Source organism: Mercenaria mercenaria, chromosome 8 (assembly GCF_021730395.1).
Source record: "Mercenaria mercenaria strain notata chromosome 8, MADL_Memer_1, whole genome shotgun sequence".
NCBI lineage: Eukaryota > Metazoa > Mollusca > Bivalvia > Venerida > Veneridae > Mercenaria > Mercenaria mercenaria.
Genome location: NC_069368.1, coordinates 2,814,710 through 2,886,798, shown reverse-complemented (window position 1 = coordinate 2,886,798; position 72,089 = coordinate 2,814,710). Strand labels below are relative to the sequence as shown.

Below are 72,089 nucleotides of genomic sequence, written 5' to 3'. Positions count from 1 at the left end.
CTCTGAAAGTGAACAGCATGGATCCTGACCAGACTGCGTGGATGCACAGGCTGGTCTGCATCCATGCTGGTCGCAAAGCCACTATGTTGGTTTTCTCACGGTGAAGCTCATTTTCAGTCTTGAGGTCACTGTGACCTTGACATTTGACCTATTAGCCAAGAAGAACAATAAACCTGTGAAGTTTGAAAACTGTAGGCAAAAGGTTTTTATTCCAGTTGTGCAGAAACCATTTTCAGTCTCAAGGTCATTCTAACCTTGATCAGATCTTTGGCCTATCAGCCCCAAAGCAATAATGTTAATCTACTGACCACAGACAATGATCCCATGATTTTCATAAAGTTTCATGACTGTAAGCCAAAACAATTTCCCTATATTGAGTTGAAACCATTTTCAACCTCAAGGTCACTGTCACTTGACCTTAAACCTACTGAACAACAAAAGTTGTTATCTACTAGCCAACGCCAACTATCCTATGCAGTTTGACCATTTTTTGAATCAATGGTCTACCAAATGACGAACCTACTGACTCACAATGAGCAAAACCATATATATCCTTTTTTCTTCAAAGGATATTTCAATTTTTTCTTTGTGTTATTGTGCATTTACAGCATAATGAATAACATTCCCATAATGTTTCAGTACTGCTGGATAACGGTTTTTGAAATACATGTGACACAAACTTTCATGTCTTTAATGTATTTCCAAGATAAAATTGGGTATAATTTAAACTAACAAGTGACCGAGTATAGAAGTGGCAATGCAGAAGTCCCCTACCTGTGGAAAACATTATTAGTGTTCATTGTTGGCACAGCGTTAGGACTAAAAGTGCTTCAAGGCAATTAGGAAACAGAGAAAAAAAACTATTTTTACTTAAATTTTAATGGTGACATTGACCTATAATCATAGATATACACCCAACACATTGTCTCATCATGGGGAACATTTTTACAATACTAAGATAACCCATCCATGAAAATTAAAGTTATGGAGTAGAAATGATTTTACTTGACCTTAGTGACCTTGACCTTTGACTGACCACCATGGGTCATGTGCATGACACCATGGAACATTTAAATGTAGTAATAAAAAAAAATCCTTCAATGTAATTAAAAGTTATGCAATGGACCTTAAACAGTGACCTTGACCTTTGACTGACAAGCTTAGATCATGTGTTGACACAGTGCCTAAATTTGCCTTAATATCATGGGGAACATTTGTGTGTAACACTAAGATAATCCGTCAATGCATATAAAAGTTATGGAGCAGAAACAAATTTTCACTTGACCTTCAATAGTGACCTTGAATTTAGAACTACAAGCATAAGTCTGAACGTGTATAATTAACACATTTCCCTCTATTAACCATGTTAACATACTAAGTTTTATGAACCTAGCTTGAATACTTTTTTAGTAATTGCAGAATCCAGATTTGCAGAGAGACAGACAAACAGACTGATGTTGGGAATTCCTTTAGTCCCCTCCGGTGTTCCATTGGTCAGGGACAAAAAAATATAGTAGTTAAGTAACTTGTCCTTTGAGGTCACCTCATGATGCCAATGACATGTGCGAGTTTTATAGTATTTTACCAAGAAGAGAAATTGGCTTACTTGCAAAACTTTTGTGATGTTGACCCAGATAAAGGGGTAACCACAAAAGCTCCGCTGTTCGAAAAATTTCAAAAAGTCAAAGTACAAATTTAAATTTTGATGTTCATGTAGGTGATTTGCTTTTTTTAACCTCGAGCCTGAGGGCAGCAAGTGATTCTGCCTTTGCAACAAGTGCACTGCAGACCAAAAAATGTGCGGGCTGACCATTGTCTGCACTGGTCGCTATTCAGTCAGTAAATTTTCAGTGAACATCCCTTTGAATAATAAGTGGTGCTGCCCAATCTGAATGATGGGCCAGTCCATTTTAGAAATTTAGCAGGGTAAAGGTCAAGTTAAACAATAAATATCCATAGGGCACATACCTGCAGAATCATGAAAAATATCGAAGTAAAGGCCATCATCCTCGTAACAGAATCTCCCTATACTTCTTACATCAATAAATTCTCCATTAGGCGTTACATGAAATATATGTATAGTCTGCTGTAACACAGACAACACGGCTAATGTGTTCTTGTACAAGTATAAGCCTTGATTATGCGATAAAAATATTTTGTCATATTTAAAACTCCGAGAGTCGCATAAATGACCCGTTTCTAGTTCTACTATATGTAGACAGTAGTCTTCTAAAGGTGATCGTGGAGTTGCATTCACTGCCTCATTATTTCTATGGGTCTCAAAAAATAATGGGTGTGGTTCCTCCGGCACATTCTGCGCCGAGCCCACAATCACAAATTTTCCATCGTCAGTAAAAAGACTACACTCCCTATTCAGATGTCCTCCATTCGTAGCTACTAAAGCTGTACATTTCAATTTGAAAAATTTCTCAAAAAGTTTTCCTCGTATTTCAGTAGTATGTGAATCTGACGTTGCAGCAGCAATGTCTCCTTTTAGATTTTTCATCAATGTCTCAGCTGCAGCCGATCCTTCGAATGTATAAATTTCAATAGATGTCTGATCAGATGAGAATGCTATGAAATACCTGCCATCTGATGAAAATTTTCTCAGGAAGCATGGTGGCTTTTCAACATTCACCACAGTAAAGTTCGGGAAAATGTTTGTGTAAAATTTCCTTGCTCGATGAAAATGAGTTCCTGGCTTTCCAATATGTGTTTCTCTGTGCCTCAAACGGTAAACTGCATTTTGATTACTGATTTTCCTAGGTTTAAGGAAATGTTCTAGTGGTAGTGAATTGTCGATTTTCCCCTTCTGCATATTTACTGTCACATGTATGTTACATTACACTATCAATTCTGAAATACAAAAAGAAAAATATTCACTTTGTCATTAAATCTATTCATTCCCATATTTTCATGTTATTTTCTCATGCCAGTGTTGGAGAATGGGGTTATAAATTTGATTAACTACAACTAACACTAAAGGAAATTAATACATCCAGATACCACTTTCATACAGAGAAAGTAAAATGCTGTGATCAGGAACTTGACCTTCAAGTATGATCTTGACCTTGGACCAAGTGACCTGTGTTGTGCACTCTGCATGGCATCATTAAGGAGGTGCTGACACAAGTAAAAGCTATTTGACCTCTGAAATCTGACCTTGATCTTGAACCTAATGGCTTCAGACCTACAAACTGCATGTCATCTGGATGCGCTTAAAAACTGATGCTAATTTTATGTAATTCATTATAGAAGTTTAGAAGATATGAAGTGGACACAACTTTAAGCTATCTGATCTTTGACACCTAAGTGTGACCTTGCCCTTCCCCTTGTCTGCACATCGTCTCATCACCACTTATATTCCAAGTTTCAAGTCAATACCTTTACTACTTTTTAAGTTGTGCTCTGGGCACAAAATATGATGGGCAGATCTGACCTTGCTGTAACCATGACCTCTGACGTACAACCCTGTTTCATGCACTCTGCACATCATCACACTGCCACCTACCTACACCTCAAGTCTGAAGTCAATAACTTGAATGGTTAATAAGTTATGCTCAAGACACAAAATATGATGGACAAATTTGACATCTGAGCTCAAATTGTGACCTTGACCTTTGACCTTCAGAGCCAGTTCAAAAGCTATGCATGTCATCACATCACCACTTACCTACATGCCAAGTTTGCAGTTAATACCTTGCATGGGTATTTAGTCATGCTCCGTACACGAAATACAATGGACAGTTTTGACCTTTTAGCTCAGTTTGTGACCCTGACCTTTGACCTACAGAGCCAGTTCAAGTGCTCTGTACATTGTCTCATCGCCATCTACCTATATGCCAAGTTTAAAGTCAAGATCTTTCATGGTTATTAAGTTATGCTCTGGACAAAAATAATGATGGATGGACAGACGGACTGAAGCACACGCCATCACATAATATGTCCGTTTTTTTCAAAATGGGCATATAAAAACTACAAAAGCAAAATGATGCCTGTCCTAGTCTCATATTTTGAATTGCTTACTAACATTCTAAATATTCAGACTTTATTTACTTCTGGCAGTAGCTAGGAGTCAGGTAACCGGACTTCTAGACCCAGAGTGTAGTAACCTGACCTCTAGAAAACCCGCATACAGCTGTCTAGAGATCCATTAATCAAAATGAACACTATAAATGGTATTTGCAGAGAGGAGACTATAATCTATCTATCAAAAACAAGTGACAATTTCAAAAATCTGCTCTCATTTGTTTGCGTGGTTTTAAATATAATTATAAAGTGAAATGAAATAAAAGTATTTATAATACTTCAAATAATTCCAAGAAAAACACGACTGAAACTTTAATAAATGATTAACAGTAATTAGCAATTTGTGTGACGAAATGGAAACTTTTGTCACATTTATGTTTTTCTCCAGATTACAGGTAAAGGTAAATCTTATAAATTGTCACTTTGTGAAACAATGGAACATGCAGATTGAAAGATGAAATAATAAACCAGTGTTTTTTTTCAGGTTGATTTGGGCCAAAGTTTGGCTCCAATCCCAACAAAAAATAGTATGTTTATTCCCAAATTTATGTCTAAAATTCCCAACTGAAAGTTAGAAAAAATGCCTTAAAATATTCACAAAATGACCCGAAAATTTGAAATACATTACATCGATGTTGATATTATGGTATGATACAGGTTTTGCTGATGAATATAAGACTTGCGTAATAAGTATACCCAGTAAAATAATGGCTAGTCCCAATCTGTGACTCTAGTTACCTGCCCTGAAGGTCCGTCCACAGTCAAAAGCAACGACTATTTAAAATCGGCGTAATCGAGGTACTTCAATCCTTCAGACATGAATGATTTAATGGCGAAAAGAAAAATATTTCAGAATAGCAAATTTATTCTTGTGCTTGTTTTTGTGTAATACGAGATAAGTCATGTCATAAGTACTTCACAGTACCCAAAGGAATTTGTAACTCTGTGATTCCAGCAGGTATGCAAATTTTGATTCCATACCTCATGTTTTTATTTCGATGTTAATGAGATGTGAAACCAAAACCTGTAGTCCTGTTTGGCGCCATATAACCTATACTGTGTTGGTGCGCCGTAAAACCCAAATAAATAAATAAATAAATAAATACTGACTTATATTATCGATTTGTTTTTCGCCATTGGTGACGTCACAGCTTTAGTACGTCACTAACGGCCCATTTCATTCTGAGTCAGAATTTCTGACACTGTCATGTATCGTACCAGATAGCAGATAATAGGGAGCACAACGTCTCAGGCTAATTCTAAGTGTATTAGCACAATATTATTTATATATTTACAGTAACAAGCATCTAAAGTTAACTTACAGCATTTGAAAACAAAACAGATCTGGAGAGAAATCTATTCATATCTATTCTCATGTGCTTGTTCCTTCATGAACATCCGGAATAAAGTTTGGGGAACAAATCAAGCACGACTTCAAATTGTGCTAAATGCTGTAAGTTCATGTATATATTTGATAGCCATTTTTCTTTGGGTTTTATGCAGAACATGTCAAATAACGTTTCTGTTCATGAGATAAATGTATTATCTATCTATCTATCTATCTATCTATCTATCTTCCATATAGTCAAACCCCTGCTGGGGACCTAGACTTTGCGCATCAACTAACTAAGAATGTTAAACGAGTAAAGAAGTAGTAGTAAAAAGCAAGAAGGAGAATGGTTAAAAGCAGGGCAGGTGTATTTAAGGTGAGATGTGCTCAATCTGGCTTACAGCCTGACTGAACACTGGCCCAGACGAGTTGACAACATCTGAAGGCAAGGCATTCCAATGATATACTGTACGAGGGAAGAATGAAAATTTATGATAATTGGATGAGGGTGAAACTTGAACGAATGCCTGGGAATGAGTGGTTCTGGTTCTGGAAGATCTAGTGTTGGGTGTTAGGTAGTCCGGTAGTGGGATGGCGACCTGGTTATGCAAGATGTTATAAAACATAATCAGGCACTGGTCAATGTGTCGGAGTGCAAGGCGTCGCCAATTTAGGGAAGCCAGCATGTTGTCTACACTGGATGTACGGCTGTAATCACGCTTGGCCAAGCGTGCAGCCCGGCGCTGCACAGACTCAAGCTGATCAATCAGAGTATCAGAGTGGGGGGACCACACATTGGAACTGTACTCCAGCTGGGGCCGTACAAGTGTTTTGTATGCTTGTGATTTTAACCCTTCTGAGTGCACTTTGATGTTACGTCTTAGGAAACCCTATTTTTGATTTGCTTTTTTGGTGATGTTGTCAATGTGGTCATTCCATGTAAGGTTGTGTGATATAGTTATGCCAAGGTATTTTGCAGATGTTACTGTTTGTAAGATGGTTTTGTGTAAATGGTACTGTGTTGGTATAGGTGTTTTACGCTTAGTGATCTGTAATACTTGGCATTTAGACGGATTGAATTTCATGTCCCATTCTGTTTCCCAGAGTTCCAGTTACTGTAAGTCTTGTTGTAGTAGGCTTGAATGGGAAGAGACAGTCAGCAAATTAAACTATTTCTTTCGTTTTTTTATAATGTACAGCTTAGAGTTTATGTTCGGATCTTAATCACTAATGATTACGTATTATGTAAGTGGTAATTATGTCAGGAGTTGGACTAAAATTATAATGGCAAACCATTTTTGACAAATGACCATAGCATTATCGCTTTTCCCCAGCAATTACCTTATACACCAGTAATACATTGCAAAACAGTAGATGTATATTGATTACCGGACCTCGAGACTCCCGGTCTAGAGGTCCGGTTACCGGACCACTGACCACTTCCTTTTTTTTCGGATAAAAAATATCCGAATACATGTAGTGTGCACTCTCCAAAATGAATTCGTATGTAAATCTCGTGTATATGAAGCTGATATTCACGAAATAGCAAATAATAATGAAAATACGCACATATGGCACTGGAATTAACCACAAAAAAGCAGTCATTCATCATATTAGGCATTGTTTCGTGTTCGTTGTTGTTGTTGTTGTTGTTCTGTTTGCTAGCTGTTAACTCAGGTACGAATGAATCAATATCACTGTCATCCTCTGTATACTATGCCTACTAATCATCGGGGTGGACGGATTTAATTAGCTCAGTGGATTTAATGCATTTTTTTTTTTCAACACAATATGAATAATATGATTAAGTCATACATTTGAAAAAGATAAAAAAATCAAATTTCGAGGTTAAATAAAAAATCTGTGACACTTTATAAAACCATGATCTGATCAGGATATCTATTTTCTTCCAGATCTGATGAACTCCTTTACAAAACCGTGATCTGATGAACTCCTTTTCACATATAGAAATGCTATGCGAAAAGGAGTTATATTTTTATAACTATTGAATATAATGCATTTTTTCCAACACAGTATGAATAATATGATAAAATCACAAACCTGAAGAAAAAGTAAATAAATTTCGATGTTGAATGAAAAATCAGTGTGACACTTTATGTGGAAAACTCCTTTCCGCAAATGTAAATTCTTCACGGAAAGAAATTATTTTTTTCCAATAACTGACTTTAACGCATTTTTTTTCAAGCAATATGAATACTATGATAAAATTCCGTTCATGAAGAAAAAAATGAATCCTAATACGACAGGAAAATATCCTAGCTACATTTGATGCCATTATACTCGGGTATGTACCGTGCATTATACGTTTTCATATCTAGTACCTTCTCTTTAAAGACTTTTTTGTATAATAATATTTTTCTGAAATTCCATTGTGTATATTAAATTTAAAAGAAACTTATACAAATCTTCTGGATGCTTCAATGAAGGCATCAATGATCATTGACAAGTTCTTTGCAGGGATCTTCAGCTGTATCCGCAAGTTAAAGTTCAATGCTTATAAAGCAAGGATAAATGTCAAACAGGGAATGCCACGTTCCAAAAATGCAGCCTCCCTAAAACGAAGTCACAGCACGCAGATGTGCACACTACCAACACACACACACACTCACATACAAAGCAAACACACGAGGACAAGGGACATGTTGTAGTGGGGCGCCGCCTTGGAACGGTCAGTGGCAAAAACACCACTGGGAAGCTTAAACCGGTTTATGGTGCGCACCCAACCTTACTCTTACCCCCACCATCCTCCAAAGTCACGGGATGTAATCCCCGTCAGGTGAATCTCTAACACATGCAATGGAAACAAAAGGCATGACATGTAAAACACAAAATGCTCCTGTATGATTACATAAAAAGCAAACCTTAAGAACCAAGAAACGTATGTACTCAATGCCTTGCAGAAGACAGAACATCAAGAGAAACACCCTTAAGGACCAGACGAAACATGCCAGAAGACTGAAATCAAAACAGTTCAGTCCTGGGGGGATTTAAAAACTGCTTATCACAGATTCACCCTCTTCCGTCTACACAATCAAAGAGGGAAGCGCAGTGTCCAACTGTAAACGGGTTGAACACTAAACATGCGGTGTGTCTCAAAACAGTTGGGTCGTAACCTCTTTTAATAAAACGTAATTTAATTTTACAAATACAGTTGGAAAATCACCATGACCCAAAATCTTACGAAGTTTGTAAACCACAACCCCATAAAAATCAGGTTTTGAAATACCTTCTCGCAAAAGTGCCTTTAAATTACTACTGACTTTTAAAACCAAATCAGCATTACGATAGTAAAATTTAGCAAACATTTATAATAACGGTAGCCTTGCTGAAGAAGTTTATTTGTAATACATTGATTACGTTCACTGAAATCCTCAACATGACTACACGCCCTGGCAAACCGAACTTATAGAAAAATATATACCCCATAAGATGTACCCCGAGATACATCCCCGTCCAAATGAGGGAAATTTACAATACTTAAATTAAAATCATCCCTCTTTTCATAAATTTAGGTATGTATAATGTTGTCATAAATAGAGAGACGTAAATATAAAAAATGAAGCAGCAGTATCCGAATTGTTAGTTCTATTTGACTGGAGCTCCCGGGAATAAATAGTATCCACCAATTGACAAAAAATGGAATATCCGTATTAAGAATATCATCCAGATAGCGTGATGGATGTATTGCAGTAATAATTTCTGCCTGCGTGTCTGGAGAAAGACTCAACATAAAGTCTCGTAAAATATATAAACAAATATGCGACACGGGGTGCACAATTTATTCCCATGGGAATACCAATCACTTGTCTGAAAACTGCATTCCCAAACTTGACGTAAATGTTGTTCAATAAAAAGGAAATGGCTTTACAAGCTTCGTCACAGGTCCACATTGAATAATTAATGTTTGATAGTGCAGCTAGTAAAAAAGCTTTATCGAAATTGTAAGCGAGAAATGTAGCATTCTCCATATCAAAAGTATTTTGAATTAGGGCAGTTAGTTTGTCATTTATTAAATTATGTGGTAAAATGGTATACAAAGAGAAAAACCTTATGTACTGACTGAAGATACCTTGTAATTATTAATCTTAAACTTATCTAGGATTTCGCCAGAATTTTTAATCGACCAAAATAAGTGTTTACCAGAGTTTTCGTATAGTCACTGATACACATGTTAAGGAATAACTCTTGCTTCAGCTTCATATAGGGGGACACTGTTCTCTAAAGTGGATCGCAGTCCGTCTGGTTCTCCACAGCTACAAAAAAAATTAATTCTTACTTCATGCAGTTATTCATTAAGGCGGTAACCACTCTGCAGTTGGAGCATTGTTATTCATTAGAAGTGTATGTGCTTTGGTTTAACGTCTTGCCTGAAATGATATTGATGGCGTCTATGCTCAGTGATATCCCACATTCCTAGTAGCATACATTATCTGCTTGACTTGTAATTATCTCATCATCTGTCACGCTCTCTAGCTGCTTCTATTGCTGCTTCTTTGGCCAATCTGTCTGCTTTCTCATTCCAACTGACAAGAGCATGTCCAGGGTCCAATCAATGTGGATGCATACTCCAGTCAATTCAACATCTCTTCATAGTTGCAGTATTTCTGTTCATAAAAAAATCGTCAGTTTTTCGTCTCCCATCCAAGATTAACAATGCCTACAGCAATCTGACTGTCAGTTAGGAGTTTTAGCTTGTGGATTTGTAACCTTTTGGACTATTCTATGACTGTTTTAAAGGTTATTTTGATTGCCACTGTTTCATCTACAAGGATGGATGATAGTTTTGATACAGGTTGTTTCAGTTCAGCTAGCTCTGTGTTTGGAAGGAGAGTGCGAGCTCCAGCACCACAAGGACCCGGATTTCTTCTGCAGGAACATAAGATAAGATAAGATTTATTTAAAGTCGGCAAGATAGCAAACAAGTACAACATAAGCTCATGTGAGCTTTTGAACCGACTACAAAAAGTAAAGGACAATGCTGTCTTTCTGCATATTTGTACTAATTTGTCTTGCATCCTCCTCTTGTTTATTAGTTCTAGACTTGGAACAACCAAGTTTGTTTCAGTGATCAGATCTGGTTCGGGATTGTTGTAGATATTCTAGGAGAATTCTGGTTCTATACTATTCATCGTCAAGTTGGTTAGTGACTTCAGATCCTCTATCTGTGTCAACATGCAGCTAAGAAGGCCTAAATCTTTCAATTAAGTTTGTGTTCACAATGTTTTCTTTGTTGTTTTTGCCAAGATTTTCCCACACTCTCTAATGCCCAATTCGTCTCGTCTAAAGTCTAGGGGTAGAATCTCAGAATGTTCTTCAGCAGCATCTTTACTGTCAGTAGCCGGTAGTCCGAGACAGACAGCTAGTCCTTTCCTTCGGATGTTTTCAAAGTGTTGACAGTTGGCAATTTGCCAAACTGGTGTTGTATATTCAAGTACGGGTAGCACTATGCTGCTGTAGAGGTTTACCGTGTATTTTACCCTTATTTTCTCTGTTATGGCTAGGTTAACCATTTCTTCTCAAAATGTTCAAAAATGTTCCGTAAATGAAGCATGTGTGTATAACACAGCAAGCACACCGGACAGTACTCTACCTCATAGTAAATAATGCGATTATGTAAACATAAAAATGATAGACTGTACTCTGTATCATGATATCAGTTGTATTTATCACACACACATACACACAATTGAAACTGTTATATCAAGGATCGGGTGTCGAATGTCAAAATATATAACACTTGCATTTCGTGAGGTAGCTCCTGATTTTGCATCATTTCTATACAGCCCGTCTGTGCGTCCGTCCATCCCAGCTTTTCCTTGTCCAAAGTGTAACTTAAAAAGTATGCACATTTGGAATATAACGAGGAGGAGTGAAGTGCATGAAATACACAAGTTGAGCGGTACAACTCTAGCATTAGTATTTTTGGGATATGTCCTTTTCTCATGTCTCCCTTACTCTATATGTAAGCTCAATCGAGTGCAGTGCGCAATAACCATAACTCTAACTCCCGTAAATTTTGATTTTCCCTCTTTTTATCTTTCTTTGTACGCCCATTTTCACAATGATCCTGCTGATTGTAGACGGTCGGGTCTAAAATCTTACCTGAGGTAACAGAAGTCAGCTCAAGTTTGCAAAGAAAAAGAAAACGGTTATGCGACACTTTGTTTACCACCATTATTTTCGTCTGAAATGTTTGATCTGGAGCAATGATATCTTCTTCCCAGGTTTAATTAATGTCTGACCCGATTAAATATTTACATCATACACCACATATTAACTAAAGTACAATACAAAAAATAATACGTAGACATGTCTTGCAGAGAGAGTTTAATCTATTTTGGTATTGAGCCGCTGCATTATATGATATGAGTTTATTTTTTTTCTTTTATAACTGGGCTGACTTATCTTTACTTCTACAATATGCTTTTCTTCTATATGATTTCAAAATGACAAGAAAAAAAAGAATTGTTGTTTGAATATTAAAACAGATTACCAACGTCATATATAGAAAAAAACATGATACGTAAATAAAAAGGATAGAACTTTCGCGTGTCAGTCAAGCATAAGAGACTTTGAGCTTTGGTTTATTTTGAGATGGTAAAACTTCTTTTCTTTCTTCTTCGAAATATTGTTAAATACTCGCATTTACTGTAAATATAGGATATTACGTATAGGTTAGTGTTTATTAATGTGTATTTACAAAGTTTAATCAGCTACGAGCAGCGCAGCTGCGAGGCTGATTAAGTTTTGTAAATGCACATTAATAAACACTAACCTATTTAGTGTTTGAAATTATTTTTTGTTCTGGATGACGTCAGAGCGAATAGAATCAATAACTCACCTCTTGTCCCTTCTATACACATGACTAACCTGATTAATAAACTACTGCAAGTTATTGCTGATTTACTAAAATAAATTTCCCGAAAATTTGAAAAGTACTGCAATGCCATTGGACAAAAAATAATTTCAAACACTAATCTAAGTGTATCTATTTTCACAATAAAAAGAAATCAATAAATATGACACTTTCAGTAAATATGTGATAAATTAAAGGTGGTAAATCAGATTTGGGTCAACTAATGGATTTGTTAAAAACTTATCATTCACATATAATAATATTTACAAAGTGCTTAATACCTTGCTGATTTTCACTGGAGGTATTTTTGAAATTTGGCTTTCGTACCCTGGTCGCCAAACCAAGAGTTATTTTAGCATAAATATATATTTAAATGCATTTTGCCTTAGGATTGATATTAAATAAAAGTACTGTCAAAACCTTGCATTGACAATTATATATTTATCTGAACTTCATTAGAAATACGAGTTTGTAGCATTATTATTACCTCCCTTTGCACCGAGATAGATTGTTAATAAATGAGTTCAAAAGCTATCCACTGCGTTGTAATCATTTTTTGGTCTATTATTTTATATACCTGCATTGGCAGTTCACCAATTACGAGGAAATTGTTGTTGTCTAATAGTGTCATACTTCCGCTATGATGCAAACGTAATCAGGGGTCGTTTTGTACAGACATTCAACCATTATAATGGAAATTCTACAAAATCAGCAGTCCCTGATCAAACTGTACAGAAGTATTTACATTAATGACAGAGAATTGCACTGGAAAAGTGAGTTCTTGTCTCACTTGTTGTTTCCAGCCTAATGTGAAAAAGTAAGATATACTAATTAGGAAACTTACCAATGACAGCGGAAAGACATTCACCTGGCCGTATTTATCCACGGTTGCAGCGACGAGTCTTCCGCCGCCCAAGAACCACTGCTGCCAGTGTGGTCCCCAGCCCCTCCCCACTGTTAAGATAATCCAACAATAGTTTGAGTTTGAGCTTAAGCACAAGAACAATAACTCTAGCACAAATACACTTTGAATTATCTTTCTGAAACTTTTTAAAATTTTTACTTTTCACATATACTTGTACGTGAATAAAAGTTTACCGTGGTTGAGTGGATTACAGCGTTTGCCAATTTTCAGTTATCCTTAATTCTAACTGTAGCGGACGAGCAGCTGTTAAAATCCTTGAGTGAGATTTCTTTTTTTAGTAAGAAAAGAGCCATTTCGATGTCTTTTGGATCAGTGGAGTTAGGCTGAAGGTCACGTTAACGTAAAAGCGAAATGTTACATACTTACATTATTGTGTTAGAGGACCATGTGTTTGACTGACTGTAGCTAAATATGTATATCCCCTTTACGTAAGGGGCCGTTAAAGTCGTTGACTTCAATTCACTTGCCCCTTACCGAGTTTGGTTTAGACTCACTCGGAATGTTGATTTCTTCGTGTGAGGAAGCCATCCAGCTGGCTTACGGGAGGTCGGTAGTTCTACCCAGGTGCCCGTCCGGAGGGGCACCTGTGTTTTTTTTGTGCTTTAGTTTTTTTGTTTTTTTTATTTAACGTCGCACCGACACATGATAGGTCATATGGCGACTTTCCAGCTTTAATGGTGGAGGAAGACCCCAGATGCCCCTCCGTGCATTATTTCATCACGAGCGGGCACCTGGGTAGAACCACCGACCTTCCATAAGCCAGCTGGATGGCTTCCTCACATGAAGAATTCAACGCCCCGAGTGAGGCTCGAACCCACATCGATGAGGGGCAAGGGGCACCTGTGGTCTTCGTCCACATCAAATGCTGGAAAGTTGCCATATATCCTATAATTGTGTAGGTGCGACTTTAAATCCACCAAAAAAGAGCTTTACGTTAATTAAGTTATTATATTACTATTACATGTGTATTATGGAGCCCATTGTTGAAAGTTCTGGTCGTAGCTTATTAGAAATATAATATTTAGAAAATCTAGACGGCAAACTTTTGATCATTTTACTTAAACTGGTCAATAATAGACAATACATACTTTCTAACATGATTTTTACAGAACGTTTTTTATAGTACTTCTGTTGTGCATTGTCTCGGTTTGGTGATGTTTTGAAACTAGGGGCCTGGTTTGTGGATGGACTAAATTTTGAAATTTGACTCGATTAAATATTTTCAATATACATGCTCTTTTAAAGGATTCTGAATATGGCTTATTATGGATGGGATACCTTAAATTAATCTTTCAAACTTTGCTAGTTTTTCGCTGGGAGTCATCAAGATATATTTAAATAAAGCCTGTGAATAGGTCTTCTGGAAGAATAGAACGCCACCAAACAAAGATTAATGTATGATCGGTAGGCAAAATGGTAGATATATAGTCAGAGAGCAGTTTAATGCCTTCAAATTACGAACCGTTTTTTATCAGTCATTATGCATATTAGTCACAGTTGCTTATTTTCAGCAAAGCAGTTGTGCTGTGCATAGGGTTATTTATGCACAGTGCCTCTATAAATCTATTGTATCTGGCCGTTTCAGAAAGAAGATATATAGTTTCGCTGGTCCCGATCGTTAAGAATAAAAATGTCACTGCTGATTTCTGAGTGACATGATAACGGGATATGTAGACTAGTCACTAGACTGATAATAACTGTATTTCTATATTTTTTCCTTTTTTGACAAATTCAATTTCATAGAGACAAAAGCCAGTCTATTTTAGAGATTTTCACACAGGAATGATGTTGAAATTATCAGTCTAGTACAATCCGAAATGCTCTCAGAGAGATGATTGGCACCTATGGCTATTAGATTACCCATGGATAATTTGGTACATCATGCTAGTGGTCAAGTGTTACGCTGCTGATCATAAATCTGTTTACCTAACTGATTTTTAATGGTGATAACTGAAGAACCATTCTCATCTAGAATAAACCATTTTGCTACTTTTGAAATCTTGATGTGTCATCTTTCAAATATATTTATTAACAATAATAATGATAATTATATTTAAAGGATAATTCTAATCAGTAAAATTCTGATACTAAAGAATGGATATTAAAAGTTTATTACAACATGTCATTGTCAAAAGCACATTTTAAAAGATATGTTCAATGAGTTCAAGTTTATTTAAAGATAAAGAAATTGCTTTGTATAATATGTGTCAAAAAAGAAGATTATGATTGCTACCATATAAAACTTTTCAAAGGTGTTAATAAAACCGAGACTTATTGTCCCACTGGAAAGCCAGTAGATATAGACAAAATTATGAGAAAGCTGTACCAAAATTAAAAGAAACACAAGTGTCGGCAAAAAATTATTTCTATTCAGTGACCAAGCACCATACTGCAGTCACTGCAGCACCAAACAAAAAAGACCTTTTATTTTCTTAACAAAGATTGACAAATAACAAAACTATTGAAGGTTGTTGCATATATAGAAGGCTGGTGCACCATTCTTATTGCCAGATATCTAATGCTAATCGCTAAATACAATATTCTTGCTCTCATAATATGCAAAAATTTCAAATATCTAATGTTAGTAATGCTGAAAGATAATGCTAATTGTCCTTTGATTTTATAAAATAAAGATCTGCATCATGTTTCATGTGCTTGATTTGAAACATGTTCTACCAATTGTCATGCCAACATCGAACAATGCATGTTAGCATTCAGCTTTGTATGGTGCGCCATGCTAATTGCTGAATGTCAATTTTAATGCTAAATGCCAATAACCTTATGCTAAATACATATTATTTAATGCTAAATGCCATTTTTTTATTAAATTATTTGTCATTTAGCATTTGGCGATTAGCATGGCGCACCGTCCTTCCACAGTATTGATTTGCCATCGCATTTGACAATTATGACTCAATGTTTAAGATTTAGCATTTGACACTAAATATTTTGCATTTGGCAGGTGGCATTTTTTGAATGAAAGGGCGGAGTTATAATGTTAACTTCCTAATGCTTATTTTATGCGAAATATCAAATGCTTACGTGTATTTAGAGTATTAAACATTTTTGACGTTAAAATGAGGTATTTGGTAAATTGAACAAGCCTTCCACGAATAAAAACTATACTATTATCAACTATAGAGCAAATAAAGTGGTATAATAAGATATGATAACCAGCGCTTAAAATTTCAAATAATAATACTTTATAGTATACATAAGATTTTCAACCATCTCGTCCTCTCCACACTTGCGATTAATTGAACAAATGCATGTACCTTATAAAGGATATGCAACCTAAATGTTAATATGTAGAGTTACCTTTTCAACACCAATACATTTTGAAACCACATGTCTCTATTTAACATTATATTTTTCACAAATCAATTATTTTTAATTTAAAACATTTGGCTCTGTAATCTTTACTAAAGATTATACTAGTATGGGGTTTTCTTGATTTGTATGATAGTAGATAACTAACTGGAGTTAACTTAAGAATAATAGTAATGCAACAGGCGAAATTTGCACAAAGAAGAAACATACAAGAATTATTTATAAGCTTAAATGTATTTCTAACTTTGAGACGTTTCTATCTTCTGCAGAAATACCAATTTTGATGTGAAAAATGTGCTTTCATGTATTTACATAGAGATTTTTAAAGCTAAAAATTCCTTTCAGAAAAGCCATATACCTTCTAACAGAATACATGATAACAAGAAATGAAAGCATTCTGTCCGAATATTCTCAGAGCAAGATTGCAGATTTATGTGTCTGTACTTGTGTTTCACTGTCCTTCAAATACAACACTTTAGTATGCATTATTCAGCCCCTGAACCTGGATATTCATTAATGCACCAAGAGGTGATACCACTATATTATATGTGCATTCCGTCTATTGAAGTTCAAGGTTTTAACACAAATATCGCAAAAGCTAACTTTTTCTGCAACCAGTCCGGGAGCGGGAGGGTGTGTGTGTGGGGGTGGGGGGGACACATCTGTTCTACTCCTTTATTGCTCAGTTACAGCTTAATTCCTTATGTCCATTTAATGACAAGCCGTAGGAATGTGCTTTCAGATTTTCCAATCTAGTTGCAAGTACCAATACAGAGAAATGAAAATTCATTTCTTACAAAATTTCAACTCAACTGACCCCTGCAGTTGTAAATCCCAGCTACCAGATGGTCTCAATAAATTGCATAAACATGTGGCAGTAAACCACTGATCTCTATCAGTTAGGCTGTGGTCAGTTCTTGACATTGATTGATAACAAACCTAAAAAGAGGTTTGTGAATTTTCGGATTGTACTAGACTATGATATTGGACATAGGATATAGACTGGCTCAGTTCACTACATTCAATCATAAAAATGTAAAAAGATATATCATAGTCTAGGAGCTAGTCTACGGGATATGCAAAATTAATGTTGAACCAAGCTCAATGTGAAGTGCAATTCGGGTATCCGTAGAAAGTCATTTATGTACGATTTGTTGCTGCAATTGTGTGGATGACTTGTTGGTAAAATTTAAATTGTCTCTGGCTACTATCTGTATATGTTGTAAATCACTTATTAACCTAATGAAATAACGGAGCGCAGCAAAGAATTCTAATGGACAAAACATAGTACCGAAAAACGTGCATGAGTTGTGTATTAAGTCTCATAAAACATATAATGAATTTTTCGTATTACCTGTATAACTAATTTCGTGAAAGAAAAAGACAAGGCACAAGAAAAATAGATGGTTCGTTATCTACAGATCTCGGTAAAGGAATGTTGATGTTATCGGTAACACATTACAATAGACAGACTCCGCACAGTGGGAACTCAGTCTGTATGCTGTTGATTGCGTAAATTCATTGATCAGTAATTATAAATCGCTGATCATCAGTTACTGTGGAAATTAGTAACACTTTGTTTTGAATCAGAAGTGAGATCTGGACTGACTGTATATAGCTAGGCTGGGTATTTTATATTGTATAACGAACGGGTAAGAAAAAGTGCAAAAACTGTTGTTTTAAAATGCATGAATGGCTAGTGATGATTCACCATCCGTAAATATGAAATTTTGAAGTACGATATCATGATACAATATATTCAAGACTTCACACATTACGATTTATTTCCTTATAAAACGTGAAATGGTGCCAAGGATGAAGTCACGAACTTCACGACTTTGTAATTTTTTTTTAAATGTCATCAATGAATCTATGAAATCAGGAATTTCTAGTTTTTTGCGATTTCCGACTCAAATGAACAAAGTAAAATATTTAAGCGCGGACACGAGAGAACATCTTTACAGAAAAAACATGAATGTACTTAGAAGCTGTGCGATATGCCTCTCATAAAATTTACAAAAAAAAACAACACCAAACACCAAACAAACAAACAAGCAAAAATACCGGAATGGCCACAAACTGTCCGTAACAAAAGTTTCACTAGTTCATAACACATTTTTGTATGTACTTGAAGAATGGTAGTATGGAGTTTTAATATTTCAGAAAATCTTGAATGTTTTCTTATATATAGGCTATTTACTTCTTAATTACGTTTTCTTTCATTTTCATGCTTTCTTTCTTTCTTTTTTTCTTTATTCATTTCGTTTCAACTTCCATAATCGTGATTTCAACTGTCACGATCGTGGTTTTACGGATGTCGCGCAATAGTTTTGACGATTAATCAGCAAAAATAAATCCGTTACATATTTGATATTACACGTGTAATAAAGCTTTGACGCCGGTCGAATTGACTTGTTTAGAATAGTTAAAGAAAGCAGATTTTTTACGTATTTGAGAGAAAAAGCCAACATGTGATAAAAAGAATATTAGATTTGTGACTTTCACATTGAATTGATTAAACTCTTTGAATAAAACTGATAAAATACTCGGCAGAGCCTCGCATTTTATTATTTTATTCAACTCGTTTAAAAAAAATCATCATATAAAGACACTTATGTAATACCCTCTATCTATATTACGCTTGTGCCCTACATCCTAATGTATTTTACCAGAAGCTACACTGACATGGTCTCGTCATCATCAAGGGCAAGCAGGAATTCCTGGTACCCTGTCTACACATTATATTTCCAAAGAGGTGCATTGATACAGTCTGTATCTTACAATAATGTGTTCTATATCCAAACATATATTATGAGGGCTGCATAGAAATTTGTGTAGAGGACAGACAGCAGGACACATACTTTTAAAAGAAATAATAATGATATATCAAAAGCTGTACTCTTTAAATTCTTTTTAATTAATTATTTTCATTACAAAAATCAAATACCTACGACATTACGCTCTTGACAAAATCAAAGGGAGGGTTTGAGATTTTTTCCGCCATGGTCAAACTGAGCAGGGGGATTTTCCCCGAGAAAGATTTTGTTCTACAATCCTTTCTCAAAAACACATGTCATTTATTCACTAATACACATTACAGACTAAAACTTCGTTTGCTCAAACTCTGATAATTCGAACACCATTCTTCAATTAATCTATCGTCAGGTCCCAAACAAATTCCTTTATAATATATTTTTCGATCACTCATACTACAGATAATTCGAATAAACTTAGTCGGTCCTGATGGGTTCCAGTTACCGAAGTTCGAATGTATTTATAATTAATTAATTTACAATTGTTGTAAAGTTCTGCACAGGACTGTTGCCATTTTAAACATTCTTGTATGCCAGTTACCATTATATACTTAATTTGATTCATATAAATGCATTATGACTTTTCTTCTGCTTAATAGCACATTTTATCAAGGAGACAACTTTTTCATTTTGTTGGAAAGCGGTATTCTTGTTAATAAATATGTTGGATTTATTCAGGCAGGTGTTTTAGCTTATATACTGATGACTGTAAGTTTCAATAGAAATTTTATATATAATTAGTAATTTTGAAATAATACATATATGGCGGCCATCTGGATTTTCGGCCATATTGGATTTTCGGAGTGGGTCTCATGCTCATTTTTAGTATTGCCTAAAGTAGTATGTACAAGTTTCATGCTTTTCCATTTTCTGAAGTATTTTTACACCATTTTACTGTACTAAAAGCTATGCCTATTTTTGAGTAAAACAATGCGACACAATCACAAACAATGCGACAAAATCACAAACAATGCGACACAATCATAAACTGTGTTCATTTTACGAAATACCACTTTGAACTGAAGTGTCCAGATTTCGTTATAAATTTCTTTGATTAGAGGAGTAAAAACTGAAAAAAACTTGCGTTAAGAAAAATGCTTCAAATCGGAATTTAATGATTTTCAGAAATACATTAATGCAGGACTTCTTACGATAAACTACTTCGATACGCTGCAAAAGCGAAATCCATTTAAGGCTTTTATTTAAAGTTATTTCGTTTATAAGTTATGACACTGCAGAAATTTAGATGCCAGTTACACGTTCAATACCCTTATTTGCTGTTTCTGTATACAGACAACTGAATATAACGACCACACTTAGGACGGCTGACATGTGGCTTTTATGCGCAGTTAAATGAGGCCAGTAGTATGAGAAAGCTGCCGATCATTCAAGTACAAAATAAGTTTAGGGGCATCAACTGGACAGTAAAATGATTTGTTATTATAATACATTTTTAAATATAAATATTGTATAAACAAACTGGGTCCACTGTCTCGAAACGGTATTCGTATTATATCGCAAGTTAAAGTAAGATTTTTCCTATCAACATATCAGTAAAACATCTCTTTACGCCCTCGCCAAGCGTTTGTAGTAAGTTATGGATGTCCCGAGATTTTTTTTTTAATTCTACAAGACAAATGATATATTTTTACGCCATTTTACACAAAAAGTGTAATCAAAACTGTCTTATTTATGTGCAATAGTGCATGCACACTACTAGTGAGTATAGATCTTGTTGACAATAAAGAAATGAGAGACTATCAAAATAAGGCTTTAACTGTTACTTACAACCTTTATTGACCTTTGCCTTATGAAATGGCCATAACCTGGGCATAAGATCATGTGACCCAACTGTTGAAACAAAAATCAATAAAAAAGTCCTATTTATTACCAATGACCATTTTTTGGCTAGTTTTAAAAATATTTACAAAAGAAATGGCCACGTACAGCCTTTAAAGATAGCATATTATGTTATTTTGGTTACAGCTATTCTATAGCAAATCGCTTTTCATTATGGACTACTAGTATTGTAAAAGGACATAAAGCTTTCGTTATGAGGCTCAGATACGACCGTTTTCGGTGAGAAATCTGTAATACAAAATATATAACTTTTTTTCCTGTTTTCGCCAAAAGTCTTTTTTCACTAACGAATTTTATTCCTTTAAACTCAGTTTGTGGCAGTTACTATTCACACTGCCACAACACAACAAACACAACTCTCTAAGCTTCAAAAGCAATGAGAAAACATCAGGCTAGTTTAACCCTTATCATGCTGGATTGATTCTGCCTTTGTGACCAGTGTAGATCATGATCAGCCTGTACACCCGTGCAGTCTGATCAAGATCTGCACTGTTCGTCATTCAGTCAGTAGCTTTTTGGTAAGCACCCCTTTTAACAGTTAATGGTACTGTCCAAACTGGAAGATGGACAAGTTCATTATAGAAACTAAGGGTTGATAATACGAAACCTTAACAGTGAGTTTACAAAACATGTTACAAAAGTATAACTACAAAGATCTGAATAAATGATTTGCTTCATCGACTCAGTTTAAAAAGTCAACAACATTAGGTGTAGCAGAATATTTTCATAATCAATCACACTAACAGGACAATGCCCGAAATTTCAGTTTTGAGCCAGGTAACTTCAAGGGCATGTACGAGGATAATCATAATTAGATACATCATGAGAGATCAGCATGATAATAAGCATGATTAGGTATTGGTATATAGATTGCTTGTGATAAGGAAAACACATTGATTTCTTTTATTTGGGTTTGCAGTACGGATTTCTTTATATAGAAGAAGTAAAAGTGATAAACATTTTTTTAAATTAATTTTATTTTCCTATTTTAAATATCTTAATTAAATTTAATAATTATGAGTATTAAACTGAAATAAAGTTTCACTTACCATAGCTGTATTTTATACAGAAACAGATATATTGATACTTCTTTAAAATAATTTTCAACTTGGTGAAAAGCCGAATAGTCCAAACACCAAAACGTCAAAATATCATCAAAGTTTCGTGTTTTTGTTGTTTCGACTTTTCATCATCGTAGTTTCGACTCTTTCGTTATCGTGGTTTAGTTGTTTCGACTTTCCATTGTCGAAGTTTCATTTTTTTTAACTATTGTAGTTTAAACGGCACCATCGTAGCTTCAACATCTAACCATCGTCGTTCGACTTTTCGCCGTCGTGCTTTTGACTTCCCATCATCTCAGTGTCGTTGTTTCGGTTTTTCTGTCATCGCGACTACGACCTTTCATCAACGTCGTTTCGACTTTTCACCATCGTGATTTCGCTGTTCCAACATCGTGGTTTCGACTTTTTACCACTGTATCATTGTAATTCCGACTTTTCATCATCATAGTTTCGACTTTTCATCATCGTGATTTCGACTTTCCATTATCATAGTGTCGACTTTTCATCATCGTGGTTTCGACTTTTCACCATCGTGGTTTCTACTTTTCATTGTTTCGATTTTCACCATCGTTGTTTCGACTTTTCATCATCATGCTTTCGACTTTTCATCATCGTGATTTCGACTTTTCACCATCGTGTTTTCAACATCTTAGTTTCGACTTTTTATCATCGTGGTTTCGACTTTTCACCATCGTGTTTTCGACATTCCGTCACCTTAGTTTCGACTTTTCATCATCGCTTTGAATTTCATCATCGTAGTTTTGACTTTTCATCATCGTAGTTTTGACTTTTCATTATCGTAGTTTCGAAATTTCAAAATCGTACTGCCGTTTTTGAGCAGCGGTGGCCATAACAGGCCCCGTGTTCACAAACAATTTCAGTCTCGGCTGACTTTGATAATGAAACTTTTTTGTCATTTATATCAAAATTGCATGTTTAAAAATAAAGGTCAAATGGATTACTATTTTCAAGTGATTATCCAGTCTTGATGGTAAGTTTCAATTAGAATTTAATCTTGAAGTTATAGTAAAATTTGCAATAACATTTCAATCTCAAACTCAGCTGAGACCAAAAAATGTTATGTGAAAATGGTTCCAACAGACCCTTATAATTAGAACAACGTATGATTTGATACATCTTACAGGCAATTGTGGCTGTCTTAAATCAGAACTTCTGCGTAAAGATCTCAATTTTCGAGAGAATGTTAATGGTCTTTTCAGATTCATCGAATCAGAACTGCTTCAGTTGCGATTTGCGCAAGAAAAACATGCAACTATTATGTTAAAATGTTTGTTTATTGAGGATAGATATCTTGGATATACATGTGGTGCATGGGGATTTTCTTTAGTCATCTTTTGTGCCATCGTCTTTGTCGTTGCCGCTGCCGCTGCCGCTGCCGTTCTCGTTGCCGTTGCCACCACTGCTGCAACAGTCGAAAAAGGTTAAGAACATATCAAAAATAATTCCATCTTATTACGTCTGATCACAGATAGTTCGCAATTAATTTAAATACAAGACAGTCAAAGTGCAAATGTGACTATGGCCCAGATCGGCCCCCAGATTATTGGTGAAAATAATGAAAATCCAAGAAGAGATAGGAAGTTAGTTTAAATCTTAGGCTGGAACTAGTGAATCACTCTTAACAGCAAGGGATAGAATCGCAAAAATACCCCCTAGTATGACGTATTCAACAGAAAATAGGCGAAACAATGTGAAATAAATAATTTTAGACCCCTCCTGCAAAGGATTTCGTTTTGTTTGGGTTTTTTTAATGATATTCAAATTTTATCTTGTTCATAAATCTTTGAAAGAGTTATAGAAAACATTCATTTTTTTAAGTTTTTAGCTTATTTTACTTCCAAATTTTCGGTCAAAATAGTTGTAATGTTAATTTTGGGACATTTTTCAGGGTATATAAAGGCTTTACATGACTAAATTGACAGTTAATAATGCACTATTTATAGGACTTCTTATGTAAATCATCGGTCCACATTTAGTGCTATATGACCTGTCTATGTTCTGGGGTAATGAGTCCATCATTAAGAAATAATAATGTGAAAGTAGATATTTTATGTCACGTAATAAAACTTAGAAGCTTCGGACCTTGAAATTCAATCAGCATATATGAATATCATGTAAACTTATGTGCCTTTTTTTGCAGTTAATGGGCCTATTTCGCTCAGCGTCGCACATACCCCTAATAAAATTTAATGTTCTAATTTGCAAATAAGAATTCAACCTCTGCTATTAAAGTTAAAGAAAGTAAAAAAAAAATGTGCACCAGGTTCAATAACACATAAATATGCTATTCAAGAAACAACAATGACGGGTGTGTTTTTGTTGAATTGATAGTAATTGGCAATTTTTAATACATATTGAATTGGAAACAAAACATGTTTAATGATCGAGACATATGCTCAGTGTTTAAAAAGTCTAAAATTTTGACTGAAATTGGGCAGGGACAGAGAGGGGAGGGGACTGACCTCCAAATTTATGTGACTGAATTTACTTGTTATTTATTTATCATTATTATTATTACTCTTTTTTCAATACCGAGTCTTTTTCTATCCAACAGGACATCAAAAACTATTAATGTATTAATGTATTATCAGAAAATCGAACTATGTTTAAAATATATGCTCATTACTTAAATATAATAAGACTAATACACTGACGAGATATGAAAACGCAACAAACATATGCCTGAATATATTTTTTACTACAAAAAGCATCACTTTGAAATGTTCAACACATGCACGTCTCGATACCCTATACCTATTGTGTTAATTTTACAGTCTGTTGTGCTGATTAAATTTGAACACAATGGGTATAGAGTATCGAACATTTCAAGGTGATGCTTTTCACGCCATGTACCCGGATAATCTTAACTCTGTTCAGCGACCCTAACTCAGTGCCAACATGGCGGATGTAAAGCCGATACAACTTGGTTTTCTGTGTAATTACGATGTATAAAGGAGTGTTTCTGTTGTTATATCTATCTCCATTGATCAAGTGTATATTTATTTCAAAATGTAACATGTTAGATATATCAAGCTTTGTGTATTCAGGTGGAAAAACGACGAACAAGACAACTTTTTCAATGAAAACTTTTACAAAAATCTTTAAAAATTCTTCTAGGCTTTTGATGCCTCGACTATTTTGTTGTTTGAAAGCAAAGATATACTGCTTTATATGCCCCTTTACACTATGTTGTTAACCCGCTACATGTTGACACAATACATGTTCAAATGTACTGACAGCGAGAAAAGGGATAAAAACCTAACTTTGATTTGATAAAAACCGAACTCAGTTTACATGAGGAATGGATAAAAACCTAACTTACACGAAATTGTGTGACGGATAAACACCTAACTGACTAGTATTCTATAGAAATGAATGAGTTGACATGTACATGGTCTGATTATTGTAAACATTACCACGCCATGTACCCGGATAATCTTAACTCTGTTCAGCGACCCTAACTCAGTGCCAACATGGCGGATGTAAAGCCGATACAACTTGGTTTTCTGTGTGGTTACGATGTATAAAGGAGTGTTTCTGTTGTTATATCTATCTCGATTGATCAAGTGTATATTTATTTCAAAATGTAACATGTTAGATATATCAAGCTTTGTGTATTCAGGTGGAAAAACGACGAACAAGACAACTTTTTCAATGAAAACTTTTACAAAAAATCTTTAAAAATACTTCTAGGCTTTTGATGCCTCGACTATTTTGTTGTTTGAAAGCAAAGATATACTGCTTTATATGCCCCTTTACACTATGTTGTTAACCCACTACATGTTGACACAATACATGTTTCAAATGTACTGACAGCGGGAAAAGGATAAAAACCTAACTTTGATTTGATAAAAACCGAACTCAGTTTACATGAGGAATGGATAAAAACCTAACTTACACGAAATTGTGTGACGGATAAACACCTAACTGACTAGTATTCTATAGAAATGAATGAGTTGACATGTACATGGTCTGATTATTGTAAACATTACTTTATAAGCGGTATTGTCTTCAAACTTTGTCATTAATTTTAAGATGTTATATGTATGCCCACTACAGTCAAATACTTTTTCATAATTTTAATATTATGCAAATAGCAATGTTCGGAAAAATCTGGATACACCCTAAAAAATAACTCAGTATAAAAGTCAAAATTATTATATTTACATAAGAAATTATCTAATACCACCGATGTTCGAAGTTCTGTAGTCCCCAACCCTCTCCCCCTCTCTCTCTCTCACACACACACACGCACACACGCACACGCACACGCACACACACTGTTTCAGAAGAATTGTGTTTGTTTCAAATCTTGTATATCGTTTAGTGTAAGAGATTTTTATACAGGTGCTAATGGAATATTTTTGATATTGTTTAAATGGGATTAGATTTATGATTAATTATTAAATATGATATTTTTCAGACGGTAAATAGGGAAGAAAAGTGTGTGTGTGTGTGTGTGTGCGTGCGTGAGTGCGTGCGTGCGTGCGTGCGTGCGTGCGTGCGTGTGTGTGGTGTGGTGTGGTGTGGTGGGTGGGGGAGTGATGCATGGACTGACGGAACAGGGGTGTGGGTATTCTTACATTTTTCACTTGTCCACGGACACTTAAAATCCACTTGTCCATAGTCAAATTTCACTTGCTCTGATTTGTAATATTAAACCTTCATGAAAGCGCAAATAGACTGGAGATCGAGTTCTTTATTTAGGACAATGAAAAGAAAAGCATATCACAGTAATTGTGGTAAAATATAAGCTGTTGAAATATTTGCCTTTTAACGTTTAAAGAAGTCTGAAATCGCGTAAGCAGTGTTCGGGATCTTTTGAGGTCATGCCCGAAACACTGCCCACGCAATGGTGCAAAGCCAGATGAATTCAGAGAAAGACCTTAAAACGTTCCGACTTGTTTAGTCATACTTGCGGTCTCTGTGTGCTTTGATTTTAATTTGGCTGACTACTGGGTCAAATATTTCCTTTGACAGTGACTTATTGTCTCAGCAGTTGGAATTCGACTTACAAACTTGTCATAATACTTTTTATAAGTTGTTTACGTTTCTGATGTCTTTAAATGTCCTTTTAGTTCTCTGTGTGTAACCCTTGTTTTAGTTACAGAATGCTATATGCTGATGATGCAAATATTTTTCTTCAGTTACTTTAAGTAGTTCTTATGTTCCTTTTATCATGTATATGGTTTCTTCTTTTATGTTTTTTTAAATGCATGTTGTAAAATGTGACACTTCTTATTTTTGTGTAGTGTCAGTTATTTTTTTATGTTGCTTTAAATGTGCTAAATCTGTATGTGGTAAATTACTTTTTCGTTTTATTTGCTAGTACATATGTGCTATTTTGTTTTAATGCGCTGTAACATGTATGTGATAATTTGTGATTTGTTTCTTATCTACTTAGAGCCAGATGCTTTATTTGCTTTAATGTGCTTTAACATATTTGCATTTTATTACAGCTGTTTTTACTTATGTTTGAGCTTATTTACATGTGTTGGTCGGAAAATAGCTTTAAGCTAGTGTTATATGTTTATACCTTTCCGACGTTAAATAAATCTTCTTGTATATAATCTTCTCTGATATCTTATCAAAGTCACCAAGTACAGTGTGCGCGAGACCTAGTCAAAGAACCCATTATCTTTATCACCTCCATACACTTGAAGCAAGACACAATCTAAATGATTTTATGTTTTTCTCATTTTAATACCTGAAAAAGTATGCTTGTCCGCGACACACAGAATGAAAAATGCACTTGACCGCCCGCAAAAAATCACGAGTCGGATAAGTTTGGACATAGGAATCCCACATCCCTGAAGGGGCGGGTAGATCAAAGAACTTCGAGCATCAGCAGTCCTATAAAAAAGCACAGACGAACAGCAGTTTTCGTTTGGTTAGGTGTTTATCCATTCTAAGTTCGTATTTATCCAGCACCGTTTCCTATACCAGTTAGGAATTATCCGCAAATTTAAACCCACCTCATAATCAATAAAATTTTTAAGCTATAAAAATCGATTTCAAACTTTGATACTGTTAAACATTGTCAAAGATATATTTATGGAACTTATACATTTAATAAGTAAGGTCTTACTGCAATTTCTGGTACTTTAAAACAGTTAGAAACATAAAACATGTTCATTTTGAAGACTTTTTTGAGTACATTTTAATGAATTCCAGCCACATAATGTGACATTTCGATTGAAATATTTAGTACACAAAACATGTTATCAATACAGGATATTATGACTATCAAAAGTTTTACGCTAACATTGCATACTCACATAAAAACACGAAAAAAGACAAGGAAATTAACTACATACATCGTCTTTCTGTCAGCCATGTTGGCACTGAGTTAGGGTCGCTGAACAGAGTTAGGATTATTCGGGTACATGGCGTGCTTTTTGTAGTAAAAATATATTCAGGCGTATGTTTGTTGCGTTTTCATATCTCGTCAGTGTATTAAAACACAGGAGTCTGAATTTCAGACTCCTGTGATTAAAATCAATGTTCTAAATGTACAGTAACAGTGCATCTAACTTCCTACTGTTTTACATTTTGTTTTTATTGCGAAACAACGTACAGAGTGTAAAAAATGTTACTTAAATCTTGAGGCGCGCCCTACAATACTTGATCTTAGAAGGACAAATAATACACGCAGTAAAACTATTTACTTTATACGAACATGCGTTCTACAAAAAATAAGTCCACTAATTAATAAAATATTGCTTTTCATCTGCTACAGTCAAAATGTTGAAATGATAGGTCTATAATTGCACCTGTTGATGAGTTTTCCTTATTTTCTGTTTAGTGATGTTGATGTGCTTTACCTGTGTGAGTAAATAATTTATAAAATTTGTCTTTTTTTTTCTTTCTTACTTATTCACATACCGATCATGAGAATATCGAAAATTAGACGATAATAAATTAGTAAGATAGATCCAACAAATAGACCTATAATAAACATCTGTTTCAATTATCAAGGCAATCGTGTACCCAAAGCCTTGGGTACATATTTTCATTGATAACCAGGTAAAGATGTTGGTATAGATATGTATGTGCAAACAGACGTGTTAACTTTTCAATATCCAGATTACACGCCTGTTTTCTAATAAACAACGAAAAGCTGGTAAACTCTGTAGAAAATTTACTTCCGTACCTCTCTGAGTAAGTTGCAAATGTTAAGTATTATTCTTTTTGTTAATGATCAAAGACAAGTTCTTGTACAATAATGATAATTATCTGTATCCATAGCAACACAAACTATGTATATATCTACACAGTGAGTAGTGTGTGGTAGTATTCTGAAAGTTTCATACACCTTTTTCCTGCTACCTGAGTGCATTCCATCTTTAAAAAATTGTGGGTAAATAAACAAGAAACAAAAGAAGTTAGAGATTTTTCACAGAGAACAAATTTCTGTCCTAAGCATGGAAGCGAGAGAAAGCCAGTCTGTGTACGCTTGTAGAGTAAACAAAAGATACAATAATCAGTAATCGCGTTAATAAAAGATAATCATATAGATAAAGCCTCCCTGTTGATTCTGAGTGGAACAGCCTGCTTTACGTCTGCTACTTTTGCAGTTTCCAAAGAAGGGTGTAACACAATCGTGCCAATTCATGACGTATCTCAAGATGGCGGCGACCTAGTGTAAGGCCGTCGTTGATTGGTCTATGCAAGAATTCCTGTGGTCTCACCTGAAAATAACGTTGCAGACGAGAGTACTTGTACTTCAGCATAGCCCTTTCGAGTTTGCGGCAGCAGGATTGTGGTTCTGACAGCTCTCGTCTGCTAAAGTCACTTCTAGCTTCGACATTCCTATTTATTTTATTTTATTTGTGTGTTAGGTGAGAACAGACTAAAAATCAGCCATGGATGCCATCAAGAAGAAGATGCAGGCAATGAAATTGGAAAAGGAGAATGCCTTGGATAAATCAGAACAGTTAGAACAAAAACTTAGGGATGTTGAGGAAACTAAAGCCCGGGTAAGTGACATTTTCGCTATTTTTACCTAAGATACCAATGTAGATCTGAAACATAGTACTGTTATATCTACCGCCACCTTGGAACTGTAGTTAGTAGAGAAAAATTACTCTCTCCTTGTTTTAATACCAGTATAAAAAAGGTAACCCGTGTGAAAGTGTACTTTTCGGTTAAAATATGGTTCCACTACTAATGATCTATTCGACTGCATTACTTAACACCCAATTTTACAAGTTTTTAACATATTTATGTCCATTTTCGGCATTTCAAAAGATAAAATGTTTCATTTGCAACTACCTACATATTTATAATATATCTTGAAGAAATCAATGCTGTGCATGATAATTATATAGCTTGTTTAATTTACGTTATTTTCAATTCATTCAGACAAAAAGAAAGAATGCGATCAGATTATATATCATTTTCAAGAAATATTTCTCCAGCACCATTTAACATCTGCATGTCGGCCATCTTGAAATATGAGCTGCGTTGCGCAATGACTAACTGATAGCTTATTTGGCATGACATAGTAGACGAATGTTTCGTTTGTTGTTATAAACTTATGTAAAGTCTAGTAATGCTGCTTTTTGAGCAGTCTTTTGTTTTATCAATAAAAACCGACTCAAATTATTACCAGATTAACACCTGTAAAAAATGGGGCCTGGTTGGGTACATGACAAACTGCGTTTAGGTCCAAGACGGCAGTAAGATTGATGTTGCTGGTTTATTGATTTTAATAAACTTGTATTAGATACACAGTCATATAAAACATTCATTTCTTTTGTGATTTCACTTATATTTTGCAAAAATAGCCAATTAACATAGGATCTGTGATTTTGATACATTTATAGTATATAAAGTGTACATTATGAAGTGTATACAGCTTGTAATTAACACGAACAATTTATTTTATAGCTAAAGGTATTATATTTCATCCAGTTTAAAAGCATGCTTTATAACAGTTCAGCAATACTAGTATAGCTCATTTGCTAGTACGCATAAATGTAAGCCATGTGGTTTATAATTCGTAATTATGACATTTTGCGTTATTGTTATGTAAACGACAACTGTATTTCAGGCCGAGGAAGACCTCTCTGTACTCCAAAAGAAATACACAAACCTCGAGAATGAGTTCGACAAAGTCAACGAACAGTACAACGAAGGTGTTGTAAAACTTGAAGCTTCCGAGAAACGTGTAACAGAGGTAAGTTTCTCATTTTGTAACCTACGTTACTCGTACATGAGTGATATATATGTTGCACATGCTTTTGATAACACATCAAGCACTTCAGAAAGCATATTTTCGTGTTTGTAAACTCGGACGGAAAGAATGTATGTAAATTAACATGTTTTTCTCTCTTAATGTAACAGCATGTCAAGGAAGTCATATATTGCAACAAAAATGCCAGAATGTGACAGCTTTTCATAGAACCTGTCTGATACTCTGCAGTTTGAAACTGTTAGATACATGGATAGGCACGTTTATGTATATGTACATGTTTGACAGCTAACTAATGGTTGAATACAGTTTAAAATAACATAGCCAGTTATATAGGATAGCAATTAATAGTAAAAACGGGAGTGCATTTGCTATGTTATACCGTACCATTTCCGAAAACAGAACTATTCATTTTCATAGTAACTTAACTACTATTGTTGTGATACAGCTGAACAGTAACATAGCATTCGTATGAAAATGTGCTACGTTCAATGTAGATGTGTTTTCATGTTGGGTCGATGTGCTGGCTTCGCACAATGGTAAAACAAGAGGCATAAAAATGCAAAATACTAGTGCTGTAAAACTTTTTGCGCTGTTCATTTTCTTACGAAATTAAAGGGGTTTCAAGATTATTTATATTGTATCAATAATAACCGAAACGTTGGTACCTGTACAAATTTGCATCAGACATATGACAGGTAATAATATCGTTGTAGCCACCGGACATAGACTTTATTTGATTGTTTTTGTTTTGTTTTTTTAATGCGTTATTTAACTCACGTTTAAAATGTATTGCAGATTAATGCATGCGCACTCCCGTTCTTGCCATTTTAAAATGCTCGGCTTTTAAATGTGAAAGTGGGCAAAATATTTACATGGTTTGAAATGTGTATATTTCGGCTGGTGGTTTTTGTATGAATATTTCCAATGGGTAACAGGATACTTCGGAATGTCGGAATTTACGGTGCCAGATCTTAATTGAGCTAATTAGTGAGTCTACATAAATTACTAGATAATGTAACGGAATGTACATGTATATTAAACGTTACCCTGAAGCGGAAACGGATTTTAAGTGAATGAATTGCCTACATGTCACGTCAAGATATCATTTCGAAGGTCCTGCAATAGAAATTCAAAGTTTTCTTCTCGGATTAATGTTTGCTAAAAATTTGGTGCATTTGAAATATGCGATATATTTGGTATAGTTATTAAAACATGTACAGCATAAAGTGATCTTCCATAGAATAGCCAGTCTGTTGTACATGTAGTAACAAATTGTTCAAATTTTTATGTGGTATTCATCAAAGGCAGTCGCGGGGTACATTTAAATGTGATGTAGGGCCTATTTTTTATTGTAGTATATTGACCTCAAGGAAAGTACTTTTACTGATTAAAAAAAAACACGGATGAATTGCAAATATAACTTCCAAACGTATATATATGTACATGAGATAAAATGCATGATTACATAAGAAAGTAGATTCTTCAGATTACGATTATTTTTGGAAGGAATTAACGCCATGACATGTTGTTAATCATCTTTGATGCATATATCAAACATTGGTGATAAGATCGAGGTTCCGGTGATTTTTCAGTCTTCATGCAAGAATGTGTAGGTTCGAAAATAGCATGTCTGACTTGTTACGATATAACAGAGGAAACACACTTCTGTCAGTTTTAGATTAGGCCTACATGTACTAAATTTTTTGGCACGTTTATAAGATTTATATTGATCGGCATGCATAATATGCGTGTGTCAATTTTTGTACACTTCACGCGCTTTTAAAAGATTCCTGCAAAACAATTCGAGTAACGTTGTCAAACGTTTGATTTTATTATAATATTCTTTGTCGAATATTTTGCAAACATGAACGTTATTTTATTATAAAATATAAAATTGTGTGATTGGTAAGAAAATTGCAAAGCGAGTAGTTTCTTTCAAGAATTTTCTGAATATCAGCGGAATTTAGGATGTATCACAGTATTTGACTCGCCGCCAACCAAGTGCTTTACCATGTAGTTCTTATGCTGTTTACACGATTTCCTCCGGCAATGAGAGTTCTTAATTTTGTTGCTAGGCAACTGTAGTTATCTTTAGCCTTCGTTTTATCATATAGGTGATTGTTTTCGGAGATAATGGTGATTAATACCTGCACCGCTAAATCTATACCTCATAATAATTATAACATGTTTTTGTAGGCAGTGGGAACTATTTCGAAAATTTTGAATAGTATGCCTTTCTCCATACAGTATTGTCTATTCGTATTCCATCACATGGGACTAAATTGTTACATCGTCATAAACCTTAATAACAGAAATAGGCCAAAGATATTTTAATTCACTAATATTCTAAACATAGCTTTGAGTGCATACTAGTGAGACGCCATAACTTTTAAGGGTCTTTTTTCTTTTTGACAATCATCATGAACATAGTCGATTCATAGGAGAATGCTTACCTTTTTCGCGTCAGCGGTCGGCGGATGAGTTTATATTAAACAATCAAAACACATGGAATGACGGAGTTTTCACGATCGAAGAATAAATGTGTATAATGTAAAAAGCGAAAAAAATGTTTCTCAGATATAACTGGCAGCAGCTCAGGTATTTATCTGCTTTCCTCACCTGTTTAGAATTGTGTTCGCGAGCATTGCTTACATTGATCAAGCATAAGGTCGGTATGCGTTGTTGTGTGACTCAAGATAGGAGTTCTATTAAAGACGTTTAACAAAACGCTTATTGAATCATCAGTGATGTTTCAAGCACATACCCAAGGACGTAAATTAGCGTAGTTATTTACGTCCTCCATTTTTATTGTATAAGGCATACAGACACTAAATAAGAGTATGGCGCGAAAAAAAAAAAGATAGATTCAAATAGTCCTCAGTTTAAAAACAAATACAAATACATGGCATTTATATAGCGCAAAAATGATAAAATATTCTATTGCGCTTTTCAGTTATATAACACACATTTAAAATATATCATTCAAAATATGAACATGATTCTAGAACTTTGATTAAGAGATTTAGACATGTATAAATACTATTTTATACCATTAGTCCATTACTGATATTTTGTTTTTCAACAAGAGCACACTCATTGTTCATGAAACTGACTAAACAAATGTGTTTTCAGTTTTGATCTAAAGCTGGCTTCAGGCTGAATGTCTTTCGGATAGCTAGGTAGATCGTTCCACCATTTGTATTATTATTATTTTTATTTATTTTTTGCTGAAATCACATGTCAGATCTATGCGTGACATGTAGATAGTATTTTCATAATGAAAAAATAACATGACAGAATTTGTCATGGAAACTTATATTATACACAACTACACCACTACAATTTGGGGTCTCATTTTTAGCTGATTTTGCAGTTTGTGTGTATCATGGGGTTTGACTGAAAATATTTTTCTTGCAATCAGACCCACTTTTCTTTTGATATTTATTCAGCACAAACAATATTCTTCAAGAAAATTTAAGTTACAGACATTTAAAATTTGCTGCGACCATCGGAAATATGTCAGTTTTATCTAGAATATAGAAGAACAGCTATTTAGTGTGTTGTAACCTTTCATGTTGCTGACAATGAAATCCTAATTAATACGAACATGTTTAGTTTAGGGCCTATATTGAATAATTGATAAAAAAAAATGGAAGTTCTGATATCCGGGTCGTATTGCCTTTTAATATTTATCCGTCTTAGACTATGATACTCCGAAAGAATTGGTAATGACTAAAAAGTTTATGAAACTTCAGTGTTTAATGGTTTTGTCATGCTGATGGTCCGACGGATAACTTTGTGGGGAAATATGGATGAGCGTTAAAATAATGCGAACATGCGAATATATAGGCACATTTTCATTCGGCTAAAAATAAAGATCTGATTTGATTAGGCAACAAGGAAGACCGGTAGGCCTAATTCAAACATATTTTTCACATTCAGAAGGCCTAATTTAAACATATTTTTCAATTTCAGAAGACTTTTTTTATATCTTTAATTACGTCGCATTCTAGCATACAACATATAACTACAGTGTACAATTACAAATAAACTGTTGCAAGACCATTCTATTAAAGAATTGTATAAGAGACTGCATTTAATATATAAATTTCTGTATGCCTACATATCACATAAAATATTCTAATAAGTTACAAATAAGATACATAAGTAACAACAGCTGTCCGTAAGCATTAAGAAGGTCGTTCTTCCCATCTTTATTGATTATTAAATATACTCATACAAATTACTGTTGTTTTTTTTTTCTTCAAAATTTTGGTATTTGAAAAATGCTAGGTCAATCCTACCGCTATGCAAATAAGTTTCCATATTTGGGCATGCAACTGCGTATATGTCACAGTCATGTGACAAAATAACAAGAATGTAAATTTTAAAGTATTTGTGGTTTTAGCCTAATAAAAGGGAATCGAAACAGTTTGGTTGTCATAGATAACTCATATCGACGCTAAAAAAGTTTACTGAGATTACATTCAGAATTAGTTAAAAGTTGTCGTGTGAAAAATATTTGTTCTACTTTGTTCGCGTATGTAAGCCACCTTTTGCGTTGTTCGGCTCATCCGGTTTTGACAGTGGCAGCCATTTTCTATTGGACTTACATTATAGGAATTAAATGACAACCATGGATGTTAGGCAAAATTCAATGTCAGGAGGAGTGGGGGCAATTAAAGCCCTTAAAGACAAAATGCAATGTTTACGAAATGAAGCCGAGGAATATAGAGACCGTGCTGAAGTAGCCGAAAAACGTGAAAAGGAAGAGCGGATCGAGAGGGAAAAGGTGTAGCCTCGTATTTTCATTTCCGCGTTGTTGCATTTTACAATTCGCATGTTTTCTGTCTTACTTGCTCAAATTACTGAACGTATACTGCTAAATGTTAATAGAACTATGTAATTAGGTAGGTATATTTGCAAAGACAGGTGTATTTATTTGGATAACATGATCTTTCCACCTGCCGGTAGTTTCGTTTCCCCTTTCGTGACCCCAGTTTATTGACACCGGTATCTTGTACAGTCATGTTTACGAAACAGTATTCCATATAACAAAAATTTAAGTTTAATTGTCATATTTTGAAATGTTGTGAACCCCTGTTTGGTCTCCACTACATCAGACTTTGATTTGAATAGATTTTAAATTTCAGTGGTTGTATTATTACTATTAAGTGGTCGGGCCTAATTTGACATGCTTCATGACTACATAGAGTCATATTTAGGTAACTTGTCATATAGTTGCATATTTTTGATGTCTTGGCAGGCCACATTTGTTACAAAATACAACTTCATACTGTCACATAAAATTTGGTTTGTATTTTAATGGTCTTTTTAATGTATATAATTGTATTCATCATGTTTTTTTTTGAAGTTGAATGACTCATCATTGTAACTTTCATGAGATTTCTTCCCAGGACAGTATTGGCTTCAGACAGTTTTATCACTTGAAAATGTGATAAACTAGTGTCTTCAGATCAGATTTTAAACTGTCAAGAAAAAACTGAATCTTTCTTTTTTGCAAGTTCAGGTTAAACTTCAATTGCACTGATTTGAAATGATATCAGACTTGTAATGTTTTGCAAGATATGAAACACAGCTGACCCCATATTTCCCAAACTTTGTTGGGATTCCACCTCACATACCACTTCTGTCTAGGTAGATACTAGCTCCACTTGTTTCAAATTCTAACCTGGCCCATATGAAATACTCAGGAATGGTCTCTGCCATCAGGCTGATGCCATGTCTAGCTTGGACATAGCAGTGCATCAGTCATTTTGTCACTTCAACATTATTTCATTCTTATTATCATTTTCACATTGTTACTAGGCATGGGAACTGAAAATTGTTCGAATGACTGTAATACTATCTTTCATGCTAACAAACAAAGAAGTAGCACTTTCATGAAAGAGTGATGCCAAGATAAGGGATCCTGATGGAATGGTTACTGTTGAGAGAAAGAATCCTCCCAAATGTCAAGGATCTTCCAAGTGCCTGTGATCCCATTAGTGTCGAACCCTGTTATTATGTTTATAACATAATCATAACAGACATTATTATTATAATATATATTATCTCAATGAATTGATGGACTGTCAATGGGTCATGTCACAGTGTAACAGGTGTAAAGAATCATATCTGTTTATCACTAAGGTATTCCAAGTAGGGCTTGTTAAGACAGTGTGGATCTAAGATAATACACTGCAGGAAAATATACTAGAAATATCTTTGATATTGAAATATACTGTGAAGTATTCTCATCTTTTTTACATAGTTCAGATAAACAAGCCTGGTGGTCCAGTTTCATTAATAAAAGCAGCTGTAGAATTGTGACATGTGGTGTGGAGACTTGGTTTACTTTTGTATAATTCTGTAGTCATAAACACCTTTAAGGAGGTTTGATGATGGTAAATTGCATTAAATTTTGCTGCTAGCAGCAGTATAAAAGTTAAGGGTTTTGGTACATGAAAGAATTAGCATAAATAGGCAATTTGCTCTTGAACTCTCCCCATGTTAAAACATAGTTGTTTTTTTTTTTTAATTACAAAAAGCAGTTGTACGTAATGGAATTTGGAATATCCTATTCATTTCATCCTAGTTGAACTAAAGTGATTTGTAAAAATGTACTTGCTGTAATGCATTTTTCTTCAATATTAACAAATACGTCAGTGTGGTTTTGAGAGAGGTTTAAGGAAATGCCTTCAGTGAATATATGTATTTTGGCATGTTAAGTGTTTTGTTAAGGATGCAGTTAATGAGTAGGTCCTATTACAAATATTTTGTTGTTTTTTTCTAGTTATTTATAAGTATGCCATTGAGCAGCTCCTAATGCTTTCTAGGTGCAGTTTTATTAAAGGGATTGAGTCATGAGTAATTCGATATGAAAATATTTTTAGGAGTCACCAAATCAGAATTCGATTTTCATAATAGCTTTTTTAAAAGAGTATAACCTGACTCCAAAGTCTCCCTTCTTTAATATACAGCTAAGTACTTAATTGGCACTGGTTTAATATTAAATATTCGGAATGTCAAATCATTACATGAAATACATGCACACTACACTGTATATTGTGTATATTTCAATGTCATGAATGGTTCTGTAGTAAAGCATACACAGTGAGTAATCTGCTGTGATGTCATAAGATATAACGTTTAATGCTCAGGTAGAGATCTTACATTCTTCAAGTACCATTAATCAGTAACTGGATAAAGGTTGTGTAAAGTGGTTGAAGTATTTATTCCTTGACTTTACAACAGTTTGGGCTGAAAACTGATAAAAATGTCAGGTTATCTAGAAAGTGTAAAATTCACTTTTAATGAGTGGAAATGTTAGAACAATTGTTGATACCTGATACTGCATCTTAGATAATGTAAATTATTGTGAGGACAATTTTAATGACCTTCTTACTCAGCTGTTTTAGTATAAGTAAATTTTGCTGGAAATAATTTCAGTGATTGTCCTACAGATCTGTTTTGGTCTTTTATTTAATTATTTTAACCAGGTTAAATAACGAAGAAAATCTTGTTTGTCTTGGTTCACTGATTTAGCAACACATATGACACAAGCTTTTTTGTCATTTTCTCAGATGAATAGCAAATTACTGGTAGTTTCATTATATAAAGCTATGCACTATGTACAACTTCAAGAGCGCATACTTTACATAGGATTCGTCATAATAAAGGCATTGTAAGACATAGCACACTATATATTTGAATGGTTTTTACACATGAGTAAACTATCTGCCTATCCCACCTGTGATCATATTTCAGTTTAAAGCCAGACAGTTTTTCAGTTCAATAATTTTTACATTTTATTACTTATGCTTTTGCATAATATTATCAGATGTGAAGGTATGTTTATAAAGTTGGTGCGTATATCAATGAAAGAAAAAAATGAAACTGTCTGGTAAAGAAATGGGGTAAGATTTGATGTAAGAAGTAATCTAGACTGTTACTGTGTCTTTGCTGAAGTAAATGTTTCAGATCATTTGGTGGTGATTTTTATGACAAGTTCAATTTCTTACTGTTATTATAGTTTTGGGGGCTTTTTTTTCCTTTCTCGAGTCGGAGACAGGGTTTTTTTTTTCAGCTCAGATTGTTAAGAGGCCCAAGACTTTATTTTGTGAAAAATCAGGAGTGATTCTAACATTTTGAAATTTAACCATCTCTTCCGTAGACTTACGAAATCACTTTAATGTAGACCTGTATGTCTTAATGTATAAATCAGTCGGTTTTGGTAGACAGAGCTAGACTAATATGTAACGGAAAATTTGAACAACTGGGCCAGTGTGTTCTGATATTGATATAACTTTTCAGTAGCTTTATACAAGCAGTTGCGCATGTGTATTTTATCAGAAAATGTCACGGTATATATCTGTGCGCCCTTCAGCATCTTGAAACTGATTTACTGAAGAACACTTTGAAGTTTGAACATTGAAAATAACTGATAATGTATGATATAACAGGCTGGACTGCTGTAGGCTAGATAGGAACACTTCATTATTAGGAAGGCAATTTGCTCATACATAGTATTATGTCTCATTAATTTGTCACTTTCCAACATTTAAATGTTACCATATAGACATGTTACAGGGACAGATAGGCTCAGCATCATTAAATTGTTCAGTATCCGTCATATATGAGAGGTTTTGAGTGAATTGTAGATACAGCCTGACATCAAGGTCCTCTAACCACTTTACAAAAAACGTTTACTTGGGCTTAGTGTTGTTTGTAACAGTTTTTAGCTGCATTAAGTGCCCAGGTCGCTCACTGTCCATCATCCGTCCACACATCATCAGAATTCAGATGACATCTGTCAAACTACTGGTCAGAATTGCACCAAACTTGCCAGTAGCATTCTGGCATGGTCCTCTATCAAGTTAAGTGTTTAAAGTTCTGTAATTTCTACATACATCAGACATTGTCCAGCTTTTCATTTGATAAAGTTTTATACACGACTTGATTTAAGCAGCTATTTTCACATATATTTAAAGTTGGTTGCATTAAATTGAAGATTAAGATACAAATTATTATGTAGTACCACGGTATAGGATGTTAACATCATCGAAAGATGATTGATACAGATAGATCAGCCTGTCATTTCCGTCATGTATGTACTCTGCTTGTGTTTGTATATATATATATATATATATATAATGCATCATGAGAGAATAATTATGTCATTGTACAGAATATATAGCTACATGCTTGACAGTTGTATTAGAACCATGTTTAACCTGTAACTTGTCTTCTGTTTTCTGCACCATTTGATTCGATAATTGATTATAGGATACATGCAGATATGGAAATCATATGTAATTAACATTAATCAGAATGTTACTGAAAAAGTGTCACTTTATCACCTTGTTTATGATGTGTTTTCACATAAATTACAGTATTAATTGTATTATTTTTGGGGGTTGACTTGCTCTGAATGCATCCACTGTCAGGGTGTAAACTTCTGTTTTGGATTTGGTACAGTTACAGTAATGCTGAACTAGAATATTAGGTTTTCATTCCTTCATGATACAAGTCTCTCAATATTCAGTCTTCCCTTAGTATCATACAGAGGAGGGGTTACACATGAACTTTAGGAGATTGGGTTGTACATACATTTTAATATTGGGGGTAGAAGCAACATAGCTTAGTACATCTAAATATGTGTGTAGAAAAATTGGTGGGAAAGTGCACTGTTCGCTGTCTTCAAGTTTATCCCACCTGCTTGTTGCTAAGGAACTGATATTATGCATTCAGGTGAGTCTTTTGAAATGCCTAATGTGTCATATATTATTTATACCTTTCATCTTTAGGAGGATTTGGTTTCATTTTTGCAATGCAAGCATCCTGCTAGGCTTTTAATGTCTCTTTTAGGAATTTTATTGTAAAATCTAAAGTAAAAGGCAGCGAAGGGAAGGCAAAAACCCATAAAACAGATTGTTATCTGACTGCAAAGGTATCAACCAATGTACAGTAGTCAAATTTACTCAAATATATCATAGTAAGCCAGACCAAAAATCTTTTAAGCAAATATTTGAATATTTGTTTTTAAAGATTTCAAAGTTTGCTATTTTTCCTGAATGTTAACTTCAATATCATAAAATGTGTATATTAATGATTGTATTACTGATAAACTTGTGTGAAAGTCATTTTGCATATAGTTAGTTCTAATTCAAGCTCTTTGGAACATTACATTTAAAAAGCTGTCTTCAAACCCTGTTAGGCTCACAACAGTCATCGGCTCCAAGCTTTGCATACAATAAGACCATATTAATTGGTGAATGATAAAGTTATTTGTCCTGTGTATGGGATTAGTGTCCAGAGTGCATTGAAGATCACATGTTCTGGGGAGGGGGGGGTGGAATTCATGCAAGATTTATGATTTACAATCAATCCATTTGAGGTAAATTAAATTTCCTCTGTTGAACACAAGCTGTAATAATATAGGTTCCATATTATTAAGTTGGAAGTTAAATGAAAGTAAAGCCATACTAGTTCACAGTTTTAATGTAATGAAATTATACCAAGGAAATTATACCATGAGGAAGCATCACAGTACAAGATACATGTAAAACTTCAACTAAAGATCTTTGTATATCTTAAACCCCTTACCCTGCTAAATTTCTATAATGAACTTGCCCATCTTTTAATTTGGACAGTACCATTAACTGTTAAAAGGGGTGCTTAAATTACCAAGAAGATACTGACTGAATGGCAAACAGTGCAGGTCATGATCAGACTGCACATATGTGCAGGCTGATCATGATCTACACTGGTCGTATAGGCAGCATCAGTAACTGTTGTGTCCAGGATGGTAAGGGTTAAAGCAATCTACGTGACAGCACTTAGACTGGTATGTTGTTGAGGAAGCGACAACGAAACCACTGTGAACAGTCATTTTGTATAAATCATAAAGAGTAATGTAAATCTACTTAAAAATGGATGTGTACCTTACACGCTTTATCCAACTATTTGATGCTGAGGTTACAAATATTTTCACTTTATTGTAAGCTTAAATTCTTTAGTGTAATTTATCTAGATAGGCTGTGGGAAAGAAGTTGATGGGTTTTTCGACTGTGTTACAGTTTTTACTTGTTCAGTTTAAGATTGCTGTTACATGTATAATATAAGGCCTTAAATTTTGTGCTTTGTTGGTAAGATGAGATCTTGTTTAAGAAATGAATATGAAAAAAATGTGCAAAGTTGAATTTCTATACCTGGTCTAGATTCTTACAATGCTATCTCAGTGAACTATTTTTCGGTTTTATACTGTTTGTACAAAAGGGTGGCACTTGTTTATTTAAATCACAAACTATAAGATAGATTTTGAGAAAAGTTTGCAGTTATGGTTTGCTATGTTGCTAGAAAGAAAATGTATGGTTTCTCCGGAAACAAACTAATCATTCTGCTGTTTGTAATACCTGATTTATGTTGGTTAAAGTTTAAGTTAGACAGGAATTTATGGGATCAAGAATGTTTCATGTCTGACATACAGCACAGTGTGTGAAAACTATAATGATTTATTGTTCAGTATTTAGCAGAAAGGGTATTTTTCTAAAATCTGGTAAGATAGTGCAGTGAGATAGTCAGTAAGGTGATGAGTCAGTCAGTAAGAAGTTAAAGGTGCACTTCGGTAAATAAAATGAATGAATTGTTCTAAAAAGGAATATGCTAAAATTATTAATTTACTTCTGAATGTTTCTGTCCAAAGTAAAATTTAATTACTAGATAAATATGTATAATTTATATACACATAATAAAGTAGAAATTTTAAGAATGTGCTATAATATAATATAATGTATTTCTTTCCTTTAGGCTGAAGATGAAATCAAGGGTTACAATAGACGAATCCAATTGTTAGAAGATGACTTGGAAAGAACACAGAGCAAATTGGACGAGTTAACCGGCAAGTTGGAAGAAGCATCAAAAACAGCAGATGAGAGTGAAAGGTACAGTATAGAAAACTCTGACACCATGGCATCAGGGCATTCGCTAGAAATAGCATTTCTTTTTAGAGTCTGGCTTAAACTTAGTGCTCAACATTCAATTCAAAATCCATTAAAATGATCTAGATTGAATTAGCAGGATTCAAACCCATGAATGTGCTTCATACAGATTTTGCTTTGGACAAGTTTTATTACATATTGCAAAATTTATAAGCTTTAAATCTCTCACATTGCACTTCGTATATGTTAAAAAAGTTGTCACTTGACTTTTGCACATGAATCCTGAGTTGGTGGATGAATGACAGACATACAGTCACCCATGTCAAACATAAATAACATTTATATAGGGCTATTTTGCATGCCTGATTTTGTTTCTTTATAAATTTTCATATTTTACGTGTTGCTTTATTTGTGACAGGGTCATTCTCAGGAATTGTGAAGTGCTAGGCTTGTATTTCAGTAAAATCATTGAAAAGTCGACAGTAAGAGAAGTTTCTGTTGTAAGACAAGTTTCTGTTAGAACCATTTGAGCCGTGCCTTGAGAAAAGCAACATAGTCGCTTTGCGACCAGCATGGATCCAGACCAGCCTGCGCATCTGCACAGTCTGGTCAGGATCCATGCAGTTCGCTAACGGTGTCTCTAATAACAAAAGGCTTTAAAAGCGAACAGCATGGATCCTGACCAGACTGCGTGGATGCGCAGGCTGGTCTGGATCCATGCTGGTCGCAAAGCCATTATGTTGGTTTTCTCATGGCACGTCTCATTTATGTTTAAGTGCCACAGTCTTTCATTAATTCACACTGTTAAAATTACTTCAGTTTGTGTTGAATATTTATGTTACTTTTGTGTCAGTAACTGTGACAACAACTTAAAAGAAGTAATCATGTTTTGCTCACTGTCCTGGGAAATATCCTGTTTTTCTTTTATTTATGTACTGGGCTATCCTTGAAAAATAAATTATTTGCAGTGCTCCAACTATCCTCCAAAATTGCCCAGTAGTATCCCCCAAAAGTTAACTGTACAGAGATTCCCATTGACCAGTTCATTGCAGTATTAAGTATTACAAGCCAAGTAAAATGTAAGAATAACATCATTATTAACCCCAAGTATATATAGCACAGCAAACAATTTTATAAGGATGGCCTTAAAATAGTGTAAATAGATCTATATGTATAAAACAGTATATAATCTATAATCAGAAAGGTCAAGCCAAATTTCATTTCATGTTGCTGCAGTCTCAAATATTTGAAATACACATTTTAAAAAGTATTTCTCAAGTATAGTAGGTATTAACCATTGAATATTCTGGATGATATTAAAAGCGCCAGTTTTCTAGGTTTTTCTGCAGGCCTGTGATAGTAAAGATGTGTGCCGGCAGGGGTTTTTTTTACCAAGAGGGGAAGGGGCCCAGGCCTGTGATTCGGGTGAAAAAATAGCTCGGTATTTGGGCAAAGGAGAATAAAAAAAACCTGATGTAAAATCAATTTTTGGGGAAAACTGCATGATTTAAAAGAAATTTTCTGAGGGGAAGAGGCCTGTTAACAGCTCCTATTACAGAAGGGGAAAAAGTCCTGGCTGAGAACTGTATTCAGTGTAATTTACAAACATGCTGGATATGATATTCTTTTTCCATTGGGCATTATATATTGATCTTTAATGTATTTGTCGATAATATTGATTAGTCTGGATAGGATTGAATAGAGTTAAGCATCTCCTGATATTTCCTGCCAGGTTAGTTATAGACAGTTTATGAATATGATTGAACTGATATTTTTGTTGAATTGCCATCTGTAGGGTTTGCAGATTTAAGCATTGGCAGTTCTTGAAATATGTCCAAGTACTGTTGTGAAGTCAGATCTGCTGGCAAATTATTGATGTACAAAAACCCCATGCCGTCCCTGAAACAAAAGGCATAATTGATGTGTGTTATAGCCAGCATTTATGTCCTTGCAACTGTCACAAAGTATCCAGTAAATGTTTACATTGACAACCTTGCATCTAGTGCACATTGAACCATTCATATACAACTTGTTATTGCCATTTATCTGTGAAAAACATTGGTCAGTTTTTAAACATGATGAACTTTGTTCAGGAATGAAGTTGAAATTTTGGCTTAACTTTTACAATTCTTTTTATTACTTTTTGCATTATACAGAATATGGTGTTGATATTATTATTTAATAGTATAAAGTTTATGAATATTATTGTAACATCACAATATATAATTATGATATGGACATAAGAGATTCTTTCAGCTCCATTAACATACTGTGTATCTTTGTTTTAAAGCAAGAGATTTAAAACTTTGTGTGGTTTTTTGTGTGTGGGGGGGGGGGGGTAGATAGAGGGGTGGAGTAGAATAAAATTATGATTAAAATTATAATCCATGAGAACATAATTATTACTTCTGTAAAGAAATTGTCAGAATCTGAAGCACTTTTTAAGTATGAATTCTGAAAGGCGTCAAGATATGATTTCTCATTAATAGTAGTGATATCAGTAGTAATTTCCTGCACTTCCAAAATTATTTTGAAAGAAAAAATATTTGGTTGCTATGGCAATGATACAGTATGTTAATATTGGAGTAGTGAGAAACTCTGTGTATGGAGGCAGGTAGAGATATAACCACTGGGAGTTGGAAAACCTTATCTCAACAGTTTTGATAATATTGTTACTAACAGTTATATATATATATATATATCTTGCCATAGGGTGATGGATATAAAACCTGAGAAATAAATGGGTGGAAGTATTTTTAGAAAATAAAATGACTCACTTGTTACATTATATTACCTTGGTAAATACACAGCATCATGCCAGTATTGCTAGCAAGCTAATCCGTTATGGCAACTTAACAACAGCTTATCTTTGTATCACATGTTTTATAATCAGTTTATATTCCACAGGAGAGGGTTGCTTTCTTTATGTTCGTCTGTCTGTTCTGTCTGTGTTTGTGTACTTTTGAACTTGACCTTTTTGGACCCTATGTCCTTGGGGCATTTTAGTATTTGTACTTATCTACTTTATTCCCAAACATCTTTGTTCAAAATTTTTTTCCTTCTAAATGACCTTGACCCGTTAAGCCATAGGTCAGTTTTTTCAGAAGAGTGAGTGCTTATAGACAGGTGAAGAAAGCAGCTGTCTCGGAACAAGTTGTTGAAATATTGTAACTTTTTGTCATATATATACTATGCAGCATGCTTTTCTTAGCTTGAGAATGTTTACAGTTTTACACATGGCCCTGCTCATCTCATTCATTATAGATTTTGATAGTCCCTCGTAAATCAAGAGGAAGTTTTTCATATTTAATATCCCAAGGTCATATCGTAATGATTCAATGGATCAATGGATCCGAGATTACATTTGATCACTGATAGGTCATGTGACCTAATGGTTACTGCAATGTATGAATTGCAAGGTTAACCCTTCTTAATATACATTACATTTTTCTTTCTCAAAATATATGGTGTATTACTGGTATGAATAGTGAACAGTTTTTCAAAAAGGGTGAAAAAAACAGCTTTTACTTCTTAGTGACATGCTGTCAACTCTGATATGTACCCGTAACACTTAGTAGCTTCAAAGCTTTTAAGTAATAAGAGGGTGCAAAATTTTGTTCACAATTAATGTGAGAAAATCTCAGCTATTCCACTGTGCATACTCTCTATTGGGAAAACCAAATTGCATGCTGCCTCCTTGTTTTTAGAGCAAGAAGGACATTGGATTCTCGCAGTAAGATTGATGAAGATCGAAATGAAGAATTGGAAACCCAAGTTAAAAAGCTTGAGAGCATTGCCAATGAGGCTGAAACTAGATATGAGGAGGTAGGTTACCATGGCAACCAACAAAATTAGCTTGCTGGCAGATGGCATGTGACACAGTGAATCTGACATTGGCATGGTTTCCAGATTAAAATTTTGAGATTATTGTGATCTTTAGATGAATTTCATATTTGAAAAAGAAAAATCTATCTTGAATTTGATATTTGAAGAGAAAGAAAGGTCTGAAACAGCCTGATCGAGATTCACTGTGATTTCAGAAATTCACAATTTCCCTGATTTTGGGTAATTGCTGGGGTTTGATGAGATTAAAAGTCACATGCAGATAAATAAACCAGTATTAACTGAAAAACTTCTGTTCAAACAGAGCTAGGCGAGGATTAGAAAACAGAAGTTACTTGGATGAAGGGCGGATGGAGAAATTAGAACAAAGTCTAAAACAAATGGAAATAATTGCAAATGATGCTGAAACTAAATATGAAGAGGTAGGGCTAAATAGTCTTAAGCTGTGGTTTTGACAAACTTGATCCATTGCAATTTGATTGCCTCCAAAATACCAGGAACTTTTCACCAATATTACCCCCATGAATAGTTGTTTAGCCTAAATATTTGTGATTTTGTGGGGTTTTTTTGTAGTTTTTTTTTTTTGTTTTTCCTCTGTAATTTCAGGTAAAATGCATTTCTATGGCAATCAGATTGCAACATTGGTCATGGTTGTATAACTAGTGTTTCTTATTAATGAACAAATTTCTCCTCTTTCAGTTACAGCAGTTGCAAGATAGCCAGCGAAAATATCTAGAGATCACGCTTTAAAAGCTAGCGAGAATGTGGAAGACTAGTATTGTTTTGATTATTTTACTTAATCTTGAATATTTTTCTATCAGAGGGCGCAAGGTGCTCGAGAGCAGAAGCATCGCCGATGACGACAGGATCGACCAATTAGAGAAGCAAGTAAAAGATGCTAAATATGTAGCTGAAGAGGCCGATCGTAAATACGATGAGGTGAATTCTCGAATGCAGCATGAGAATGATTACGTTCCCTTAATTTATTTCCAGCCCTACCTAAGCAGAAAAAAAATGTTGAATGAATGCATTTTGCCAATGTTTGTGAAACAGATAAAAATGATACTGATTTAATACTGATTCACAGATAAAAATGATACTGATTTAATACTGATTCAGTTTTTGTAAGGATATATTTCTAAAAAACGTCTTGATAACTTTCCTTTTACGTAATGATAACGTAATTGTAAGATGTGTTGTTTCTATTATCTTTAGAGATCACCCAGTTCTGATAAATTCATTTACATGTTAGTTGTGATTATAAAGTTAAACATTTCACATGTAGAACTATGATACTACGAAATTGTTCCCCGTTGATGTTTTAACAAACCCGTGTTGATACTAAACGTATATGTAATGAAATAGTCTTGGATTGTACAAGTATTGAATGATGTTGTTCAAATGAAGAAGTAATAGATTCTGCTAATTACAGGATATTACAGCATGCAGTTTCATGAGGATGTCCAGCGTTCCCAGAATGAATGCCATGTACATTTAAACAAAACTCTTCCAAAATTTGAATTCCTGTTTAATTTAATGTAAGAATAAATTTGGTAAATTTATAAATTTGGTAATGTACTAATAATGAATTCTGAACATGTTTTGGGTTTTTTATCATGTTCTGTTTACACTTCCCCTAATATTGCTGTATCCTCATTAAAATACAAAGAAAATGATAAAATTTTGGAGGAGTAGAAATATTAGGATATTTAAAAGAATGTGTTAGTTTCTGCTTGTCAAGATTTCATAGAAATTTTATATAATTTTGTTGCGAGTCTTTTACAACACAACTCGGGCAGAAACTTGTGAGTCTTGTACAACACAACAAGCAGAAATTTTCATCTTCTATAGGGCTTTTTTGTATTAACTGTACACAAAAACGTCTGTCATAGAAAATACAAATAAAAGTTCCTGAACTGAATTATGTGAAAGATGAAGACCATGCAGTTTGCATATTTCAACTAATAGTAATACCTTTTAGGTGTCAGACTTTTTTGTACTCTAACTAATATTGCATCATGTGTAAGGTGCTGAAAATGACTTTCATTTGTTCAGGTGTGGAAAAATTTTGATTTGATATATTGAAAATTTAATGCAAAAGGTAAGAGTGGAAAAAATCCTACAAATCCAAGTAGGAATAAAAGTTTTGATTTCATACTTCAAACTTGTATTTTTGTTTCAATTTAAATGAGATTTGAAACCAAAATTTTTAGTCATGAACTCTAATCATCAGTATATGGAAGTCATTTCCAGTAGAAATTTGATAGTTGACGTTTTTCATTATGTATTGATACGTAGCTATTGAAATGAGAAATAGTGATACCTTTACTAGTGGCAAAAAAAATCCTTTTCTGTTCATTTGGGCACATAGAAAACTACAAATAATGCATGCTTTCACAAGGTGCTGAAGTAGGAATGGTTGTCATTAAAATTTACCTACTTTAACTGAGCGATACAAAAAGACTGAAAGAAAAGGAAAAGCGAAAGCTGCTCTATCAGCATTTGGTTTCCGTGGCCTGAAACTATTTATCTACTTGCTGAGATGCAGTGAAAATAGTTCCACGCTGAGAGGACAAATTGTTATTTATACGCACATGAAATAGTTCTGCCTACAACCTTGCAACCCCCACCACTTTGTCAGTACAAAAAATAAAAATGCATGCATGTAATGGATTGAGGCATGGCTCGTTTACACCCCACGTGTGTTGCATGGTAATACCTAACCAAACTGGACACAAAAAACGTGGACGTAACCAAGCTGTGTTCTCTCCCCTCAGGCTGCCCGTAAACTTGCTATCACTGAAGTCGACCTTGAGCGTGCTGAGACCCGATTGGAAGCTGCCGAAGCGTATGTATCAATTCTTAAAATTGTTGGAATTCTGCCGGCGTGAATTTTTCATGCACCCACTGCTATGAGGTTAATCAAAACATGAAAACACTTTAGAAGAATGTCCGCCGTTAAATACAGATAAGTTTTATACACTTAAAGAATTGTGTATTGAAGTGGTGTCATAGCTTTTGAAGAAGGAAGAAAAACAGTTATTCCTATAGCAGTGAGTGTTACATCACGCAGGCAGTAGATGTGTAACATTTATTTATGCAAAACCGTGAGGTACCATTTGTCCCAGTTAAGAAAGGGAAGTAACTTTTCACTGAGGATGAATGGTATCATCGCGGTTTAAGTTGTATATTAGATGTAAATAAAAAGGATGACACGATCATCACGTTTTCAATTTCATGACAAATTTAGGCTGCTCGGAAATTGGTTGTAGCAGAAAATAATTTAGAGCGTTCTGAAGATCAGTTAGCTGGATGTCAGAGGTATGTCATATAACAATGTACAAGTCAATTCTGCACTTGTGGTGGTCATTTCCCTTAACTTTGTACTGGTGTAGGTATACTAGCTACAAATATCCCATATAGTCTTTTCTTTAACTTAATACTTTGTAGATACTCCTCTGTATCAAACATATATTATGAAAACAATATGTTGTGTTATTTTGTTGGTGGCATGAATGGTTATTTCATTGGGAATTTAACAGATAATTGGTAATTTTGTTTCACAAAATCTATGAATAATTAGTCCCTTATGAATGTGATTTCCGTTGGGTTAAAAGTGCATAAAATTGTAAAAGTCATTCCCGTTTTAATCTAGTTATTTGTGATTATTCAGAAAAATAGAAGAGTGTTGGCAGTATCTTGTAAATAAAAGTAATCATCATGATCAATTCTTTCCAGAATGATTTTTTTCTAGGTATGGGTTTAAGATTTCAGCTTTACCAAGCATTTTGAATACCACAAAAGGGGGCCTCCTTGGCTGAATTGTTAAGGTTGCTGACTTAAAATCACTTCCCCCTCTTTTATGTGGGTTCAAGCCTTGTTTCTTGTGAAGAATTCTTCGTGAGGAAGCTATCCAGCTGGCTTAAAGGTTGGTGGTTCTACCCAGGTGCTAGCATGTGTTGAAATAATGCCTGGAGGGGCACCTGTGGTCTTCCTTGACAATAAAAAGAAAGGTTGGTTGGTAGAACAGCCAGGTGCCCAACCGTGCCTGAAATCATGTCCAGAGGTGCATTTAGGGTCCTCCTCCAACACCAGAAGCTGAAAAAGTTTCTGTTTGACTTACTGTGTTGTTTTTACTCTAAAATCAACCAACCAAAAGAACTTCAAGATCAGCTGTTCAGGCAGTCATAAAACATGGTCTTTGTGATGTATGTTTGATACAAAAGTGAGCAAATCTCTGTTACACAGGATGATTCACACAGCTATGCTAGGCTTGCTAGATTTTCTCTTACACTTTCACTTAATAAACCCGAGTTATCAGGAATTCCATATGGTAGAAAATTTTATGAATTGAATTGAGAAGGAAAGAAATTTTATTAATTGAATTGAGAAAAGAAATTTTGTTAATTGAATTGAGAATGAAAGTATTCTGCATAAACAGAACTTGACCTTGCTAAAATAAGTAAAATGTAAATTGACAAGTAAAGAAAACAAGTAATTCTTTTATGACAGTGGTTTAACTTTTTCTTCTTGTCCCAGATCTCTTCATATTTTAATTAATATAATTGCTCAAAATTAACTTCTACTTTATTATGTATATTGAAACTCACTTTTTAGTGTTCTGAATTATTGAAATATAGCTTGGGATTGGTGTAGTACTATGCTGGAGAAATAATACGGGTATATGTTTGTTAGAAATGTTGGTAAATGGTTTGTCAAAAAACATCTTTGAACACTAACTGAAAAAAAAAAAAGTTGTCAAGAAGCGTTTTGGTTCATCTGTGAATGACCTTGTACAGAAAATTGAATTTATATTTACCTAGGAGCTACATGCAACCTTACACTTAAAGGTGGATAATCAGATTTTGGCCATGTAACGGATTTGTTCGAAACTTTAGCATCTGATCATTTACACTCATTTATGTTCATTTAACACTTAATACAAATTATATTTTCACTGGAGGTATTTTTAAAATTTCATTTTCCTATCCTGGTTGCCCAACCAAGATGGAGTTATTTTATCATAAGTATGAATTTGATAAACATACTTTGCCTAAGGAAATGTATAAAAATTAGACATATTGTAATATATTTGTAAAATATTTGCATTAATGATTATGTATTTAGATGGAATTCATTAGAAACGCAAGTTTGAAAAATTATTATTACCTCCCTTTGCCTATCTTGGTTGCACAACCAAGATAGATTGGAAATAAATGAATTCAGAAGCTACACACAGCTTTTAAACTTGCATTTTGGTTCAGATTGTTCAATAGTTGATATGTCTATCAAATGCAAATGTAAAACTAGACATTGTATCGAAATAAAAAGAAATACCCAGCTTTTTATATACTTTCAAATTAAAGGGGAGTAATTACAAAATTTTATAAAAATAATAAAATATACATTTCAAATAGGAATCTAACCCTATGTAATCGGTCTTTTTGTTCCTTAAATAATTCTCTACCAGAATGTACAAAAAGTAAAAAATGTCATTAAATGTTGTTTAAATGTGATTGGCCACCTTTAACCTGTAGTCTGCTAAATTTCTAAAATGGACAGGTCCATCATTCAATTTTGGCAATACCATTTATTATTTGAAGGGGTGTTCAGTGAAAATTCACTGACAGAATAGTGAACAGTGCAGACCATGATAAACCTGCACGGACAGTCGCAAAGGCAGAACCACTTCCTGCCAGCACTTTGGCTGTATTATACAAACTTTGGTGTACTAGTTAGTGTTATAAGATGGGTGTTGACAATGTTTCTATGCAACTTCTCTTACAGGTTCTCTCTTTCATAGTTTATAATGTTCTGCCTGTTGTAGTGCATGAAACTAGTATGTTTAGCATGAAACATATACTTTGTAGTTGTCTATAGCACAGTTTTAAAAAAGAAGCTGAATTTTTAAATGAACAGAACAATTTGCAAAAGTTATTTTATCTACATAGCTGCTAATATAGCTTTAATGTGTACATTTTAATATTCAAAATTAGCTATTAAAAGTTCAGTTTTATACAGATCACTTTTTTGTCTTAAAATTTGTTCCTTTAAAATGATATACATTGTACTTACAAAAAAATCATATTTAGAAGAACAATCGGTTAAACAGAATTTTTTTTGGCAATTTAGAATATCTAGACTAAGTTCTTGGGCCAAGTTTGTACTTGTTGCAATCAATACTTATTATGTTATTCATACATTGTGCTATATGCAGCTTGTTTGTTCTCCCTCTGTTGTTTTTCTGCAAAATGTTTTTTTTTGTTTTTTTTTTTAAAAACCCTAAGAATATCAACATTTTACAATAATTTGTTGTCAGATATTATAAAGGCAATTTAAGACTCTTTCATATAGCTATGTCACTTTTTGTACAGACCTAACTGAATTTATATGACATCTGAGTGCAGTTAAAAAAGAGAATTCATTACAATCCTAAATTTTGACACTGAGTGCTGTACACTTAAGTATACAATCGTCCGTATTTGTAGTCATTTTCAGATTTGTTGTTTAGCTGCAGCATGAAGAAGAAAATGTTCTGACATGTTTTATTGAAACTTAGAAATTGTAAAAAAAACATATCTGAAATGTTTGCTTTTGAATTTGTCACTTGAAATTAAAACTGTTTAGTTGATAGTTATTCTTAAGAGGTTTTGAAATTATACTTTTCTGACATACTAGAACATGACTTTTTTTTGGAGATCAAAACATTTTGCTGAAAGATTTTTGTTACCCTTTGTTATGTTTGTTAGTGACTTATACAGAATTTTATATTGATGCCTACATTCACATAGCTATTCTAGTGGTTTTGGTTAGAGACACAGAATAATGCATTCTTTTGTGTTTCTATGATGGTAATTGTACATGAAAAAAAAAATTGAGAAATACAAGTATGACATATATTAGGGCCAAGACAATATGTTTAATGTCTTAATGTCCATCTGTCCTAGGCTCAACCACAAAAGATAGATCCTTTGTTAACTTGGAAAAGTACAAAAAAAAATTTTGATTAAACCTAGCATATAGATGGTAGGCTGTTAAGAGGAAATGAGGTTCTTCAGTGTGTTGCAATATAAAAATCTGGCAGCAGATTGTCCTGTCTGTCAGGGCACATACTTCTGGGCAGTAATTTTTGTATATAAGTATGTTACTTTGGAAAAAAATGACTTAAAAGCACATTGTCTTTTGTTTAAAATGTATTGCATAATTATGTAGATCCACTAAGATTTTTGATTGGTTTATGTTTAAAAAAAATGAAGTTTGGCACCAGATAGGCCCAAAAAGCAATTTCATCTTGGTATAATTTTCAAAATAAAAAAAATGAATTTTATTATTTAAAAAAAAGAACAAATCAAAATTGTAAAAGTTTAAAGAGAAATAAGCTTTGAAGATTTCAAGGGAACTAATATTCTTTCAAGTAATAAACACCTTTAAAGTCACTTTTATTAATGTTCTACATCATTAACACTGTGTGGAATGTGCATGTTTGTTATGTGTTTGTGCTTGACCCATTTTCAGACGAGTTAGAGAATTGGAAGAAGAACAGATTAGTTTAGGCCAACAGGCTAGAAGTTTTGAATCTGATTTTTATAAGGTAGGTTACCCCACCCACCATTACTAACTTAGACTGTGAACCAGTCTGCACAGTTAGGAGACTGGTTTATAGATAAAAGTAGACTTGTGGAATGACAAGCTTTGAAAACATGAAACCAGTCTACTTGTGCTACAAGAGCTGGAAAGATGGAAAGTTTGAAATTTTCTTTGTACAGAAATTGAAAAACTTAAAAAGTCTTTCTAGATTTTCGTAGTTAATTTTTAACTATGCTTACTTCAGACAGTCAGTTATCAGTAAGAATTCAAACAAAATAGACATTTACATGTCTGCACTGAAATACCAATATTGCAGGAGCTGAAGTAAGGATAGTAATGTGTTTCCTATATGGATCAAACTGCAAGTCCCTGTTCACGTTTGAATTTTATCCACCCCTTTTTTTTTGAGCCCCTAGGTACTTGAACGTCGTGCAGTGTAGCTGAGCATGAAACGAGCTAGCATGATATCCTCTGATTGATGTGAGTAATTATTTATCGCTGAAGCATATCATTCAGCGTGTTCTTCATGTCGTCGTCGTCTCTTTTACACTCCACCTTTGCAGCCGCTGCATCTGCTTTCACCGTCGCTGCGACCTGACACCTTCCACGTTCACATGACCAGTAACGGGCTTTCTTACTTTTCAGCAAAATTACTGAACTCAGTGAAGAGCTTGCCGTGGTTGGTAATAACTGTAAAGCCCTTCAGAACGCCGTAGACCAGGTAAGAAAATATTAGGGGACTTGCAGTTACCATGTATGTTAGCGCTAACCAAAACGTTTGCATTGCAGGAAAATTCTCGAGCTGGAGGAGGAGCTGAAAGTTGTCGGCAACAATATGAAATCACTTGAAATAAGTGAACACGAGGTAACAGATCGCAACACAGTAAAAAAATCACACAGGCATGGTGTTAATGCTGCCTGAGACAAGCCAGGCCTCGCTGCTTGAAATCTCAAAATGTGGATATGTGCATGTGTTAAACATGAGAAACATGCAAACACTGACATGATTGTCAAATAAACGTGTACTCTTACGTATTGTATTATTAGTTGTGCGCATTTATCATTGAACAGAAAAAAAAGCTTTCAGTGTTTATTTTTAGACTTGAAAATAGTCGTGTAAGTTTTCATGAATTTTTGTTCCATTTAAAATTAATATACTTAGAGGACGAAAAAAAGGTCTGCTTAAGAAAATGCGTTTGTTAGGATACAAGTTCACTAAAGTGACCAGATTCACAAGGCTATGATTTAACATAACGCCACGTAAAAATGAGAACATTGAAAGTTTTACTTCTGAGATATTTTTGTTTCCAGTTAATATGATGGATTTTGACTACAGACGTCAACGCTGACGAAGCTACTTGTCAATCATGCATTTGCTTGTATTAATGTCGATGGTTCAATTCAATTTTTTTCACAACTTTTTCAGTTCTTTTTAGTTTTGATATTGTATTGAACCTTCGATACAACAGACAAGTCCTTTCATTAAGCCAAACACCAAATTTAAAGTTTAGCAATTTGAAGTAGTTTACTGAAATTTCGATATTTTGTTTTCTGGAAAAATTCTGAAAAATGTAGCATTACAGGAATATTATGAGACTGCAGGGAGTTTTAATTTGTTTAGGTTGGGTTTTATTTTAATTTTTTTTTGTTCATGTAAAAAGAGAAGCTTGTGAAGTACTTACCTGATGCTTTTGACACTGGGTTTGAAATGTTTGTATTATTTGATGGTCAGTTGAGAAAAAGTAAACTCATAAGAGCAAGGAAGGGCGTGTCTGTTACATGATGTAGTATAGTATAGTATTTAAATTTTCAGCCTGTAAACATTTTCTGATTGTGTTTCAGATTTATGTGCGCATATAAATTTACATTACTGCACCAGCTAACAGGAATGCAAATCATTCGAGATTAATGTCAATTTGTCGTACTAAGTTGCTTTAATGCTGCATGCGATATGCTCGTTCATTAAGGTAGTAGGTTAACTTTAAAAAAAGTTCTTTGTATAGATTAAAATTGTGTCTAAAACAAGTGTTTAGAATATAAGATGGCATTGAAAGGTTTTACATTATGCTAAAGTATGTAACTTCCAAGGCATTAACATTGCTTCCATTTAAGTGTCATTTTTGGCATGATAAAACACTTTTTTTACTAAAGTTTGTTCAAAATCAGTTGTTGCATTGTGAACGAATAACTTGGAAATAAAACTTGCCCAAGTAGATGGCACTTTTGCACAATGTAGCGCTACCTACTACCTGTGGTAACAAACTATATATAGCATTTTGCAAATGTAAAAACACAAATTAAGAAGCATTATGCAGTTCATTTTAAGGCATATGTTATGTTTTAAGAAAATGGTCTGCTTGATTTTCATTGTGATACAATATATACATGAGCCAATATTTCACCTTTAAAGTAGCTTACCTAATGTGTCCATAGGAATTTGTAATATTAACCAAAAGGCAAATCAGTTAAGAAACTTTAAAACATTATTCTCTTGGTACTTTTTCCTAATTTATGATTTTTATTAAACAGCACAAATTTTTCTGCTGATTTTTTTCTGGCACCAACAGTCCTTTCAGTGCTTTGATTAGATGGAAATAAATTAGATCTAAAAACTGATGTAAATCAAGCTGCCCAAATAAGCGAAGTAAAATAATGACAAACTAAGCGCATGAGCTGACACAATAGTAGTATATTAACACGACAAGCTCTGAAATGAAATGTTCAGAAATCTATAAGAATGCGGCATGCGTAATTTGTGCAAAGCAAGAACAATTAATGAATTTTTTTAGATATGTAATTTTTGCAAAGAATTTGGTTTTCTGTGAGTAACCTGGTAAATAATTTAGAATATAATATAGTTGTACAATAAATAGATCATCTAAGGTGAAGCATGCGTTTTAATACTTTTATTTTGTTAGACATGTTTTTATTTGGTAGCTGAATTTAGAAGTATATGAAAGAGATTTATAATATGTAGAAATTAAAGATTAAAATGGTAAAAGTAGATACTTCAGCTGATATATACCTAATTTGTAATTATTAAAGATTTCACAGAAAACTGGGTTTTTGTATCATCATTAAAATGTAATTTTTATTTTGTATTTTGTGAAAATGTCATCAGTTTTAGCCCTACATTATATATATTTAAATTAACTAATTACTCGTTTTTAGAACTGAACATATTGTTTTATGTAATTGTTTCTTTGAAAATAAATATAATAATACATTTGTATATAAGAAAGAGGGTGATTTTTTAACACTGTATGAACACTAAGAAAAAGTAAGGGGAAAATGTAAGGGGAAACAACACTGTATGAAAACTTTAGGAAAATGTAAGGGGAAATGGACTGTATGAAAACTAAGAGAATTTAAGAGGGAATAATACTGTATGAAAACTAAGACAATGTAAGGGGAAATAGCACTGTATGAAAACCAGGAAAATGTATGGGGAAATAACACTATAATTATGAAAACTAAGAAAATGTAAGGGGAAATAACTTTGTATGAAATCTAAGAAAATTTAAGGGGAAGTAACACTGTATGAAAACTAAGAAAATCTAAGTGGAAATAACACTGTATTAAAGGAAGAAACTTCAAAGATAGGTCTGTCAAAAATTCTCTCATTTCTTAGGAAACTGAAGTACACATTTTTCTACAAATGGTGAAATTTATAGTAAAAGTAATGGAAAATGATGCCATGGCATTCTTAAAGGATAGACAAAAAATGTTACTGTTGCAGTGTATTATAACTGGTTGTCGCTGCGGCATTGCTGTTAGGAAGTTAGTTTAAACATTGCCTTGTTACAAAGATGATTCATCTATAAATGTTTGGTCTGTGTTTTAGGCATCTCAGAGAGAGGACAGTTATGAGGAGACCATCCGTGACTTGACCCAGAGACTCAAGGATGTGAGTAACAAATACCTTCTTTCCTTTTCGTTAATTACATATCATTCCAAATTTATATGCATCTCAGTTTTGTTTACTAGGAAATTGTATGATTTTCATGTAAGTAAAGGGAAATAATGTGTATTTTATTGATTACTGGGTAACTATATATATATTATATGAAATACATTAATATCTGGAAATGGATTTTAACTGGGTATTTATTCATATTGATTTCCAGGAAAAATATGATAATTTATTTGTGATTTCATTTGTGGTATTGAATGACATTATTTTCAGGAAATTAATGAAATACCTATTATCTGGGAATTAGTGTGTAACATTATTACGGGGTCAACTATAATTAATTTGATTATTATTTCCATTGGAATCTTATGATATGCATTTATTTGCTGGAATTCATTTGTAATGGATATTGATATGATTGCATGTTCATTAATTCAAAGAGAAATTAAGTAGAATACTTCCATTTACTGGGAATTCAGTGTGTAACATTTATTACAGGCTCAGCTCCATAATTCATGTTGCATTATATTTCAGTAACTTAATTTGTAGTTTAGGTATAGGTTATTGATTTACAGACAAATTGTAGTTATTTCAGCTTATATTGTGATTGTTAGCAGTCTAGTATTCTCCTTTTGACTATCCCAAAAATTGAAATATTTGTGCGTTAAGCCAGTTTGTTTATTCGCTGTTACAGCTGGTGCTAGTGTTTATGGTTACAAAACAAAATTCAAGATTCTGAAGAGAAAAATTGTATGATTAGTTTGGTCTTGAGCAACAGTAGCTGAAATACTTATGGTTGTTGTAGCGGGTGGGGGATGGTCGTTATTTTGTCTGCTAGAATGCTTCTAGTTAGGCTGCTTATTTGTAAATGTCAAATGTTTTGTAGCTGTGATACAGTCGGGAATGTATAAAAGTGTTCTTTAATACATTGTACACGCTAGCAATTGATAGCATGTTTAACAGCTGCTTAATGTATAAAGCATGCTGTTACTCGGAGAAAGAAACTTTTAAGACACAGTAGATATATTTAGTTTGCAGTTACGCCTATGCAGTGTCATACAAACTGTAACATCAGCATCAGTAAAGTAATGCATGTTTCCGTGGCTTTCAACTTATATTTACAGTTAGGAGAAAAAAAAAATGATGAAAACTGATCAGCTATATTTCTTTTTGTGTATGAGATGTAGATGCATTTGATTTTCTATAAAAGTACTAAAAGTACTTTGAAATCTTGCTCTCCAGTTAATATTAGTCAGTTGATTAAATCGTAGTTTCAAGTTTGTTCTTGCAGTCAGGAACTGCAAAGGCTTAACGCTGATGGGCATAGAATTTAATTTGATGAAATTTGTTTCATATTATGTATTTAAAACCTGACGTTACTTTGATATAGGCGGAGAATCGTGCTGCTGAGGCTGAACGTGTTGTCAACAAGCTGCAGAAGGAAGTTGACAGATTAGAAGGTAACCATGGCAACCACCTGCTGGTTGACAATCCCCCAGCTTCGAGCATGAGATGATACCCCTGCTTGAATGGATTAACACCCTGTCAACTTACTTTCATTTAATTACTATGTTGTATTTCAGCCATGGAATTTTGAAGCCTGAGTGGGGTTGTGAAATGATTATTGTTGTGATACTAGACTTGTCATCATACAATATGTTTTAAAAATCTTATTAACATCATTTTTACAGAGAAATCTGAAAGGTTTTCAATTCTCTTCTCCCTAGAGTTAAGACTGTTTTTAGTAAAGTGGTGGATAAAACTTGCCTTGAGCCCTAAGTGGAAACTAGTTTTACACCAACCGCTCAACATAGGCTTGGATAAGACTTGTACTAGTATATTACTTGTGTTAAAGTAATATTGATAGTTAAATGATTTTCTTAAGATATTTAAATGATTTTCTTAAGATTCCACCAGTATAAGATGAACAGTGAAAAAATGAGTTTCGGGTTTTAGGATGTTTAATATCGAAGATACTTTGCCACTAAAGCAACTGTCAACTTCTGTCAATTTCAGACATGGCCGAAAGGCCAAAAAATGTAGAAATCACTTCACCCATTCGTGTGAACTATGACCCCAAAATGTACAAGGCTGCTGGTCTCTCCCCATCATCAGCTGAGCCGGCAAATTATTACCAGCAAGCGTACGACATCTCAGACTTTTAATGGTACAAAATCTTAACTTTTGTGAATGATTTCCCGTTTACTTCCCTCGGAGTGCAAAACAACAATTTATGTAATATTCCTTTGTATCAGTAAATGCCCTATAATTACCGTATACCCATGTCCAAGTATTTAAACCTTCACATGTAGCGTACAGTCAATTATGCATTAAAACATTTAGTTTTTGTCCTATGTACATGATATTTTACCCATTTAATTGGTGAGATGTGAAATCTGTGACAAGGTTTTTCTTTTATACAACAAATTTTTGCAAAAAAATCTCATGTAAAAATGGGTATTTAGTTACATATTCTGTTGACAGTTGCCCCAGATTTCTTAGAAAATGATTTGGAGACTTCTCTGCATATCGAGATGTCAAAAATGGTTTGAAAAGTCTCGAGGAATACACAAAAGGAGTAACATATCAAAGGTGAATTTCTGTGAAACCTTGCTGCAGATAAGAAACAGTATATAGACTATCCAAGCCTATGTGCCACAGTCTGTAGATTAACTAACAGCATGTACAAGTTTTGTTATTTTTCAGACCACTTCACCAGTAGACAAGCAGTGCCTGTTTTTGGTTTTTGTTTGATCCGTGCATGAATGTTTTCTCTTGTTTTACAGGATAATTACTTTAGTTAAAATTTCAAAGTTGTTCACGAAAAGCAAAATTTGTTGAATGGGGTTTGCAGTTCAGACAAGTTTACTGATAATTCTTTCTTGAATGAAATAATTTGAAGGAAAATGCAAGTTTTGCAATGGAACAACTTTGCACAGTGCTGGTATATACACTTTTGGCAGTGCACAGTGCAATATTATTCTGTATTTTGCACTGGCAATAGTATTTAACACTGAAATCATGCAGCACCTACCAAAAGTCTTTCTTTTTCAAGCTACAGTTGGGGGAAAATTTCATCTGATGGTGGCTTATAGGGGTGGTGGGTTTGAAGTCTGCTGCAGTTTGTGATAGGGTTGCTGGTTAGCATGATTTCATGTTGCATCATGATTTTTGAGTAGTTTATATCAGTGGGTTAGAGCTTAAATGGTCTTAAGATGCTAGCACTTCAAACTGTTTGACTCTCGCCCCCTTGATATTGTTAGTGATGTTTCGTCAACATCCAAAAATGCCAATGCTGTCTAAATTCAAAATTTGTGTTATTTGAGAAAACGCTTTTATTTTCTATTGAAGAGCAGTCTCAGACTCCTCACAAATATTACATTTTGAGCTGTTTTAATAAAAGTATGTAAGCATGAGAATTATATTAAAAAGCATTGTATTTTTGGATGTGTAAGAATGACTAATAATTTGTTACCTGGACAATGATTTATTCTCTGTTTTTAACTGCATGTAAATTTGTTTCCCTACCAGACCGAGCATCGCTTGGAAGAAAGTCAAAGAGAAAACACACGGCTTATGAGAGAATTAGAATCTAGCGAAAGTAGGTTGACAATTTTTTTTCAAATACTAAGATATTCAGTATGAATAAACTTGACAAAGGTCAAATGTAGGATGAAAAGAAATAAAGACTTGAAAAAAAGCTTACAGTTGATATGAACAGTTTTCTGTATTTTAAAGATGTAACAGTTTCAAAAATCAAAACTGTTTAGTAACAAACAATTTTCAAAACAGCACACTGATGTTGATTGAAAGGTAAATAGTGTGCTGGCATTAAGTTTGATCGGAAAATCCTTTGATAATGCAGAAAAAAGTGACAAAACACGAGATGATATCCACATTATTGAGAATGAGCTGCAATTTGCCTTACTGGCTGTCGAAGGTTTCTGAAGTATGTAAAAACACTACATTAGAATAGAAAGGTGTTTGAAGGATTATGGTCACCTTCATACAAATTTTTGAGGAGATCATTTTGAAAAAAAAACATGGCATTATGGCATTATAAGTTATGAATGCTTTTCAGACATAATTGAAATTCATATCATTTTTAGAAGTGTTTTTAGCAGCAAACTGAGGACACCTTTAGTGTTATTCTCTGCAAGAAATTGTATCATGTCAGTAAACTGTCTTTGCATTGAATATCCCAGGACCTCAGTCCTGACTGGTCCAGTCCGGAGCTAGGTATAGGACTGAAAAATAGTTAATTATTTCAACAGTGTGTTAATTCTCGTTTTTAACTCCTCAAAAGAATGCACTGTGTGTGCCGGCTCAAGTTAAACAGGTGCTGCATTTGTTGCATATGAGTGTTCTGTTGTGACATGTAGAGAATTGCTGTGTGTGTTGTGTTTCCTTATAATGCATGGTGACATTTCAGGTAATTACGAAGATCTGGTGGCTAAACACACCCAATTAAAAATGGAAATGGAGAGTACAATTGATGATCTTTCTAATATGTGAGCATGTATATCCATTCCATTATTTCATCATATTATATATGAAGGTAACTTCTCACCTCAACTAATACTATACTTATGTGAAATCTTCCATATTCAGCAGCTTCTAATGTGTTTTCTGTAGCCAGAATGAGGAACATTAGCTTGTTACTTCCCTTGAAAAGCTGTATGATAAAGCGCAAGGATAACCAAATACATCTTTGGTCCCTTTCAGTTGGATTCCTTCGACTTTATCGTTATTACCTTTGTCCAAGATGTTGCTGTTGGTCAAAATAAATATGCTGTTTGTGTGTAGGTGTTTAGGTGTTAAATCAAACCTAAATTTTGTGCAGAGCCACTAGAAGAACCTGTGCTTAATTATTTTCCAAGCCAATGAAATTTAACGCCCATATCGCTTATGAAAATTGCAAAGAAGTCAATGATAAAACTGAGGAAGGACCAAGTTACTTCTCGGACATAATAAAGGGAAGTAATTGACTTATGTTCCCCATTGACATACACTACTTAACGTCTAAGGAAATGTTATGAAGGAACCAGAAAGTTGAAATCGGGCATGGATCAAAAGCAAAGATATTCCGTATAGTCTGTCTCCAGAATGAATTAGAATTGTTGAATTTCATATGAAATACGTAAAGTGTAACCAAGGATGTGAATGACTTGAGTTAAAAGAATAAATATCCTGAATTCTGCAGTTTTTACTATTTTAACCCTTTACTCCATACAGATACAAAAGTATTGATTATTGATACCCAATACACTCAGTTGCATTATCTGTACACTATCTCCATACAGGTTATTGGAGAAAAATGCAAAATTTATACCTGTGTTACTCAGATCAAAATTAGTCTATGAATACTTGTTTTAACCATTTAGTGTCCAACATAATTTATTTTTAGAATTAAATTTCCTTTCTGATGGTATATTTTTCATAATTTTGTGATAAATATTTTTCACAATAGAAAGCTACAAACCTAAGACCTTAGAATATTATTATAATTTAGCTGTTTTATGCATGTGATTCAACAGAAAAGAAATATTTTTACTGTTACAAATGCACAATTTTATTAATTGAAGGTAAATGAAAGACTAGAAAGGTCTATATTAAGTGATTTTCAAAATAAGCAAACCCATTTAATTAATCATTAAAATCTACACCCCTACCAAAGTTACAGAACTTCATAGATCATAAAATTAATTAATTACATAATGTTTTGATAAGAAGTACTGATCAAAGACACTTTCTATAAAATTTGTTGATCCACATCATAAATAAGGATGCAAACAACACCCTAATTGCTTTGTTTTGACAGCTGTGCACAATAAACACACTTCCAAGGGGCCCAGGTCAATTAGCATAAATTCCATAATGTTGACAAGTGATCTATGGATTTTAATGGTTGTTATGGTAACCACATCTTTTATTACACCAATCTTATGTCTCACTTTTACATAATTTGCCATAGTTGAATGATAGAATGCAAATAATAACTTGTTTTTGGGTCACCTATTTACTTTTCCATCCATCAATAGCTGTCCTAATATATATAAAGTCAGTGTGATTTTCAGAAAATGCCACCTGAATTAAAAGTGATAATTATCAATAAATTACAATTATAACCACAAGTTTTTCTGAAACTGATCTTTTATTAACAGTTTAAACTTCACAAATATGCTTTTGTGGGCTTCATTGCCAATATATTTTATTGGTATTTTGCATTTAAATTATCAGTGTAGTAGAATGCGATAAAAGGAGTATCTATGGAGTAATGCATAGATGCGTTAAAAGGAGTATCTATGGAGTAATGCATAGATGCGTTAAAAGGAGTATCTATGGAGTAAAGGGTTAAGTAAACATGACATTTCACTTGGGAAGTATCAATACCTTTATGCCTTTCTTCGAAGAAGGAGGGGTATATTGTTTTGCAGATGTTTGTCGGTTGGTATGTAGACCCATCCGTTTCCGGATGATAACTCAAGAACGCTTGGGCCTAGGATCATGAAAGTTGATAGGGTGGTTGGTCATAATCAACAGAGGACCCCTATTGATTTTGAGATCAGCAGGTTAAAGGTCAAGGAACAGGTAAACTGTTTCTGGATGATAACTCAAGAACACTTTGGCCTAGGGTCATGAAAGTTGATAAGGAGGTTGGTCATGACCAGCAGATGACTCCTATTGATTTTGAGTTCAGTAGGTCTAAGGTCAAGGTCACAGTGACCAGGAACAGTTTAATGGTTTCCGGATGATAACTCAAGAAAGTTTTGGCCTAGGATCATGAAAATTGATAGGAAGGTTGTTGATGACCAGCAGATAGCACCTATTGATTTTGAGGTCAGTAGGTCAAAGGTCAAGGTCACAGTGACCTGGAACAGTTAAAATGTGTCTGGATGATAACTTGAGAATGCTTGGGCCTAGGATCACGAGGTTTATCATGACCAGCAGAGGATCCCTATTGATTTTGATGTCAAAGGTCAAGGACACTGACCAAGAACAGTAGAACTTTTGTGCACAGTGACCAAATAATTTCAGTCCCATGTGAAACTAGTGAATGCATCAAGGGGGCATTTCATGTTCTACAAGCTCTTGTTAACATTCAGTTTAAGTTAAAAAAAAAAAAAATGACAAGTATTTAAGAAATGTTAGATGGGAGATTTCACATCACTTATATTTTGTTACATTAACCAAAACTCAAAGATTACAAAGTAATGGATTTGGGACTCTGGAATTAAAACTAAAATATTAACTACTGCAAGTTTAAGGGGGTCGGGGGGTGTTAGTGGTGTTATTATGCATCAGTAACATTCTATTACTAACTTTCAAAGTATATGGAGAGCTATCCTACTCTACCCATTGTCCCTGTCCTTCTCTGTGTATGTTGTGTGTCCACATTTTGGGTAAAGTTTTGATATGCTTTCACTTTATCTCTGTTATTACTTGACGGACATGCTTCAAACTTGAAATAGATTATCGGTGACGATACGTCGCCCACATCATATGACAAAAGAAGCAGACCTCTCGGGTGTCACGTGTCAAAATGACTTGAAACAGTTTCCACTCAGTAACTAAAGGAGGCTTTTGCCTACAATTATCTTACTTCATAGGATGATTGCCCGTGGTAAGTAGATAGTCTGTGTTGATTTAGGGGTTAAAGGTTGCATTGACCTGAAGTCTGAAAGTAGTTTTCTCTCCGATATTTAAGAACCAGTAGTCCTACTGCCTTCAAACTTCAAAGGATGATATTGCCAGTGGTCAGTAGATGACCCCTATTGTTTTAGGGGCCAAAGGTCAAGGTCATAGTGATCTTGATACTGAAAATAAGATGGGCACACATAAACAGCTTTTGATTAATATTTTTAGTGACAAGGCATTTGAATAGTTGAGCATTGCTGTCTGACAGCTCTTGTTTGTTAATTGATTATAGTTTGATTACACAACTGTATTTAAATGGTTTTCATTCAGTACAGTATGATATAAGACTATTCTTACTTTGGACTCTGGAATTATTTTCTTTCCTCGAAATGGGCCGAGAAATGAAATGCCACAAAAAGATTTCAGTATGAGAATTATTTTCATTGATAATATTGTTATGTGATTTGACTGATAATTGTAAAATGTTACATAGACAAAATTATCTTCAGCAATTCAACATGGTGATTTGTAAATTTGAATGATTAAATGTACATTTTTACATGTGTTTATAATGTCCTGTTGCTTCTACTGAAGTCAAACTTTCAATCGGATATTAAATTACTCGTATTGTAAACCTGGTTTGGCAAAAGTATTTGGTAAGAATTTAACTGGAATTTCAAAATTTGATCAGGTTTCTAAACAAGCTAAGCTTTCTACTCAATCCTTGATTTGTGTAAATATATGTTTGCTGTATATTTGCTGAAAATAAATATTGTTTAAACCAAAATTTGATCATTATTAATACTTTGACGAATTTTCTTTCAGATGAATTACTTGCTGAAAAGGAGAAGTACAAGGCGATCAGTGACGAATTGGATCAAACATTTGCTGAGTTAGCTGGCATGTGAGAACATCAACTTCCGTCAGACAACAAATAAACACTTCATTTACATTTCTACAAAGCCCTGTTTCGCTGTTACTGATGATGGAAACACTATGCAAAATGTTACTTTCGGACAGTAGTTGAAGTGATTTTTACTAAATGAAAGATTTATTTATACAAGTTAAAGACATTTTTAACGTTATTTGTACATTTTAAGAAAGACGTAGAGTAAATGACACTGCTTGATGGCTTATAGTATTGTAAATTTAGGTGTATCTGTTTTCCGCAATATCACAGGAAGGAATTAAGCAACACTGGTCTTTCTTTCATTTATTGTTTTAATTCAAGGCTGTTCATGTTGCTATGTTATTGTTAAGTCTTTAAGTGGGTGTTTTTTTCTTCCATATGTGCAGAAAATTCAGCAAATGAAATATAAATAGTCGCTATATTTACTAAATATTACAATATATTAACAGAAATATTACTTTGAAAAAACTTTATTTAAAAGCGTCTCCTGCCTTACCACAAAAATTGTATGTATGTATGTATGTAATTAAAAGATTGACATTATTCAGCCAAATCTTTTTGGGGTTACTTGCTTCTGTCATACACCTAGTTTCAGCTGAAACTTTCGGTTTACAGCAGCCGTCGGTTTACTGAGACAGTCGGATTTCCAAGACCGTCGGATTACAGAAACTGTCGGTATACTGCAACACTCCTTGTGCATGTGTCCTTTTATGTTGACTTTGTCTATGAACCATTAGTGAATAGATAACAAGTCAAATCTAAGGCTTGATAGGGATATATGTAGAAAGGGTTTCGAATGATAAGTAGCCTCATGAAATTTTGGCTATATCAAAGAGAATGTGGGAGCCATTCGGTTACAATGTTGAAGTGTGCAGAGCCTGGATGGCAAAAGATATTGTTAGAAGTCTAATAGCAAACTCACCATCAGCTAGGTTAACATGCGTCATACAACATCGTAATACACTTAAACCATCTGTATATTGAAGTGAAAATAAATACAAGCATGGCAATATCCAGCCCCCTTCTGCCATTCCGCTCTCGCCTTCAACATCTCCCCATTCTTTAGGTGTATGTACTGTTCTAGAAGTTATTTTGATCATTTTTGTTTAAAAAATGACTTGTAGCCCAAATATTAAGATCTTCATTATATCATTTACAGAAATTTATTTACTATGTAAATTGAAATATTTTGTATTAAAAATTGGTACCAATTTTAACTTTTTTTGTGTCATAGACAATTGTGTAATCATATATATTATCGGTTGCCAGTTTAGTATACTAAACTTGTCGGACGTGTTCGGTGTATAGGGAGATGTTGTATATATGTCTTTGGAAACTTACGTAGTTAGCTTGGCCTTCACTGCATTCTTCCTGGATATTGCCAACTTTGATTTTTAACCTTCAATAAAAAAAATCATATTGTTACCCACAAGTATTGTTTTTGTTTTCTCCCTGTTTAACACATTTTCAACAAACATTTTAATGTCTTCTACCCACTTCAAGTTAGCAGAGAAAAAAATAACTATTATGGTAACTAGTTCTTCAAGTTTGTACTATTACATTAAAAAAACAACTTGTCCACGGAGCTTTAGATCTGAGGTGACTCGACACGGCAGCCTGAAAAGTAACTTGTACCTGGACCCATAAATTAATGGATGCAGCTGGCCTGAATAATTTCCTTGGTATATGTATCGAACTTGGAGAACTAATAGTGATAATCAGTTTTAACCCTTACCCTGATAAATTTCTATTATGAACTTTACCATCTTGCAATTTGGACAGTACCATTAACTGTTAAAAGGGGTGCATACCAAAAAGATACTGACTGAATTGCGAACAGTGCAGATCATGATCAGACTGCACGTATGTGCAAGCTGATCGTGATTGCACTGGTCACAAAGGCAGAATGAATCGCGTTCAGCATGATAATGGTTAACTTTTCTGTAAAATATGGTTCTAGCAAGGTGGTGAAATTAGTGCTGCATTTTGGATTTTTGTACTTCACCGAAAGACTACATAGATCAAGATATAGTTGACCCAGTATTACCTTGTACCTGTACTGTCCATTATCTGCTTGGAAGAGATTTCATAGTTTTTAATTGTGTGCCCAACAATGCCAACAGAATATTTCTCCAATCTTAGTCCTAATGGTCGAAATGTACGTTTCAATTAGCTGCAGACTACTAAATGGGAGTAAAACTCAAAATGCTGTTACATGTATATTTCAAATGAGACTAGTTATTATACGCCGAAGAGACGTATTACGTTGTGACGCCGGTGTCCGTCTGTTAGCAATTTCGTGTCCGCTCTTGAAAGATTTGGAAGAAATTTGACACAAATGTTCACCACATCGAGACGATGTGCCGAGCTTGTTTTAGATGACTGGTCACACTTACGGGTCAAAGGTCCTATGACTTTGTTTCATGTCCGCTCTGTTACTCTTGAACTGCTTGAAGGATTTCAAAGAAACTTGTTCCATACCTCATGTTTTTATTTCGATGTAGATGAGATGTGGAACCAAAATTTGTAGTCGTGTTTGGCGCCATATAACCTATACTGTGTTGGTGCGCCGTAAAACCCAAATAAATAAATAAATTTAAAGAAACTTTGCATAAATGTTCACCACATCGAGACAACGTGCAGAGCGCATGTTTCGAATGGATCGCTTGAAGGTCAAGGTCACACTTAGGGATCAAAGGTCATACCTTCGGGCGTATATTGCTCCACATTGCGGTGCTCTTGTTTTAGTTCTGTTTGCTTCTGTCTGTTTTGTTTTGCTTGTGTGCTGGTAGACAGTTTGGTTTCTGATTGATTTGATCTGCAGTGGTCAGGTGCCTTTGATTAATAGATGACCCCTTTTGTTTTGAGGTTAAGTCCAAGGTCAAGAGTGGCACTGAGACTGAAAACAAAATAAAATTCGAACAATAACTAGAGAATTCTTAGGTTTACAATGCAGAAACTGTTGATTTGAAAATGGTTGTGAATCAAAACTGGAGAATGCTTTGGCCTTTGACTGTCTGACTTCACCAGTGTTTGAAGTGGACAGATGACTCCTAATGGTTCGGTGTCATTTGGTCAAGGTCACAGTAACTGGCTGAAACTGTTTCTGATCTAATGAACGGTTTGCCGTAAGGCCAACATACTTCATAGTTGTTTTAGTTTGTTTTGCCGATTATTTTTGAGGGAGGGGGTGGTCAGGAGGTGTAAGGTCAAGGTGAATGACCTCGAGACTGAAATGTTTATGAGCTTGCTGGGAATATTTATCGCTGTCACACTTCATAACATTATTTATTGTCAGTAGATCTACCCTGTCCTTGAGTCTTAAAATGACACCGATACCTGGGGCAGGCTGTCTTATAGGCATATAAAATTACATATATTACACTCAGCTCATGTTCTTACTGGAACAACCGAGATTATATAGCTCCTTGGGACAAAGTGTGTGATGTTCGCAACGAAACAGACTATGGACATTCAGTATACATTCTACTAAGTATGATTTTAAAGCCGGCGTTTATAATTCCAAACACAAAGACTCCTTTGAAGATGAAAATGCGCTTTTGACGATGTGACCAGAAACTACATGAACCGTTATTATTCCTAATAACTAGTAACAATTTGATATAGCTTACCGTCTGGGTTGAAAGTTGGAAGAGCCGATATGCATAGATTCGTCAACACTGGCTTTGGGAATGGCGAGAACCCTCGCTATAAATGCATATCGTACAAGTCTGTTTGCCAGTGCAAAAGCTGCATCGAGAAAAGGGGTCTCCCTTTTGGCATTCCGTGACCGTACATACCAGACTGTGACATGGTAATACTAACCCGAACCTTTAGTCGGTATATTACACATATTATACACGGAGAAAGGGAGATACCGAGAAAAGCCAGCATCCAGGGTATGAATATAGAACAGCCTACACGCCCACTTACACCGGCTTAAGCAGAATTTTGTTGCACAGAAAAGTCGAGTCCCTTGTATTTTACACGTCACCTTTGTATAAACGATAGTTTTGCACTTCCAAACTAAGTCTTTTGTACTTAAAATAACACAAATGCAGACACATCCATTCGATAATGAAACACATGAATACTAAAAAGAGTTATAACATTACCTTGATACGCAATTCTGTATTCGACTTGACTTGATTTTGCCAGGCCTGGATCCCATGAGCAGCTTGCACAAAGTGTGATCCGTTCTAGCAAAATCCACTCTTAGGCTAGCCGAATGCTTTATTGCAGATCCGGGTAGTGCTTTATTCACTCATTTTTATGTAAACTTTAACTAAGACCCGTGGTTCCAAAAAGCCTTCCAGAAGACCACCATGAAATGCTAAATATTAAAACTTCAAAAACATGAATGAAGCTTCGCTTAAAATGTGCTTATAATCCATGAGGCAGGGCATCTGTGGTATATCGAATGTCGGATTACAACTGTCGACTGTCAGGTTACCACTGATAAATGTCAGGTTACCACTGCGAAATGTAAGGTTACCACAGCCGAATGACAAGTTACCACTGCGGAATGTAAGGTTACCACTGCGAAATGTAAGGTTACCACAGCCGAATGACAAGTTACCACTGCGGAATGTAAGGTTACCACAGCCGAATGACAAGTTACCACTGCGGAATGTAAGGTTACCACAGCCGAATGACAAGTTACCACTGCGGAATGTAAGGTTACCACTGCCGAATGACAAGTTACCACTGCGGAATGTAAGGTTACCACAGCCGAATGACAAGCTACCACTGCGGAATGTAAGGTTACCACAGCCGAATGACAAGCTACCACTGCGGAATGTAAGGTTACC

General features: G+C 34.3%; 2 protein-coding genes across 13 annotated transcripts in view; one reads left to right on the top strand and one right to left on the bottom strand.

Moving 5' to 3' along the window:
* Nucleotides 1-7,043, bottom strand: part of LOC123523192 (DET1 homolog) — a 20,321-nt gene extending 13,278 nt beyond the window's left edge. The window contains exons 1-2 of one of the 2 annotated variants that reach the window (XM_045300880.2): nucleotides 6,929-7,043; nucleotides 1,969-2,856 (exon numbers count right to left, since the gene is read on the bottom strand). In XM_045300880.2, the coding sequence (XP_045156815.1) occupies nucleotides 1,969-2,818 (850 nt within the window). In that variant the 5' untranslated portion in view covers nucleotides 2,819-2,856; nucleotides 6,929-7,043. Of the gene's footprint in view, nucleotides 1-1,968; nucleotides 2,857-6,700; nucleotides 6,819-6,928 lie in introns of those variants that run through there. The other variant, XM_045300879.2, reaches the window with a different exon arrangement.
* Nucleotides 7,044-29,961: 22,918 nt separating this feature from the next.
* LOC123523193 (tropomyosin) lies at nucleotides 29,962-68,703 on the top strand. Of its 11 annotated transcripts, none has more exons than XM_045300887.2 (10): nucleotides 29,963-30,225; nucleotides 31,302-31,427; nucleotides 43,257-43,390; nucleotides 48,052-48,169; nucleotides 50,008-50,078; nucleotides 55,607-55,682; nucleotides 58,662-58,724; nucleotides 62,262-62,331; nucleotides 63,163-63,288; nucleotides 67,194-68,703. In XM_045300887.2, the coding sequence occupies exons 1-9, from the start codon at nucleotides 30,112-30,114 to the stop codon at nucleotides 63,243-63,245; spliced, it is 855 nt and encodes a 284-aa protein (XP_045156822.1). In that variant the 5' UTR covers nucleotides 29,963-30,111; the 3' UTR covers nucleotides 63,246-63,288; nucleotides 67,194-68,703. The 11 variants fall into 11 exon arrangements, with proteins under 11 accessions (XP_045156818.1, XP_045156822.1, XP_053405222.1 ...); XM_053549247.1 differs by lacking the exon at nucleotides 55,607-55,682 and adding an exon at nucleotides 54,746-54,821; XM_045300886.2 differs by lacking the exon at nucleotides 55,607-55,682 and adding an exon at nucleotides 55,463-55,538 and having other exon boundaries at nucleotides 29,965-30,225; nucleotides 63,163-63,241.
* Nucleotides 68,704-72,089: the final 3,386 nt, after the last annotated feature.

Bases quoted from the DNA above. Each gene is read 5' to 3' on its own strand.
- LOC123523193 (XM_045300883.2), top strand. From the start codon at position 30,112: ATGGATGCCATCAAGAAGAAGATGCAGGCAATGAAATTGGAAAAGGAG. The intron at 31,428-43,256 runs GTAAGTTTCTCA...TCTTTCCTTTAG, and splicing joins CCGAGAAACGTGTAACAGAG to GCTGAAGATGAAATCAAGGG. The intron at 54,822-58,661 runs GTAGGTTACCCC...TCTGTGTTTTAG, and splicing joins TTGAATCTGATTTTTATAAG to GCATCTCAGAGAGAGGACAG.